We start from the raw sequence: 72,089 nt of genomic DNA, 5'->3' as shown, positions 1-72,089 counted from the left end.
CCCTTTTAAGGGCTGGTAAGGTAAAAGAGCTGTAAACTTTTTATTTTAGATTAGGGTAGGGCACTTTTTATTTTGGGGGGCTTTGTTATTTTTTTAGGGGGCTTAGAGTAGGTGTAATTAGTTTAAAATTCTTGTTAACTTTTTTTGTAATTTAGTGTTTTTTTTTTTTGTAATTTAGTGTTTGTTTTTTTTGTAATTTAGTTTAGTTGATTTAATTGTAGATAATTGTAGGTGGTTTATTTAATTAATTTATTGATAGTGTAGTGTTAGGTTTAATTGTAACTTAGGTTAGGATTTATTTTACAGGTAATTTTGTAATTATTTTAACTAGGTAGCTATTAAATAGTTATTAACTATTTAATAGCTATTGTACCTAGTTAAAATAAATACAAAGTTGCCTGTAAAATAAATATAAATCCTAAAATAGCTACAATATAATTATTCGTTATATTGTAGCTATATTAGGATTTATTTTACAGGTAAGTATTTAGCTTTAAATAGGAATAATTTATTTAATAAGATTTATTTTATTTCGTTAGATTTAAATTATATTTAACTTAGGGGGGTGTTAGTGTTAGCAGGACCGTCTTTAACACAGGGCAAAAGGGGCAGCTGCCCTGGGCCCAGTCTCTGTTGAGGGGCCCAAGAGTCCTAAAAAAAATAATAATAATTTTTTTTTTTTTTAATGGTTCATACCAGACTGCTGATGTGACATGGGGAACACACACATTCAGTCCTAATACTGTCACAGTCAAAAGTACTCTGCTTATATTTTTTTTTAAAAACTGTGCCAGACCGTGCCGGTGTCATGTGACATGCCAAGCTAGTGCCATGTGCTGTTTTAGATGTGCACTGTGCAGCACTGAATGCAAAGCTCTAACTCGGCATCCAGCCATTCCCACTGCATCAGAAAAGGTCCTACTGGGGTTACCACTGTTACCAGGTAACTGCTCTGGTGGTGGGGATTGTTTCTGGGTAGGGCTGACTGTAGGCGCATGCAGCAGAAAGGTGGAGCGGCAGGCACACGAGGATTTGAGCATCTGTGCAGCTGCATACACTGCTCTCTTCAGTCTTGAGGCTGTGTGACTCATCTCACACTGTATCCATGCAGCCTTGGACAGACAGCATCATGTCTACTGGTCCCCTTAGCCCTGCTCTTTCTGCTGTGGCCCTAAGATCAACTAACTGAAGTTTGTTAGGGGAATAGTGCTTTGTAGAAAGGTGTCAGTGGGATGAATAAGTGAGTGCACACATGCCCCTCCCCATGCAGCATTGTCTAGTTCAGGGTGAGAGGGAACTTGTTCCTAGCAAAGAAGCTACATGTGCTGGTGTGGCTGATGTATAGCGTCATGCTGATACTTCACCCATTAATGTAAGGTTTATTTTTATAGTTTTTATTTTCTCTCTGTCTCAGATTTTACAGCTTCCCATAGTAGTTCTGCTGTTCCAGTCAGTAAACTTATATTTGTCTGCACCTCCATGCTTCCTCCTTTACCTTGCTTTGCTCCTGTTGGTTGCCCTAAATCTCTTTAACCAGCTAACCTCACACCAGAATCACATTCAAAAGAATATTAAATGAATCCACAGTGGAGGAATTTATATATTTATTTACTTATTAGTTCTGCTTAGGTCCAGTTTCACATATTGCAATTTTTTATTTTTTTTTAAATGATTAGCCCAGCAGTGGATGATCCACCGCTGGGCTAATAATAAAAAAAAATTGATTTAGTTGTTTTTTGGGATGTTGGGGTGGAGAGCGAAAACATTTTTTTGCCCAGGGTCCAATCAATATTAAAGACGGCCCTGATTGTTAGGGTTAGACTTAGCTTTAGGGGTTAATACATTTATTAGAGTAGCGGCGAGGTCCGGTCTGCAGATTAGGGGTTAATACTTGAAGTTAGGGGTCGGCGATGTTAGGGAGGGCAGATTAGGGGTTAATACTATTTATTATAGGGATTTTGATGCGGGAGTGAGGCGGTTTAGGGGTTAATACATTTATTATAGTGGCGGCGAGGTCCGGTCGGCAGATTAGGGGTTAATAAGTGTAGGTAAGGTAGTGGCGACGTTGGGGGGGGGCAGATTAGGGGTTAATAAATATTATGTAGGTGTCGGCGATGTTAGGGGCAGCAGATTAGGGGTACATAGGGATAATGTAGGTTGCGGCGGTGTGCGGTCGGCAGATTAGGGGTTAAAAAATTTTATTACAGTGGCGGCGATGTGGGGGGACCTCTGTTTAGGGGTACATAGGTAGTTTATGGGTGTTAGTGTACTTTAGAGCACAGTAGTTAAGAGCTTTATGAACCGGCGTTAGCCCAGAAAGCTCTTAACTCCTGGCTTTTTTCTGCGGCTGGAGTTTTGTCATTAGAGTTCTAACGCTCACTTCAGCCAAGACTCTAAATACCGGCGTTAGGAAGATCCCATTGAAAAGATAGGATACGCTATCGCTCACTTCATCCAAGACTCTAAATACCGGCGTTAGGAAGATCCCATTGAAAAGATAGGATACGCTATTGACGTAAGGGGATCTGCGGTATGGAAAAGTTGCGGCTGGAAAGTGAGCGTTAGACCCTTACCTACAAGACTCTAAATACCAGCGGTAGGCCAAAACCAGCGTTAGGACCCCTAACGCTGGTTTGGACGGCTAACGCAGAACTCTAAATCTAGGCGTAACTGACCATCGTACGAAGTATTAACAAAAAACACCTAAGCGCCCACAAGAAATACTAATAAACACCTAAACCTCCAACCCCCACATCGCAAAATAATAAAGTAATTAACCCCTAATCCCCAAATTAAACAATGCAAATAATTCAAATATTAACCCCTAAAGCGCCAACCCCCCACATCGCAATAAACCTAATTAACCTATTACCCCAAAACCGCCAACCCCCCAAAACGCAAATAACTAATTTAATTACTAAGCCCCCTAACCTAACACCCCCTAAATTAACCCCAATTACATAAAATAAAAAAATACTAAATTACAATATAAAAAATTAAGATTAAATTAAATAAATCTAAAATTACAAAAAATTAAAAAGTCTAAAATTACAGACAAAATGATCAAAAATTAAAAAATGAAACCTAATCTAATACCCCTATGAAAATAAAAAAGCCCCCCCAAAATAATAACAACCCCTAATCTAAACTACCAATAGCCCTTAAAAGGGCCTTTTTGTAGGACATTGCCCTAAATTAAACAGCTCTTTTACCTAAAAAAAATTACCAATTACCCCCTAACAGTAAAACCCCCCACCCAACCAACCCCCCAAAATAAAAAAAACAGTCTAAAAAAACCTAAGATACCCATTGCCCCTAAAGGGGCATTTGTATGGGAATTGCCCTTAAAAGGGCAATCAGCTCTTTTACAAACAGCTCTAACCCCGAAATAGGTACTCACAGTTCCTGAAGTCCAGTGGCGAAGGTCTTCTTCCAGACGGTGACGGTCTTCATCCAGCGCGGGGACATCTTCTATCTTCACCCGGAGCGAAGGCGGTGCAGAGTGAAAGTGATCGCGGAGCAGAGGTGACTGTGGAGCAGGACCGGCCATTGCCGAGCAGGTCCGGCGTGGAGGTTCCTCTTAATGCGGTCGCTGCCGCACACTAAAGATTGAATACAAGGTACCCCATTTATATTGGGGTACCTTGCATTCCTATTGGCTGAAATTTTGAAATCAGCCAATAGGATGAGAGCTACTGAAATCCTATTAGCTGATTGGCTACAGAAAATGTGTGTACCTATTTCGGGGTTAGATTTAGGTTTTTGTTTTTTTGGGGTGTTTTTTTTTTTTTATGGGCGCAAAAGAGCTGTTTGTAAAAGAGCTGATTGCCCTTTTAAGGGCAATGCCCATACAAATTCCCCCTAAAGTCCAATGGGTAGCTTAGGTTTTTTTAGACTTAGTTTTTTTATATTTTGGGGCTTGGTTGGGTGGGGGGTTTTACTGTTAGGGGGTAATTGGTAATTTTGTTAGGTAAAAGAGCTGTTTAACTTAGGGCAATGCCCTACAAAAAGATCTTTTAAGGGCTATTGGTAGTTTAGATTAGGGAGTGTTTTTATTTGGGGGGGGGGGTATTTTTATAGGGGTATTAGATTAGGTTTAATTTGTTTTTATTTTTGATAATTTAGTTTATTTTTTTCAGTAATTTTAAATAGACTGCCCTCTGGACAGGCTTATCACCTAGTATACATATAAATACAGTGTGTGTGTATAAAACAATATTAATTGTGAGAGCCTGGGGGTGGAAGTCTTGATGAGTTCCCACACTTTTTTTTGTAGAACTTGACCCCTGGAGGCACTACAATAACTGCACAGAATATAGGACATACAGGAAATGAAAAGTTCACAATTGTCTGTTAAATTAAATTGCCCTGAAAGCATATTGCAAAGTTGTATTTATTTTATACTACATATAATTTAATATGTATAGAACAATTGCCTTGTATTTAATGCCCCTTTATAAAGTCTGGGACGTTTTATAATGCTTTTCTTAATAATTAGACTATATACCATATTTAGAGACAAAAAGTAGCACTATTATGAGTTATATTTAAAGGGATATTAAACAGTCTGTTTCATTACTGTAGTAGAAAAAACACTAAGGGCTCGATTTATCAAGCTGGGGCTGGCAGGGGCGTACATATGTCTGCTGACGTAATTTATTTTGCGCTTGCATGCTTTCCAGCCCCCTGCCCGAGCACAGCCAATCACGCGCGGGCAGGAGCTGTCAATCTCCCCAGTCGGACAAGATGCTGCTTGATAAATACTGACGTAGGCAGGCAAATGCCTTGATAAATCGGCATGCAATTTTAAACAACTTTCCAATTTACTTTTATCATCAAACTAGCTTTGTTCTCTTTGTATTCATAGTTGAAAGCTAAACCTAGGTAGACTCATATGCTAATTACAAAGCTCTTGAAGGCCCCTGATCTCAGTGCATTTTGACAGTTTTTCACAGCTAGACGGCGCTAGTTCACGTGTGTCATATAGCTAACATTGTGCTCACTCCCGTGCAGTCAGTACTGATTGGCTAAAATGCATGTCTGTCAAAAGAGCTGAGATAATGGCAGTCTGCAGAGGCTTAGATACAAGGTAATTAAATAGGTAAAAAGTATATTAATATAAGTGTTGGTTATGCAAAATGAGGAATGAGTAAAGGGAGATTATCATTATCCATTTTTTTTTAAACAATAAAAAAATTCAAGTAGACTGTCCCTTTAATTGAACAGACTAGAAGATTGAAACTTAAATTTTAAAAAAATGTTTCACTTATCACTGAGGGCTGGGACTACAGTGATAAATTTTAAGTGCTAATTTTGCAAGAAACCAAGTAAGTTGTTTTTTTTTTTTTTTTTTTTAAACAATTAGTTACTTTTTGTGTTTAACCTTTTAACGCCGTTATGCCGTTCTATTCCGTCATAATTACACTGGGCTTTAGTTCCGTTATGAAGAAATAGAACGTCATAACCGTTGGCTGTCCTAAAGCCAACTGCGCTTCCGATGATGTGATCGTGGTCTGAAGGGCGTGCCTAATGTCACAGGGACGCCCCCCCCCCACCGACCCAATCCCATCATTGAAATCTTGCGATCGCGTGCACGATCGCAGGATTTCAATTTGTTTACATCGGAACAACAGATTTGTTTTTTTACCAAAGAAGCACTGTTTAATATCCCTTTAAGAAGTATGGGCAGACAAGTTCCCAAGCAGTGAACCTGTCCTCAGGCAATCACCACTATGCAACATCATCCAAATTACAGGAGAGTTATTGTTGCCATTCACCTTGATCTGATCAGTCAGAGGTGATTTAAATTCGCCACATCTGAGGTTCTTAAAGGGGCATTATAGTTTCTGCTCAAGACCAGTAGCTATTTGTAGTTTCTAATGGGTATGTGTGTAACCCCATTTGTAAGGGTTAAACTAATAGACATGCAGGAGGTGCTACAATTACTTGCTTTATAGAGAGCATGACTTGTTAATGACGTTCATTTAAATGTCACCACAGGAACTCTGAAGAACACTGAGTGCTTTGTCATGTAATATATTATATATATTTATAACAGATTTTGTGCTTATATAAACTATTTCCGCTGTCAGGAAGCTATTTTTTTATTGGTATAAACAAATACACATAAATAAAACTTCCTCTCTCTGTGTAAAAAAAAAACAGCTGGGGAAATAGAGGAAGATTTTGTTGTACATAAAAAAACACGATTCTCTGATTATTAAGGGACATTTGCTCAGATTATGACCTCGTCAATTTGCCATAAAAGATTAAACTTGAAGAAGCAACAACTAACTCTCCGGTGGGCTTCTGACTCATAACTCCGCCCTTTTGGAAACTCCAGCACTTTATTGTTACAAATGAGTAACAAGCAAAAAGAGAGACTAGAGCACATACTGTTAGCTAAATGGCTATGCACCCGCCATCATATGGCTACTGGCGGATTACACGAGGATTTTTACGTTGCCAGTTATATTCTGAACTAATTACGCAGTGAAATTTACAATTTATGTAATCAATCCGCCGGAATCCCAGTCTTCAAGGGGAACTACATTCCTTTATAGACAGTCTTATTATATTAGTGCTGCAAGTAGAAGTGCCTGGGAAATACTAATATCCTTCCGACTTCCATAAAACTGCAACTATCCGGAGTCTGTTCTTCCTATATACAACGCCAGGTTCTTGGTAAGTAAGAAGAGCTGTGGGTATAATGATGATATTTACCAAGTAGCTTAGCAACAGTACAGTTTATCAGGTGTATCTTGTACACAGCTGGTTCAGATGTCTGTGGGTTACTCTGTATTATTATTATTATTATCATGATCATAAAAAGTTTAAAGGGAAAAAACCCAATTTTTTTCTTTAATGATTCAACCAACTTTCAAATTTACTTCTATTATCTAATTTGCTTCATTCTCTTGATATACTTTGTTCAATAGCATATCTAAATAGGCTCAGTAGCTGCTGATTGGTGGTTGCACATACATGTCTTGTGTGATGGGCTCAACCATGTAAATTGCTATTTCTTCAACAAAGGATTATCTAAAAGCAAATTAGATAAAAGTGAATTGGAGTGTTGTTTAAAATTGCATTATCTATCTAAATCATGAAAGAAATGTTTTGGCTTTAATTGTCCCACGTTGTTTAGTAGAAGTGTTCTGCTAAATAATGTATTATGATTAAAAATCTATTAATACAATTACATGAACGAATTGGCTGCATTTGGCTGTGCTAATATAACTATGAAGAAAGAAAAAGACATACATGATCTATCACAAAAATAGTCTAAACTACAGAAATGACATCATTTAATAGACTTCATATGAAATGGAGATATTTCTATCACTGGAATGATATAAATCTGTTTATTTGGATCAATAGATGAATATCTAATTCAAGCCAGTAAAGCAAGATTGAATTAAAGTGGTATTAGTTTGAACTATCACCTCTAGTATAGTTTGTTTTCTCTTATTAGCAAAATCCTGGTTCCTGTAATACATAACTTGATCAAATCAAGGGTTACTTATGAAATGTCACTTCTGGTTGGTTCCAAATTGTTTGGATTATGCTATTTCTTGAATCTTAAGGGTTAATGAGTCCGGACTCCAGAGATGCATAGTTTGACATTGTTTCCACATATTTGGGTGTTAGTAACTTTAGTGGAGCTATAATAATTGAATCTTTATGAGAAAGAGGGCTTCAGTCACAACCATCTTGAGCCGTTTGGAGCCGAGAATCCACTGTATCCAATTTATTTCTATTTCTCCTTTATCTTTCCTTCTCTAACTTTATTTCATATAACTTTAAAGGGGTAGGAAAGTCAAAATGAAACTTGCATGATTCAGATAAAGCATGTCATTTTATTATACTTTCAAATTCACTTCTATTTTTAAATGGGCTTTGTTCTTTTGGTATCCCTTGTTGAAAAAGAATATGCATATATCTTACAGTAGTGGGAGCTAGCTGCTGATTGGTGCCTGCACCCATTTGTCTCTTGTGATTGGCTAACTAGATGTATTCAGCTAGCTGCCAGTAGTGCAATGCTGTTTCTTCAGCAAAGGATAACAAGAGAATGAAGCAAATGTATGTTCTATCCAAATCATGAAAGACAATTTTGGGTTTCCTGTGCCTTTAACCAACATGGGCTACTGACATATGGCATTGATTTGAGTTTTGCTTTGGCTAAATGACATATGTGGGCTACAGGGCCATGGTCTGATATGAGTTTCGCTTTAAGCATAAAACTGAGGCTATGGGTCTGATCTGAGTATATAAGCATATAACAGACGGGGCATCAGAGCGATGTGGTCTTATTTGAGGTGTCATGTGGGAATGTAACAGACGGGGGCAGAAGTCTGATGTGTTGTGAGATCTGATATGATGTCACATGACTAATGGGGTAGCAAGACCATAGGTATGAACAGAACCCTCCCTACCACCCCCTGGTTACCAATTGATTACTATATAGATCAAATCAGTAGCAATAGCGTTGAATCACATCTGCAAGTTTACCAGTAAGTACATTTTTGTTTTTCTGGTTTTGTTAATATAGCAGCTCATGTCTACTTATTGTAAAATGTATACAGTACAGCATTTGCAGATATTAATGAGAGAGACCATTTAATGATTTGTTGTAACAACCCAACAATACCCCAATATCCTTAAAGGGGCATTCTACTTGAAAATGTTTATTGTTTAAAAATATAAATAATCCCTTTTACCCAATTCCTCAGTTTTGCATAACCAACACTGTTTTATTAATATACTTTTTACCTCTGTGATTACCTTGTATCTAAGCCTCTGCAGACTGCCCCATATCTCATATCTTTTGACAGACTTGCATTTTAGCCAATCAGTGCTGACTCATAAATAACTCCACAGTAGTGTGCACAATGGTGTGTGTGTGTGTATATATATATATATATATATATATATATATGTGTGTGTGTATATGTGTGTTTATATATATATATATATAAAACACATGAACTAGCACTATCTAGCTGTAAAAAACTGTCAAAATACACTGAGATAAGAGGTGGCCTTCAAGATTTTAGAAATTGGCATATGAGCCTATCTATGTTTAGCTTTCAACAGAGAATACCAAGAGAACAAAGGAATAATAATCTAAAGAAACACTTGAATGCTTTGGAAACAAATAAACAAAAGAGTTAGTTTTCTGTTGAAAAAAACATGTTTTGTTCCATCTTAAAAAAAAAACTAACAACAAAAAACAGTGTTTCAAAGGGATTTTTATTGCTTTAATGTTGTTGTTTTTTTTAAATGAATGTTCCTGTATTGAATTTCATTTGAAATTTAAAAATATTTTACTTAAATAATATCAGTAGCTCATGTGACAGCCATAGTCTGAATAGACTTAAATACTGTACACTGTGCACTCTTGCACATGATCAGTAGTAGCTGGTGCCTCAGAAAGTGTGTGCACAATTTGATACTAGTTTTTTTTTTCTAAAATTTGCTGCTCTATCTGAATAATGAAAGAAAAATGTTGACTTTAGTGATCCTTTAACCTTTACTTAAATAGACAGTCTACTTGATTTTTTTTTTATTGTTTAAAAAGATACACAACCCCCAAATTTGCATAACACTTAAAATCTATGTTTGTCTGTTTCTAAACCCCTGCCTCTTATTTCAGTGCTTTTTAAATATTGCAGCACAGCCAGACAGTGCTACTCATGTGTGCCTTATAGATAATATTGTGCTCACTCCCATGGAGATTAATGTTTTTACAAGAACCAGGGCTGATTGGCTAAAATGCAAGATTGTAATAAATACTGAGATATGGGTCAGTATGCAGGTCTTATATACAGGTAATCATAGAGGTAAAACGTAAATTAATATAACAGTGTTGGTTATGCAAAATTGGGGATTGGGTAATAAATGGACAGTAGACTGTCTCTTTAAATGTTGCTATTTTATATACACAATGGAAATGATTTAAATACTTTTTTTACCTTCAATAAAAAAAGTTGAAAATGGCTTTAATAATTTAGTTTCTACAAACATGTAATTTTATTTCCTAATGTATTCTTTGTTCTTTGCTGCAAAGTGGTTTCTAATCTTTTCTTTATGGTACGAGATAGGAGATATTGTTCATGACGTATGAACACAATACTGTCAGCAATATCTACTGATATTAATTTAGATATAGTCATTTAATTACAGTACAGTACTGTACTAAATGTATGTATAACTTATCAGCATATGTGAAAGTGACTTGTAGACCTTAGCGTCATAGTATTTATTTCTAAGGGTTATTAAACACTTTGAAATTGTAATATATAATGTTTAATTATGTGAAGTAAAATAAAAACGCATCATACTTTCATTGTTTGTTTATTTTGTCCCCTTCTCCTCTATTTTAACTCTGAAAATTGTTGGTTTTCTCAAAATCTCAACTTAGCCTTTATAAAAAATTGGGTACTGTCATGTTGTAACCTAGGTTTTCTCTTTATGTGAGGATAATAAGGGATAGAAATAAAATAAGCTACTAGTGTGCAAACAGGGCTTTATAGATACTAAAGTACTTTATAGAAACAAAACGTTTACACATTTTACAGATCTCCCAACTGTCCCATATCCTTCTGGATTATTGTGGGTTTTGGAGGTCTGTCCCACTTCCATTTTGCAGTGTCTCAGCATCCTGTGTTTAACGGCTTCATGCTTTAGTATGATCTATGCCATCCTACAGTGCTGGGCTTTAACGCCGCTAGGATGGCATGCAATGTCCTACATTATACAGCGTCCTGCAGCCTCCTGTTTTATATCTGTCCCTATTTGTCCTGAGCAGAAGAGACAGGGGAAAAATCTAGGTTCCAACATTGCAGTACCCATACCTTTTTTAGAAACTTAGCGGAATAGAAAAAAACAACAATTTCCAAAGCTAAATGACAGTAAAGGGAAAAATAATAATAATACAAGTACATTGCAAAACTTTTTTTTATTTTATATTGCAATCTCAACTGATATATGAGAGTAGCATTAATTAGATTTAATTATAATTAATTGCAGATAATTACATGTGCAGTACTCTTTGAAATAGATTGAGGGTGTTATATATAATTAACAGCAATTATAAACATAAGTGTGTGCTGAATGTGTACAATCCTAATGCAGGGCAGACTTTAAAGGACCAGTCAACACTGTAGATTTGCATAATCAACAAATGCAAGATAACAAGACAATGCAATAGCACTTAGTCTGAACTTTAAATGAGTAGTAGATTTTTTTTTTCTGACAATTTTAAAAGTTATGTATATTTCCACTACCCCTGTACCATGTGACAGCTATTAGCCAATCACAAATGCATACACGTACCATGTGACAGCAATCAGTCATTCACAAATGCATACACACTTATTCTTGCACATGCTCAGTGGGAGCTGGTGACTCAAAAAGTTTAAATATGAAAAGACTGTGCACATTTTGTTAATGGAAGTAAATTAGAAAGTTGTTTAAAATTGCATGCTCTATCTGAATAATGAAAGTTTAATTTTGATTGAGTGTCCCTTTAATTATTGTAGGTCTATCTATCTATCTAGCCTCTCTATCTATGCTCAAATCATTATACGGAGCAGAATGTATAATAGTTTTGCTTTCTACTAAGTTACCTTTGGCGGGGCCCAAAAAAAATCTTGCTCCGGGGGCCCTCTGTTCAGGTAGGTCTGCTACTGGTCCCATAGTGATATGTCTAAATAAATGGTGGATATTACTTACGCATTGTGTCTTTTTTTTTATTTGCCTCATTTACAATCTATATTTCTCTTTTTTTTGTGTGTAGGTGCAATAACAGTTTTACTTCTCTAACACTATATTTTCACTTGGGAAGTAAAGCTTTGCGGAATGAATATATAAAGAAATATTTTTCTTTGATTTTCTTCAAAACAAAGAAGACCTTAATTGAACTGAATATTACAACATGGAATACACCCACTGCAAAGCAATAATTGTATTCCTCGTGCTTCATAGTATTCTTACTGTTAATAGTAATACTTGCCATACAAGAGAGGGGGAATGCTGTATTAAATGTAATCCAGGTAAGACAGTTTATTGAAATAATGTATGTATTTATTCCCTTGATTGCTTAAAGGAATATGAAACCCAAATGTTTTCTTTCATGATTCAAATAGAGCATGCAACTTTATAATTTACAACTTTTATCAAATTTTCTTTGTTCTCTTGGTATCTTTATTTGAAAAACAGGAATGTACGCTTAGGAGCCGGACCAATTTTGATTCAATACCTGGGTAGCACTTGCTGATTGGTGGCCAAATGTAAGTACCAATCATCAAGCGCTACCCAGAGTGCTGAACCAAAAATGGGCATGCTCCTAAGCTTTACATTCCTGCGTTTCCAAATAAAGATACCAAGAGAATGAAGAAAATTTCATAATAGGAGTAAATTAGAAAGTTGCTTATAATTGCATGCTCTATCTGAATCATGAAAGAAAAAACAAAATTGTTTCATATCCCTTTAACCCTTTTGAGTGCTAAGCTGGATTTTAGTTGTTTTTTTTTTTGTTTGTTTTTACTATTTAATTTTTTTTTTTAACACCCCCCCAGATCCCCAAGACTTATACCATTTGAAATATTAGGCGATTACCTTTCCAACGGATGGCCTTGGGGGTCTGTAGCTGCTTAGATGCCTGAGATACAGGCTTCTAAGCAGCATGTCCCCTTTCCCTATCTTGTCCATTGTAATTTTTAAATAAAGTTGCGCAGTGACGTCATCACATCATTGCTCATGATGTCACCACACATAAAGGGAAGCTCTGGCGATGCCTGTCACTATACAGGTCCGATCGCCAGGGTGGGAGTCTATGAGAGCCCCCAGATTGCTTTTAAGGTAGGTGAGTGCTAGCGACGGCTCTGAGCCGTCACTGGCACTCAAGGGACAGTATACACCAAATTATATATAGCTGCATGTAATAGACACTGCTATAAAGAATAATATGCAGAGATACCGATATAAAAATCCAGTATAAAACGTTTAAAAGCTTACTTAGAAGATCACAGTTTAGCTCAGTTAAAAAGGTTAGCAGGAAAACCCACTGAAAGTGGGTGTAAAGCAAAAGATAAAAAAACACCCTCCCCCTTCTTCTGCATATGAAAAGACTGTTTACACAAACTGAGTAGGAATACATCACTATACTTTAAAACGTTGGGGCTTGGTTAGGAGTATGAAAATCAGTTATTATTTAAAAATAAGAAAAACTATGTATATTTTAAAAAAAAAAAAAAAAAACCTGTCTAGGCTATATAAATGGATCATCTACAAAATATTTTTGCACAGAAAAATCTAGCTTATAATGTCCCTTTAATTCTTTATTTAAAAAAAATAATTGACTAGTCTTCTAAAGTGGACAGTAAATACCTTTAAATTACAAGACATTTCTGTTGTGTTGCTATAGAATAATATATAAGCAAGTCTAAAAGTTTATAAAAAATGAAGGGACACAAAACCCCAAAATTTTCTTTCATGATTCAGATAGAGAATACAATTTTTAATTAACTCTTATTTAATTTGCTTTGTTCTCTTGGTGTCCTTTGTTACAGAAACAGCAATGCCCATGGGTGAGCCAATAACATGAGACATATATGTGCAGCCACCAATCAGCAGCTCTTGTGCCTACCTAGGTATGCTTTTCAACAAAGGATACAAAGAGAACGAAACATTTAATAATAGAAGTAACTTGGAAAGTTGTTTAAAACATATCTGCATTCTGCTGACAGCACACTTTTATCTGCCCCTAATTTTCCTCAGCAGAAGCAATAGATAAGGGAAAATAATAATAATGAAAATATTTTTATTTATTAAAGTGATGGTAAATCCTAGTGTTTTTTAAATGCTAGGATTTACCATCTCTACACATAAAGGGACTAAAAAACCATAATACTGAAGTACCTTTTTATTTACCTGCAGCGTATACCTCGCTGAGCGCCTCAGACTGTCCACGACAGAATGCTATTTTATCTATGAGTTGATGTTAGCCAATAGCGTGCTAGCCATCTGGCATAATGCCAATTGGGGATATTGAGAAATAGTGTAGTAAACCCAATTAGAACCCCTAGCAATCTAGTCCCAAATTGCAATTATAACAAATAGTGCTGATATACTATAGGTGCATGCTCTATATAATGATTAATATGTAGGGGGGTGCTGACAGTCGAGTATATAGAGGAATAAACAAGAAAAAGGTGACAGTACCTCAGCACTCAAAGGGTTAATTTATCAAAAAAGTAATGGTAACAGGGCAGTGGCGAATGCCAGACAGAGGACATTTATTATTATTATTATCGGTTATTTGTAGAGCGCCAACAGATTCCGCAGCGCTATAAACAAAGGGGGAGTACAACAAAACAATTATAGGGTAGAGGGCCCTGCCAAGAGTTGCGCTGTTGTAGTCAGCTCTTAAGAAGGTGATCTACAAACAGCTGGACTCTTAGGCTTACATGCTAAGGGGGTTAAGGGGATAGCAATGGAGGAGAGGAGCTGGTATATAGAAAGCTTAGTGTAGGTTGTATGCGTCCCTGAACAGTAGAGTCTTTAGGGAGCACTTGAAGCTTTTAAAACTAGAAGAGAGTCTTGTGGAGCGAGGCAGAGAGTTCCACAAGATGGGAGCCAGTCTGGAGAAGTCCTGTAAACGGGAGTGTGATGAGGTGACAAGAGAGGAGGAGAGTAGGAGGTCATGAGCAGAGTGAAGGGGACGGGAGGGAGAGTATCTGGAGACAAGGTCTGAGATGTAGGGGGGAGCAGTGCTCCTGCATAACTTTTACTGGTATCATTCTAAAAAAGTGTGACACATAAAGTGTTTGTGGTGATACAAACGTTTAAAACTTAGGTTAAAACAGTATATACAAAAAGTATGTGTGACCTCAAAAATACGATAAACAAAATGTATATAGCCCAGCTCCAGGCCCTCCCGGTTAACGGATTGCAGCAAGACTATCTAGAAAAAGGGGATTGACCCCACAACAATTATGCAATGCTGTAACTGGAGGTCCGGACTAGGCTACGTGATATAACACGAAAATGAGGTGAAGACAAAGCTTCAAAAAATCTATCAATTACAGTATTTCATAATTATACATTTGAGGGTTCACACATAGAAAATATGCCTGATGCGCATTTCGCCGCTAGCACGGCTTTCTCAGAGGCTAGCGGCTCAGAGGCTAGCGGCGAAATGCACATCAGTGTAACACTTTATGTGTCACACTTTTTTAGAATGATACCAGTAAAAGTTACGTTTTAATATATGTCCTCTGTCTAGCATTCGCCACTGCCCTGTTACCATTACTTTTTTGATAAATTAACCCTTTGAGTGCTGAGGTACTGTCACCTTTTTCTTGTTTATTCCTCCATAATGCCAATTGGCCCGCACGGCTATTCGCTGAGAGGTGGACACATTTTGCTGTTGCAAAGAAAGGAACTTTAAGCATGACTGAAAGTCGCCTTTATTTGTAGCACTAGGATTTACTTTCACTTTAAACATTTTATATTACAATCTCAATCTGTTTAATGTACTTTTACGTTAATCGTATTCCTTTTGCAGCATTGTTTGATCTTTTAAACAATTGTATGCTGTGTTTTACAGGCTATAGGCTGTTGGTTAACGGCCGTTGTGGCAAATGTTCAAAATGTCCTCAAGGAAGCTACACGGATCAGCCTAGCAGCAAACCCACTTGTGATTTATGCACGAAATGTGAAGGTAATATAGAGAACATAACATCCATATTTTTTTTTTTCTTTTAAAAATAGGTTTGAATTCAAATAATAGTTTAGTATAAGTTATGTACAGGGACAGACTGGGAATAAAAAGCTATTTTCTGTAGAATCCACATGCCCCTTTTTTTTTTTTCTCAAGGGGATTAGTGGGATACTTCTTACCTTAATATTTATTTTAGAATTAAATTATATTAGTATGAAAAAATAAATTTGCTAAATAGTATTTTTTTTTAATTATTATTATTTTTGTCTGTCAAAAATCACAAGAAAGTTGTACAATACATGATGACGTGTAAATGATATACAATGGTTTATCTTGAATACACGTCTGTGTCCAAGACATTTATTTAAACAGTCCAAAAAGAAAATTACAAATAGTGGAACAAACTCGCAATGTTGTTTGTGGTCATGTGTTCTAAAAGAAAAGGTGCTGATCTAAGAGCGCACATAGCCGCTAAATGGTAAGTATCCTTTTGTGCTTGACAGACACTTTAGAAAAGGGTGCATACCTACCAATCAGTGCATTTTGTAAGCTCTGAGATCAGCATAGGATGCTTACACAATGCCAGTGCCTAGTGCTACGGAATCTGTTGGCGCTCTACAAATAACCGATAATAATAAATCCTAAGTAAAAAAAGGCTAAAGCAGGCATATGTTTTGGCAGAGGTGTAACTAGAACTCACTGGGCTCCAGGGCAAAGACTGTGGCCGGGGCCCCATCATTTGAACAACACCTCTTTCAAAGCATAGCTAATGAGATATATATATATATATATATATATATATATATATATATATATATATATATGTATCAATCATGTGTTCAGCTAGCTCCCAGAAGTGCATTGCTTTTTTTTTAAATTTATTTTATTAGAGGGTAACAGGGTACAAGCAATTAAGTATCATTAGTATATACAAAACCATCAAATAAATACATATTCTTATACATATTACATAAATATCCTCAGATTACATCTTAATTTTAGTAATTTATTCATCTTTGCTTTGATATTGAAAGAAAAAAAAATATTCTGTATCCTTTTTATGTATGTTTTGGGCGTTCGCACTGCCTCCTCTCTATGATAGTTAAACTGTTGGCCTTAATTGGCATTTTTGTAGAACCTAAGCCATAACATTTGCTTATAGGGGCATTCTGTTGGGAACGATAGGGCTGATCCTGAGGGCTCTTCCTTTGACATTTTATGGACAAATTCCCTATAAATTACACCGGAGTTTGTTGCTCCAAAAACCTCCCCCACTAGCATTTGGTTTGGCTTGTTCTGTTATATTGTAACTATACAGGTTTATCTTGTAAACTCTATTAAGAGGAGGCAGTGTTTGTTCTTTACTTTTTGTGTTTTTAAGTATGTTTTAACATTGGGTGGCATGGTCCACAACTAATTTAAAGGGACACTGAACCCAATTTTTTTTCTTTTGTGATTCCGATAGAGCATGCAATTTTAAGCAACTTTCTAATTGACTCCTATGATCAAATTGTCTTCATTCTCTTGGTATCTTTATTTGAAATGCAAGAATGTAAGTTTAGATGCCGGCCCATTTTTGGTGAACAAACTGGTTTGTTCTTGCCGATTGGTGGATAAATTCACCCACCAATAAACAAGTGCTGTCCAGGTTCTGAACCAAAAAAATTAGCTTAGATGCTATCTTTTTCAAATAAAGAAAGCAAGAGAACGAAGAAAAATTGATAATAGGTGTAAATTAGAGCATGCAATTTTAAGCAACTTTCTATCTGAATCACGAAAGAAAAAATTTGGGTTCAGTGTCCCTTTAACTCATTTTATCCATATGAATTAAACGTTATGTTTTAATCATCTACACTCCATTCAGCACATATTTTTAATAACGACTCTCTCCGTGTGCCACTAAATGCGTTTTTTTTTTTTGTTTTCCTCTTTCTTTCAATTTACAATTGATGGCATTAGGTACTACCCACCTTTTTATATACATAGGACTATTTAAGGGGGTTTGAGGTATCTAGGGGTCTCTTCACTATGTCCCTTAGCTAAACCATATTCTAAGTTAGGATTTTAATATTCTCTAATTACATCATAATTAAATATTTGGGTTATTCATTAATCTGAGAATAATCAAATAGCAGAAAAAAAGGAAGTATCACTTTACTTCAGTGAAGAAAATTCCTCCCAGTTAACTTAGGTTGATAAATTGGTGACAGCAATGGAGAGAAAAATAAAATAAAAATAATCTTTCCCCTCTCTACCCCCCCCCCCCCCAGGTCAGGCTCCTCTGAGGTAGCTCTGCCACATATTTAGATGATATAAAGGGGGCAAGTAATTGGGCTTGCATGTTGTTTTAAAGAAATTGAGCCCAGAAGTGCATTGCTGCGGTGGAGCTGACTATAAAGGGAAATGAAACCCAATTTTTTTTTCTTTTATGATTAAAATAAAGCATACAATTTTAAACAACTTCCCTATTTACTTCCGTTATCAAATTTGCTTCTCTTGATATCCTTTATTGAAGGAGCAGCAATGCACTACTGGGAGCTAGCTGAACACACGAGTTAACCAATAAGAGGTATATATGTGCAGCTACCAATCAGCAGCTATCTCCCAGCTCCTTAGCCTACCTAGGTATCCATTTCAACAAAAGATACCAAGAGCAAAAAGCAAATTAGATAATACAAGTAGAAAGTTGTTTACCATCTGAATCATAAAAGAACATTTTTTGGTTTCATGTCCCTTTAAGTATATGTTTACCCTTTGCAGTTGTCACTCATAAAGCGCTTTGAGTCTTGAGAAAAGTGCTATATAAGTTGCTGTTGTTGTTGTTATTATTATATGCAAGCAACTGTACAATAATACATTAGAGCATTTTCGTCTTGTATCCCCCTTTAAGATTAGATTTTCATACTCTTTGGCTTAAAGGGACACTGAACCCAATTTTTTTCTTTAATGATTCAGATAGAGTGTGCAATTTTATGCAACTTTCTAATTTACTCCTATTATCAAATTTTCTTCATTCTCTTGATATATTTATTTAAAATGCAAGAATGTAAGTTTAGATGCCGGCCCATTTTTGGTGAACAACTTGGGTTGTTCTTGCTGATTGGTGGATAAATTCATCCACCAATGAACAAGTGCTTTCCAGGGTTCTGAACCAAACAAATAGCTTTGATGCCTTTGATTTCAAATAAATATAGCAAGAGAACGAAGAAAATTTGATAATAGGAGTAAATTAGAAAATTGCTTAAAATTGCATGCTGTATCTGAATCATTAAATAAAAAAATTGGGTTCAGTGTCCCTTTAAATGTGAACTTTGTTGACTGGGGATATACTGAAGAGAATGCTCTTGTAAATGGTTGTTTGTTCCGGATAATGTGACTCTTCTTTTAACAACAAGGAAATTAATTTAATTGCAGCATAACTATATTTATGACTGTTATAGGTTCCATTATTGCAAAACAGGAACAACTTTGTACACATTTGAAAACTGAAGGTATAAATTCCTCAGGATTTTCCCAATTTTTAAAATTTTCTTGTATGATTCAGACAGAGTAAACCATTCTAAAAAAGTTTTCAATTTGCTTTTATTATCAATTGTGCTTTGTTCCCAGGATATTCTGTGTTGAAGAGATACCTAGGTAGCCATCTGAAGCAATACATAGCAAGAAATAGTGCTGCAATTTAGTGCTCTTGCAAATGGATAACATTCTTGCAAAACTGCTGCCATATAGTGCTCCGGAAATGGGCAGGCTCCTAAGCTTATGTCCCTGCTTTTTAAAACAAAGAAATTGATAATAAAAGTAAATTAGAAAGTTGTTTAAAATGTCATACTCTATCTAAATCATGAAAGAAAAAAATGGGTTTCATGTCCCTTTAACCCTGCACAGTAGTTATAGTCTCTCCTCTGCTGTGCCCAAATACAGCAACAGTAAAGGCCTTGTAACTACTTTACAATTCTGTTGCCTTGCTAAAGTAGAACAAATGAATAGTTTGCTGCAAATGTTTTTCAATAGCCAAACTCGTTTGGATGAGCCAACCGTGGCTTGAGACAACAGATGAAAAGGCTACCCATGGTCATTATGTTAGTATAACGTGCATTGTTTTGCAGTCGTTATCTGGTAAAGACAATTAGAGATATGTAGCAGAGTTATCATTGAGAAGTCAGCAGGGTACGTTTCCAGCTGTGAGAATGAGAAAATCCAGAGCTAAATTACAGAAAAAGTGAACAAAATATATAGTAAAAGAATATTTAAAAATAAATAAATAGATAACTTGTTTCACATACTCCCCCCTCAGATTGTTACACATTGAAGGGACTGGCTGAACTTCTTGACTGAGTATAAGAGGTTAATAGCTGTGCAAGTCGTTGCAGCCATTGTGTGGTGGTGTACAGATTCTGCGACCCATCTGCCGCACTTTCTGGTTACAAAATCCGATGGCAAGACAGCTTGTTCCGTCTGATTTTGCAACCAGTAACGTGCGCTCAGGAATGTGGTGCCATATATTTCCATATGTAAATCGGCTGTTTAAAGGAGGTTGGGCCTCTAGCGCATGCGCAGTGAACTCCTCAAGCAGCTGATTCACGTCACCGGAAGTGAAGTGGTAGACACATTCCTACGCGGTAGACAACTTATTTTAGAACACCGGGACAGACATTCTGATTTGCTGTTTAGAAGTCCTTTACAATGGGATGTGGCTACTGAGGAACTTTTGAGGTAAAATATCTTTCTTTTTCACATAGAGATGTTCAGGTGATATTTGCTAGTCAGCTTTTTACAGCTATGCTGCATCACTTTCAAGTGTTTCAACATTTGGGTATCATGGCCCTTTAATGAATATAGGAAAGTTTAATTGTGACGACATGGAACTACTGTTGGAGAAACAGTTAACGTGATGGTAAATCTGAGTATTTAACAAACCCTAGGATTTACCATCACTAAAAATAAATTTGAATTGAAGTGATCAATTAATAAAAAAAGGTGTGCTAAACTCACCCTGATTGTGCCGCTGCTCCTTGCTAAATTCACGGCACAGTGCTCTTCTACCAGTGAGGTGTCATTTGCACCTCTAAACCAATAGCTGTGCTAGCATACAGAACACTGTCAGATGACACACACGGCTTTTGGCTTAGTGGTGCAAAAGTCACCTTATTGAAGGAGAGCGCTGTGCCGTGGGCAGCAGGAACCGCTGAGTTTAGCGATGTGCATCGGCACAGTGAGTTTAGCATGAGCATGAGCAGACAAAGTGTCGATATTTGCTATCTATCCATCAAATTTTGCTGCCTTTCTCAGTGCGCATGAGCGCACATACGTCACTGTATACCACACATGCTTTAAAACAGGGGGGCCCACACTATTTTGTGTTGGGATCTACTTTTCAAATGACCCGCTCAATTAGATCTACCCAATACAAAAACACACCTTTTCTTAAAAAAAACCCCCCCAAAAAAAGTGCTGACTTGCTTAAAGGGACACTGAACCCAATGTTTTTCTTTCGTGATTCAGATAGAGCATGACATTTTAAGCAACTTTCTAATTTACTCCTATTATCAAATTTTCTTCATTCTCTTGGTATCTTTATTTGAAATGCAAGAATGTAAGTTTAGAAGCCAGCCCATTTTTGGTGAACAACCTGGGTTGTTCTTGCTGATTGGTGGATAAATTCATCCACCAATAAAAAGCGCTGTCCGGCTTAGCTTAGATGCCTTATTTTTCAAATAAAGATAGCAAGAGAACGAATAAAAATTGACAATAGGAGTAAATTAGAAAGCTGCTTAAAATTGCATGCTCTATCTGAATCACGAAAGAAAAAAATTGGGTTCAGTGTCCCTTTAATCATGCAGAGATCTGTGAGGGCTGATATGATAATGTATTGTCTAACCCTCGTGTAATCTCACAACTGAAGTTTGACTTCAACAATCCATTCAATTCTTAATAATTGTACATAAATTTTGGCATACAAATCTAAAAAGTAAAAATGTATTTTCAGAAGTACAGCAGAACTGCAGCTTAACAACAAAAGATGTGCCAGTAACAGCAAGACCAGCACATTGCTCCTATAAACATTCCTGGGAGAATAAAATGTCACCTGTCTGATCTTCTAAAAGAATATTCACATACAATGCAGTGCACGAGAACAGGGTGAACACAACTCGCATACACCGCAAAAAGTGTGCATGCCTCATTGACCCTGCTCTACGCTACAAAGCTGTAGATGACTAAATGACCAGAGCTGCACGCAGCCATGCCTATGTCAAATATTTTAACCAATCAGCATACCACCTTTTATCAAATGTAGTGATTAAGGCGGCACTATTACGCCTTCTTTATTCTCTCTTTCTGAATATTCGCTTAAAGTACCCTCCTTCCTGCTGTTGACTAACAACCCTCCCTATTCCCAAATTTCCCCGCTGGGACCAATCAAACGGCAGCTTAGCGAGGAAAGGCAACGGATGAGGCCTGCACGGTCGGCATTATGAAAGGCCTCTCTCGCTAGCCCTTCTGGCTAGTCCAGTTGGTGAAAGGGGGTAATTAATAAATAACAGCAGGGTTATGAGGGTTGCTGACCTGGCCACCTGGCATCTACCAGCAGCGTCTTTGCAATTGGGCACCCCTGCCTTTAAAACATACGTGGAAGTGAGGGCATGCGCACAGAGAGGGGTAGCAAAATTTGACAGGCAGCAATAAATCGACAGAAGACCTGCCTTCAATGGCTTAGAAATTAGCATACCTAGCTTTAGCTTTCAACAAATACCAAGAGAACAAAGCAACTTTGAAGATAAAAGTAAATTGGAAAGTTTAAAATTGCATGCCCTATCTGACTCGTTAAAGTTTAATTTTGACTAGAAACTATTTTGTTAATTGCTGACAAGATGCAAGTCCCACTAGCACTCAGAGCAGCTGCAGCATTTAAAATTATTGTATTCTGAGTATATCTAGGTATGCTTCACATGCAGAGAAAAATGTTAACACTTAAAATAGTACAGTAATAACTTTTACTAGAAGCATTTCTGCAAATACATGTATTTTGTTATAAGTATATTACTATAACAATATTGGTTATTCAAAGCTGGGGAATGGGTAGTAAAGGCGTTGTCTATCTTTTTAAAGAAAAAAAAAATTGGAGTAGACTGTCCCTTTATATTTTGACTGGAATGTCCCTTTAGCAGGCCAGATTTTCATATTAGCTGAACTATAGCACAGGTGAAATAATCAGCTGATTGGTCACCATGGTTACTAACTTGCTCATCCATCAGCGGATTATTTTACATGCGTTCTATTAGAGGAATGAGGAAAATCTGACATATTAGGGTCACTTGAGGACTGGAGTTTAGAAACAATAATTTACTGCATAAGGAAAAAACAAGTTTTATCTGTGACAGAAGGTTACAACATCTGTTTAGCTGTCATAATAGTTACAATGAGTGTGACTATCTGACATTGCATAACATAGGGAAGTTTGGCTTAGAACTGAAAGGGCACAGATAAGGAAATGTCATGTAGCTGAATAAACATACATATATATAACTTGCCAGAGGATGGGTTAGAGGAAGACATGTTATATAAGATAATATATATAAAAAAAATGGATATATTGTGGTTTTGCTCAAGAAGTCTATGACCACAATGGTTTCATATAGCTTAATTTTTACATAAACTGTGTGAATGAATGAATAAATAAATAGCAGATAAATGCAGGTAAATCACACATAAGGCAATGTAAACAAATAATAAAAAATAATAATTAAAATATAAATATATATATATATATCAAACTATATCAATAGATATTAATATTTAACGTAATATTAAGGTATATTAGCAAATATATTAAATTAAAAGTGTGGGTACAAATCCCCAAATCTGGAATTCCAAAATCCAAACGTTTTAATTAAAAAAATAAAATAAAAAAATAATATATATATATATATATATAATATATATATATATATATAATTAAAGGGACATTGTACACTAGATTTTTCTTTGCATAAATGTGTTGTAGATGACCCATTTATATAGCCCATCTGGGTGTGTTTTTGTAAAAATGTATAGTTTTGCTTATTTTTAAATAACAACATTGTGCTGATTTTCAGACTCCTAACTAAGTTTTAGATGTATTCAGATTTCAGATTACTTCTGTTTGTATAATGGGTCTTTTCATATGCCGGGAAGGGGGATGATTTGCTCTCAGCCCCTTTTAGTGGGTGTTCCAGACTAATCTTATCAATGACAACAGTGCTAAACTGTGAGCTTCTAATTAATTTTTAAAAAGATTTTTATGTTCTAAAATGCAAACAATAGTCTATATTTATTTAAAACCACAAATATTACCTTTCTGATCACAGTACTGTCTGATGATATAAAATTAGCTTCAGGTTACATGTACAATCTGTATTATGACATGTGAATATTGCCCAAATTACATAAAATGTAATTTACACTTGGTTCCATCCTCTCTCCAAACTGTCTTATTTTACAGATACAAATATTTCAAAATCCAACCTATTCCGAAATCCAAACCTTTTCCAGTCCCAAGCAGTTTGGATTAAGGGTTCTCTACCTGTAAATATAAAAAAATGTAAAAAAAAAAACAACGGCAAACAACTTACTTGTTTTGTTGCAAAATTAGCACTTAGAATTTCTCACTGTAGCCCCTACACTCAGGGAGATAAGAGTGGTGACTTTTTTTAAACTTAAAGGGACAGTCAACACCAGAATTTTTGTTGTTTAAAAAGAAAGATAATCCCTTTATTACCAATTCCCCAGTTTTGGATAACCAACACAGTTATATTAATATACTTTTTACCTCTGTAATTACCTTGTATCTAAGCCTCTGCAGACTGCCCCTTATTTCAGTTCTTTTGACAGACTTGCCAATCAGTGCTCACTCCAGGGTAACTTCACGTGCATGAGCTCAATGTTATCTATATGAAACACATGAACTAATGCCCTCTCGTGGTCAAAATGCATTCAGATTAGAGGCAGTCTTCAAGGTCTAAGAAATTAGCATATGAACCTCCTAGGTTTAGCTTTCAACTAAGAATACCAAGAGAACAAAGCAAAATTGGTGATAAAAGTAAATTGGAAAGTTGTTTGAAATTACATTACCTATTTAAATCATGAAAGTTTTTTTTTTTTACTTGACTGTCTTTTTAACCCTTTAATGACCCCAACACTTTTCCATTTTCTGTCTGTTTGGGACCAAGGCTTTTTTTACATTTCTGCTGTGTTTGTGTTTAGCTGTAATTTTCCTCTTACTCATTTACTGTACCCACACATATTATATACCGTTTGTCTCGCCATTAAATGGGCTTTCTAAAGATACCATTATTTTCATCAAATCTTATCATTTACTATAAAAAAAATATAAAATATGATGAAAAAAACACACTTTTTCTAACTTTGACCCCCAAAATCTGTTACACATCTACAACCACCAAAAAACACCCATGCTAAATAGTTTCTAAATTTTGTCCTGAGTTTAGAAATACCCAATGTTTACATGTTCTTTGCTTTTTTTGCAAGTTATAAGGCAATAAGTAAAAGTAGCACTTTGCTATTTCCAAACAACTTTTTTTTCAAAATTAGCGATAGTTACATTGGAACACTGATATCTTTCAGGAATCCCTGAATATTACTTGACATGTATATATTTTTTTATATAAGATATCCCAAAGTATTGATCTAGGCCCATTTTGGTATATTTCATGCCACCATTTCACCGCCAAATGCGATCAAATTAAAAAAAACTTTACATTTTTCAATATTTTAGGTTTCTCACTGAAATTATTTACAAACAGCTTGTGCAATTATGGCACAAATGGTTGTAAATGCTTCTCTGGGATCCCCTTTCTTCAGAAATAGCAGACATATATGGCTTTGGCATTGCTTTTTGGTAATTAGAAGGCCGCTAAATTCCGCTGCGCATCACACATGTATGTCTAGCAGTAAAGGGGTTAATTAGGGAGCTTGCAGGGTTAATTTTAGCTTTAGTGTAGAGATCAGCCTCCCACCTGACACATCACACCACCTGATCCCTCCCAAACAGCTCTCTTCCCTCCCCACCCCACAATTGACCCTGCCATCTTAAGTACTGTCAGAAAGTCTGCCAGTACTAAAATAAGTAGTTTTTTTTTTTGTTTGTTTTTTATTATTCTGCTGTGTAGGATCCCCCCTTAGCCCCAAACCTCCCTGATCTCCCCCCACCCCCAAACAGCTCTCTAACCCTCCCCCTCTACCTTTATTGGGAGCCATCTTGGGTACTGGCAGCTGTCATGGGGGGGGGGCAGGAATCACTACACTATGGAACAATTTTGTTATATTAAGTGGGAGAGAGGGGGGAGGGAATTGGTATATAAAAGATCTAAGGGATCTGGGGGGGGGAGCTACACTACAAAAAAAAAAAAAATATGCAAAAATGGGGTTTGAAATGCACTGAAATCACCTCCAATTTAAAAAAAAATCTAAAAAAAATTCCACAAATACTCATGAAGTTTCTGCCCTTATACTATCCTCTCACCTCACTACCTGTCCCCTCGACCCCATCCCCTCACAGCTACTCCCCTCCTTCTCTTCTACCCTTACCCCTATACTCGCACATATCTTCAACCTCTCCCTCAGCACCAGTATATTTCCCTCATCTCTTAAACATGCACCGGTCACACCTATCCTCAAAAAACCTTCTCTCAATCCAACCTCCCCATCCAACTACCGCCCTATTTCCCTACTCCCTCTTGCCTCAAAGCTTCTTGAAAAAAAGTATATGCACGTCTATCCCATTTCCTTACATTAAACTCCCTCCTTGATCCACTGCAATCTGGATTTCGCCCCCTTTACTCAAAAGACACAGCAATTGTTAAGGTTACCAACGACCTACTTACAGCAAAATCCAAAGGCCACTTCTCTCTACTTATCCTCCTTGCTCTGTCTGCAGCCTTTAATACTGTCGACCGCCCTCTTTTGCTCCAAACCTTCCATTCCTTCGGCATCTGTGGCACAGCTCTCTCTTGGTTCTCTTCCTATCTGTCTAACCATATCTTTAGTGTAGCCTTCTCTGGGGCATCCTCTGCCCCGTTACCTCTTTCTGTTGGGGTACCGCAAGGCTCTGTCCTCGGTCACTTGCGCAAATTTAACATGAACGCACACAGACAATAAAGAGGATCCGATAGTGATATACTGCGCAAAATAACCGCATGCACACTAGCACACTGTTATTAGCTTCAGCGAACCAGTTGGACAGGAATATAATTGGTTCAACAACAAAAAATTCATAGCAGTTAAAGGATGGCTGCAATTTCTGACAGGCAGCGATGTTGAAGGTATATTAATGACTACTTGCAGGAAAGGTATCATTCATTGAAAAGCACTATTTTATTTTTCAATTTAACATTTGGGACGAAGTTAAACAAATGGCTTTACCATCACTTTAATAAAGTCCCACAGGTTTCATTATCATTTGTATCCTGATGACACCCAAATCTACCTCTCTGCACCAGAACTATCTCCTTCCTTGCTAACCCGTGTCACTAACTGTCTCTCTCATATCTCATCTTGGATGTCCTCTCACTACCTCAAGCTAAATCTCTCCAAAACTGAGCTACTTATTTCTTCTGTTAAGTGTGATCAGTCCACGGGTCATCATTACTTCTGGGATATTAACTGCTCCCCTACAGGAAGTGCAAGAGGATTCACCCAGCAGAGCTGCTATATAGCTCCTCCCCTCTACGTCACCTCCAGTCATTCTCTTGCACCCAACGACTAGATAGGATGTGTGAGAGGACTATGGTGATATATTTAGTTTTTATATCTTCAATCAAAAGTTTGTTATTTTATAATAGCACCGGAGTGTGTTATTCCTTCTCTGGTAGAATTTGAAGAAGAATCTACCTGAGTTTTTTCTATGATTTTAGCCGGAGTAGTTAAGATCATATTGCTGTTTCTCGGCCATCTGAGGAGAGGTAAACTTCAGATCAGGGGACAGCAGGCAGATTAATCTGCAAAGAGGTATGTAGCAGTTTATTATTTTCTGACATGGAATTGATGAGAAAATCCTGCCATACCCTTATAATGTAAACTCAGCCTTGAATGCAGTAGATGTAGCTGATATCAGGCTGTCATGTATGTATATTTTACACTTCAGTTTTCTGGGAAATGGTACTTCTCTGGCTTTTAAACTGTATACATAGACTTAACCTAATTTGCAGGGACTTGCAATAGGTTTTAAATGACAATTAATTATTGAGGTAAAACGTTTTTTTGCTGGCATGTAAAAACGTTTTTTTCTCTGAGGTACTGGGTGAAAAAATGTTTTGAGCACTATTTTTCCACTTGGCAATAGTTTTGATTTAAATTAGAGCAGTTCACTGATCCCTCTCACTGTTATGTGTGTGGGGGAGGGGCCATTTTGGTGCTTTCACTATGCATCAGAAAAAACTCAGTCAGAGATTCATTTTCTTCCTGCATGATCCGGTTCATCTCTACAGAGTTCAGGGATCTCCAAAGCCTTTTTTGAGGGAAGTAATCATTCACAGCAGAGCTGTGCTGATTGTATTGACTGTGATAAAAAAAAAAAAAAAAACAAACGTTTATTTGTGTATTTTTTTCTGCTGCCTGGGTTAGTTATCATTTGCTGAGGGGAACAATCCTTTGCTAAAACTGTATATTCTGACAAAGATTGATGCTATAACTTAATTATTTTATCTGTTATAATATTTTCTGTGCTTCTTAAAGGCACAGTTCGTTTTCATATTATTTGTAAATTACTTTGAAAAGTATTTCCAAGTTGCTGTTTATTTGCTAGTGTGTTAAACATGTCTGATTCAGAGGAATATCTCTGTGCTATATGTGTTAATGCCAAAGTGGAGCCCAATAGAAATTTATGTACTAAATGTATTGATGCTATTTTAAAAAACAGTCAATCTGTACAAATTGAACATATTTCACCAAACAACGAGGGGAGAGTTATGCCGACTAACTCGCCTCACGTGTCAGTACCTGCATCTCCCGCTCAGGAGGTGCGTGATATTGTAGCGCCGAGTACATCTGGGCGGCCATTACAAATCACAATACAAGATATGGCTACTGTTATGACTGAAGTTTTGGCTAAACTACCAGAACTAAGAGGTAAACGTGATCACTCTGGGGTGAGAACAGAGTGCGCTGATAATGCAAGGGCCATGTCTGATACTGCGTCACAGTTTGCAGAACGTGAAGACGGAGAGCTTCATTCTGTGGGTGACGGTTCTGATCCAAATAAACTGGACTCAGACATTTCAAATTTTAAATTTAAGCTTGAGAACCTCCGTGTGTTACTAGGGGAGGTATTAGCGGCTCTGAATGATTGTAACACAGTTGCAATCCCAGAGAAAATGTGTAGGTTGGATAAATATTTTGCGGTACCGACGAGTACTGACGTTTTTCCTATACCTAAGAGACTTACTGACATTGTTACTAAGGAGTGGGATAGACCCGGTGTGCCTTTCTCACCCCCTCCTATATTCAGAAAGATGTTTCCAATAGACGCCGCCACACGGGACTTATGGCAAATGGTCCCTAAGGTGGAGGGAGCAGTTTCTACTTTAGCTAAGCGTACCACTATCCCAGTGGAGGATAGCTGTGCTTTTTCAGATCCAATGGATAAAAAATTAGAGGGTTACCTTAAGAAAATGTTTGTTCAACAAGGGTTTATATTGCAACCTCTTGCATGTATTGCGCCTGTCACGGCTGCAGCAGCATTTTGGTTTGAGTCTCTGGAAGAGACACTTCAATCATCCACACTAGATGACATCACACACAAACTTAAATTCCTTAAGTTAGCTAATTCATTTATTTCAGATGCCGTAGTACATTTAACTAAACTTGCGGCTAAAAATTCAGGATTCGCCATTCAGGCACGCAGAGCTCTGTGGCTGAAATCCTGGTCAGCTGATGTTACGTCTAAATCTAAATTGCTTAATATTCCTTTCAAAGGGCAGACCTTATTCGGGCCCGGCTTGAAAGAGATTATTGCTGACATTACAGGAGGTAAAGGTCATGCCCTGCCTCAGGACAAGGCCAAAGCCAAGGCTAGACAGTCCAATTTTCGTTCCTTTCGTAATTTCAAAGCAGGAGCAGCATCAACTTCCTCTGCACCAAAACAGGAAGGAGCTGTTGCTCGCTACAGACAAGGCTGGAAACCTAACCAGTCCTGGAACAGGGGCAAACAGGCCAGAAAACCTGCTGCTGCCCCTAAGACAGCATGAATTGAGGGCCCCCGATCCGGGACCGGATCTAGTGGGGGGCAGACTTTCCCTCTTCGCCCAGGCTTGGGCAAGAGATGTTCAGGATCCCTGGGCGTTAGAGATCATATCTCAGGGATACCTTCTGGACTTCAAATCCTCTCCCCCAAGAGGGAGATTTCATCTGTCAAGGTTGTCAACAAACCTAACAAAGAAGGAAGCGTTTCTACGCTGCGTACAAGATCCTAAACAAATTCCTAAGAGTTCCATCGTTCAAGATGGAAACTATTCGAACAATTTTGCCCATGATCCAAGAGGGTCAGTACATGACCACAGTGGATTTAAAGGATGCTTACCTTCACATACCGATTCACAGAAGTCATTACCGGTATCTAAGGTTTGCCTTTTTAGACAGGCATTACCAGTTTGTAGCTCTTCCATTCGGACTGGCTACGGCTCCAAGAATCTTCACAAAGGTTCTGGGCACTCTTCTGGCGGTACTAAGACCGCGAGGAATTTCAGTAGCTCCGTACTTAGACGACATACTGATACAAGCTTCAAGCTTTCAAACTGCCAAATCTCATACAGAGATAGTACTGGCATTTCTAAGGTCGCATGGATGGAAAGTGAACGAAGGGAAAAGTTCTCTCTTTCCACTCACAAGAGTTCCCTTCCTGGGGACTCTGATAGATTCTGTAGAAATGAAGATTTATCTGACAGAGGACAGGTTAACAAAACTTCAAAATGCATGCCGTGTCCTTCATTCCATTCAACACCCGTCAGTAGCTCAATGCATGGAGGTAATCGGACTAATGGTAGCAGCAATGGACATAGTTCCTTTTGCACGCCTACATCTCAGACCACTGCAACTGTGCATGCTAAGTCAGTGGAATGGGGATTACTCAGATTTGTCCCCCACTCTAAATCTGAATCAAGAGACCAGAAATTCTCTTCTATGGTGGCTTTATCGGCCACATCTGTCCAGGGGAATGCCATTCAGCAGGCCAGACTGGTCAATTGTAACAACAGACGCCAGCCTACTAGGTTGGGGCGCTGTCTGGAATTCTCTGAAGGCTCAGGGACTATGGAATCAGGAGGAGAGTCTCCTTCCAATAAACATTCTGGAATTGAGAGCAGTCCTCAATGCTCTTCTGGCTTGGCCCCAGTTAACAACTCGGGGGTTCATCAGGTTCCAGTCGGACAACATCACGACTGTAGCTTATATCAACCATCAGGGAGGGACAAGAAGCTCCCTAGCAATGATGGAAGTATCGAAGATAATTCGCTGGGCAGAGTCTCACTCTTGCCACCTGTCTGCAATCCACATCCCGGGAGTGGAGAACTGGGAGGCGGATTTCTTAAGTCGTCAGACTTTTCATCCGGGGGAGTGGGAACTTCATCCAGAGGTCTTTGCCCAAATACTTCGACGTTGGGGCAAACCAGAGATAGATCTCATGGCGTCTCGACAGAACGCCAAGCTTCCGCGCTACGGGTCCAGATCCAGGGATCCGGGAGCGGTCCTGATAGATGCCTTGACAGCACCATGGACCTTCAGGATGGCTTATGTGTTTCCACCTTTCCCGATGCTTCCTCGATTGATTGCCAGAATCAAACAGGAGAAAGCATCAGTGATTCTAATAGCGCCTGCATGGCCACGCAGGACTTGGTATGCAGATCTGGTGGACATGTCATTCTGTCCACCTTGGTCGTTACCTCTGAAACAGGACCTTCTGATTCAGGGTCCTTTCAAACATCAAAATCTAACTTCTCTGAAGCTGACTACTTGGAAATTGAACGCTTGATCTTATCAAAGCGTGGTTTTTCTGAGTCAGTTATTGATACCTTAATACAGGCTAGGAAGCCTGTTACCAGAAAGATTTACCATAAAATATGGCGTAAATACCTATATTGGTGCGAATCCAAAGGTTACTCTTGGAGTAAGGTTAGGATTCCTAGGATATTGTCTTTTCTACAAGAAGGTTTAGAAAAGGGGTTATCCGCTAGTTCCTTAAAGGGACAGATCTCAGTTCTGTCCATTCTGTTACACAAGCGTCTGTCAGAAGTTCCAGACGTTCAGGCCTTTTGTCAGGCTTTGGCCAGGATTAAACCTGTGTTTAAAGCTGTGGCTCCACCATGGAGTTTAAACCTTGTTCTTAACGTTTTACAGGGCGTTCCGTTTGAACCCCTTCATTCCATTGATATAAAGTTGTTATCTTGGAAAGTTCTATTTTTAATGGCTATTTCCTCGGCTCGAAGAGTCTCTGAGTTATCAGCCTTACATTGTGATTCTCCTTATTTGATTTTTCACTCGGATAAGGTAGTTCTGCGTACTAAACCTGGGTTCTTACCTAAGGTAGTCACTAACAGGAATATCAATCAGGAGATTGTTGTTCCATCCTTGTGCCCAAATCCTTCTTCGAGGAAGGAACGTCTTTTGCACAATCTGGATGTAGTTCGTGCCCTTAAATTTTATTTACAGGCAACTAAAGATTTTCGACAAACGTCTTCCCTGTTTGTCGTTTACTCTGGTCAGAGGAGAGGTCAAAAAGCTTCTGCTACCTCTCTCTCTTTTTGGCTTCGTAGCATAATTCGTTTAGCTTATGAGACTGCTGGACAGCAGCCTCCTGAAAGAATTACAGCTCATTCCACTAGAGCTGTGGCTTCCACTTGGGCCTTTAAGAATGAGGCCTCTGTTGAACAGATTTGCAAGGCTGCAACTTGGTCTTCGCTTCATACTTTTTCCAAATTTTACAAATTTGACACTTTTGCTTCTTCGGAGGCTATTTTTGGGAGAAAGGTTCTTCAGGCAGTGGTTCCTTCTGTATAAAGAGCCTGCCTATCCCTCCCGTCATCCGTGTACTTTTGCTTTGGTATTGGTATCCCAGAAGTAATGATGACCCGTGGACTGATCACACTTAACAGAAGAAAACATAATTTATGCTTACCTGATAAATTCCTTTCTTCTGTAGTGTGATCAGTCCACGGCCCGCCCTGTTTTTTTAAGGCAGGTAAATATTTTTTAAATTATACTCCAGTCACCACTACACCCTTGGCTTCTCCTTTCTCGTTAGTCCTTGGTCGAATGACTGGAGGTGACGTAGAGGGGAGGAGCTATATAGCAGCTCTGCTGGGTGAATCCTCTTGCACTTCCTGTAGGGGAGCAGTTAATATCCCAGAAGTAATGATGACCCGTGGACTGATCACACTACAGAAGAAAGGAATTTATCAGGTAAGCATAAATTATGTTTTTCCCCCCTCCTTCCAAAACTCCACCCCCCATTTCTCTATAACTGTTGATAACTCCATCATTATCCCAACCCCACATTCCCGATGTCTTGGGGTCACACTTGACTCTTGATCTATCTTTCACTACTCGCATTCAGTCCTTGGCTAAAGCCTGCCGCTTCCACCTTAAAAACCTCTCTAAAATTAGACATTTCCTTACTCAAGACACAATTAAGATTTTAATCCACTCTCTCATCCTTTCCCACCTCGACTACTGCAACTCTATCCTCTCTGGTCTCCCTAGGTGCTGCCTAGCTCCTTTTACAATACACGATGAACTCCTCTGCCAGGCTCCTCTGCTGCACCTCTCTGCCAATCCCTTCACTGGCTTCCTCTTGCCTCCAGGATTAAACACAGAATTCTCACTCTGACACACAAAGCCCTCATCTGCACTGCCCCCCCCTACATCTCAAACCTTGTCTCCAGATACTTTCCCTCCTGTCCCCTTCGCTCTGCTCATGATCTCCAACTCTCCTCTCTTGTTACCTCCTCACATTCCCATTTACAAGATTTTTCTAGACTGGCTCCCATTTTATGGAACTCTGCCTCGCTCCACAAGACTCTACCCTAGTTTTGAAAGCTTCAAGCACTCCCTGAAGACTCTACTATTCACGAATGCATACAACCTACACTAGCCTTATAATCTTCATTGCTATCCCCTTAAACTCCATAGCATGGAAGCCTATGAGCCCAGCTGTTTGTGCAACTCTCGGCAGGGCCCTGTACCCACTTGACCCCTGTAAATGTTATTTTGTATACCACCTATGTTTATAGCGCTGCGGAATCCGTTGGTGCTCTACAAATAGATGATGATAATGAATCACTTTGCACTTTTCTAATGTATTGGAATATATTAATAGGCAAATTTTAAACTGCAATAAGGAATTACCCTACAAATAAATAAACTGTGTGTTTTTCGTAACATGGGAAATGCCCACAATCTAATATCAACAAACTATGATGAGATAATCTTGGAGATCTGTCCTATAAACATATTAAGCCATAAATGACTTATAGGCTCATTGGCTTGACTGCCATTTCAGAATTACTTTTTGTTTTGTAAATACCGTGTTATACTTGTATGGCAAGTGCTAGGTATTCATTGTGCAATTTTTCTGGTTGAAGTTAAGATGTGGGTTAATTTTATTTCAACACAGTCTATTTTGCAAGTTAAAATAGGACATCCTCTAGTCATATTAAAACCTGACAAGTACATTCACTTTACCTCAAATTACATGAGTAATACTAGAAAATATGGATGGAATATGGAAAGTGATTATCATAAACAGAAGATATATATATATATATAGGCCTCTAGTTATCAAGCCGTCAACCGCAAATACACTGTAATTCCGCAGCGCATTTGTGGCGAGGCTGATTCGCCTTAGTTATCAAGCCCTACTGCCCGGCAAAAGTAGAATATAGTGACGTAAGCTTCGATCCGCCGGACTCAGTCCGACACAGATCGATGCTTACGTCACTCCAGATGTTCCGAACGCAAATTCGGCACAATCTACTTTTGGTAGTTATCAAACTACTAGCAGGTACGCTCACCACTATTCCGGCCCAGCGTACCTGGATTTCAATCCGCCGCCCTGGAGGCGGCGGATCCCATAGGAATCAATGGGAGTCTGACCATAGCGAAAGCTCATATTCGCTGCAGCCCGATATCCCATTGATTTCTATCGGAAATGTCTGCACCTAACACCCTAACATGTACCCCGAGTCTAAACACCCCTAATCTGCCCCCCCTACACCGCCGCAACTAAATAAATGTATTACCCCCTAAACCGCCGCTCCCGGACCCCGCCGCAACCTACATTATACATATTAACCCCTAATCTGCCGCCCCTACACTGCCGCAACTAAATAAAGTTATTCCCCCCTAAACCGCCGCTCTCGGACCCCGCCACAACTATAATAAATATGTTAACCCCTAAACTGCCGCTCCTGGACCCCGTCGCCACCTACATAATACCTATTAACCCCTATCCTGCCCCCCCTATACCGCCGCCACCTACATAATACCTATTAACCCCTATCCTGCCCCTCCTATACCGCCGCCACCTACATAATACCTATTAACCCCTATCCTGCCCCCCCTATACCGCCGCCACCTATAATAAATTTATTAACCCCTATCCTGCCCCCCCTATACCGCCGCCACTATAATAAAATTATTAACCCCTAAACCTAAGTCTAACACTAACCCTAACCCCCCTAACTTAAATATTAATTAAATAAATCTAAATAATATTACTCTTATTAACTAAATTAATCCTATTTAAAACTAAATACTTACCTATAAAATAAACCCTAATATAGCTACAATATAACTAATAATTACATTGTAACTATTTTAGGATTTATTTTTATTTTACAGGCAACTTTGTATATATTTTAACTAGGTACAATAGCTATTAAATAGTTATTAACTATTTAATAGCTACCTAGTTAAAATAAAGACAAATTTACCTGCAAAATAAAAATTAACCTAAGTTACAATTACACCTAACACTACACTATTAAATAAATTAAACCTATTTAAAACTAAATACTTACCTGTATAATAAACCCTAAGATAGCTACAATGTAATTAATCATTACATTGTAGCTATCTTAGGAGTTATATTTATTTTACAGGCAACTTTGTATTTATTTTAACTAGGTACAATAGTTATTATATAGTTATTAACTATTTAATAGCTACCTAGCTAAAAGAAATACAAAATTACCTGTAAAATAAATCCTAACCTAAGTTACAATTAAACCTAACACTACACTATCATTAAATAAATTAGCTACCAATACCTACAATTAAATACAATTAAATAAACTAAACTAAATTACCAACAAAACAAACACTAAATTACAGAGAAAAAAAATATTACAAGAGGTTTAAACTAATTACACCTAATCTAAGCCCCCTAATAAAATAATAATAAAAAAATAAAAAAAGTCCCTACCCTATTCTACATTACCAAGTAACCAGCTCTTTTACCAGCCCTTAAAAGGGCTTTTTGCGGGGCATTGCCCCAAAGTAATCAGCTCTTTTCCCTGTAAAAAAAATACAAACCCCCCAACATTAAAACCCACCACCCACATACCCCTACTCTAACCCACCCAAACCCCCCTAGAGATCTCCCTACCTTGAGTCGTCTTCACCCAGCCGGGCCGAAGTCTTCATCCGATGGGGCAGAAGAGGACATCTTCTATCTTCATCCATCCGACGAGGAGCGGCACCATCTTCAAGACCTCCAGCGCGGAATGTCCTTCCTGCACGACGACTACCCGACAAATGGCTGGTCCTTTAAATGACGTCATCCAAGATGGCGTCCCTCGAATTCCGATTGGCTGATAGGATTCTATCAGCCAATCGGAATTAAGGTAGGAAAAATCTGATTGGCTGATGCTATCAGCCAATCAGATTGAAGTTAAATCCTTCCTTTCTTTCTCCTTTTGATGCCCACAGTCCTTCCTTTCTCCTTTTGATGCCCATATTATTTATTTCATAAGGTGTTAAGCATCCACTAATGCCTTTACGTGTGGGATTGAATTCTTGCCACTAGGAGGAGGTAAAGATACCCCAAACACTAACAGCTTTTAAACCCTCTCACCTTCAAAAAGGTGTGTACAGTATCTGTTTTTTTTTTCTTTGCCTCCTAGGAGTAGGTGAAAATTTGAGGTGCTCCATTCCAGATTGAAAGGGGTTTCCAGACCTATTTGAGACCTGTAACACCCTTAAACAGTAACCTTAGGATAAAGGGGGTAATAGTACTGGGTAGTGGCACAATATTTACCTATAAGATTTCAGTCACAAGCCTTCCACTGGTGTTGCAGGGACTTGTCATTGGCCTCTTCCTGTAGGGTTGTCGTGTACTCATCTCTGGTATCCTCTGCCATAATTCGCACAGCACTCGATGCGCTCTCTTCTGACAACAGCTTTTCTCTCAGCTGGTAAGCACGGTGGAATGGGTACTTTCTTTGGTAAGTACAGAACACTCACATAGCCCGTAGGCTATTAGTAGATACAGATTACTGTATAGCCTAGCCAGGGGAAATCCTAGGTTTCCTTTCACAGAAAGACCTCTAATTTGCAGTTGATAGGATCCCTAAAGGAAGTACTATCCTCTAATAGAGTCTCACAGTTCAATATTCTTAGCAGGTAAAACAAATATCCTTTTAAAAACCTTGAAGATTGAGCAAACTGAATATCACACTTATTCCATTCCTTCAATATTATTTCTGAAATTAATTCAGGAACTAAAAACACCTCAGGGGATTTTGGAGAGGGTTTAAAAATTAAATCCAGTCAAAAATTAAATGATCAACCTTAAATATAAAAGAGTTATCCAAATTTGGTTCAAAGATAGACTCATGATCATCTGAATAGGTTATCTCTTTAAGCCAGCTTTTGGAATAGCGTGTGTGGCAGGAACTGCGGCCTTGTGGTATAACTCTTTAGCAGATGTTATCTCAGATCAATCTTCTGTGGAAGAAATACAAAGCTGCATTAAATTACTTTGCACCTCCTTACTCCTTTATCTGTGATGAAGTTATGGATATTTGTTCTGATTAATGTACAAAAACATAACTTTCTTTGTGTTGACTAGAAGAGCCTTATGGCTCAAGTCTTGCTCTGAAGACATTGATTCCAATAACAGATGTATTTCTTTCCAAGGAAAGAATCTTTTTTGGATCAAGTCTGTATTCAATAATCTCTATGGTTGTTGGGGTTTAGGGTACACTCCTTCCTCAGGATACAAGCTCTAAGAGTAAGTGCAGATCAGGCAATTGTTTTCATTCCTTTCGCTCTAAAAATCATAAATCTTCTTCCTTCAAAAAACCTGATTCCTCCAAGTCATCATGGAAGCCAGTTTGCTCTTGGTCCAAACCCAAGCAAAACAAGAAATCCCCTTCCAATTCAAATTCAGTATAAAGCTGCGACCCCCAAACCAGATTCAGTTCTGGTAGGGGGCAAATTGAGAGACATTTTCAGGAGGCTTGGTTTTAATCAGTTCAGGATTCTTGGGTTTTGAACATTTATATTCCAAGGTTACTGGATAAGTTTTTTCGGTCCAGGCCTACTCAAGGATGGTTTCTTCTGTCTCATGTCCCAAAAAATATTTTGAAGGCGGCTGCCTTTTTCCAAAGTATTCAAGATTTAGAAATGATGAGGGTTATCCAACCTGTTCCTGCCTCAGAGCATTGCCAAGGCTTTTACTCTAATCTATCTTCCCAAAAAAAGAGGGAAATTTCAGACCTATCGTGGATTTAAAGACTTTAAACAAATTATTGAGAGTCACAACTTTCAAAATGGAGACCATTCATATTATCTTACCTCTAGTACAACAAGTTCAGTTCATGTCCACAATAGATCTGAAGGATTCATACCTTCATGTTCCGAATCACAAGGATGATTATCAGTTTCTCAGGTTTCCCTTTCAAAACAAGCACTTTCAGTTTGTTGCCCTTCCATTCGGGTTGGCTTCTGCTCCCCGAATATATTCAAAAAGGTTTGGGAGCTATATTGGCAGTAATCAGATCTATAGGTATCTCTGTAGCTCTGTACCTGGATGACATTCTTGTTCAGATTCTGACCCTGTCGGCAATTTTTCACACACCGAAACTTCTGGGTTTTGTACACAGTCACAGTTGGAAAATCAGTGCGTCAAAGGGATCTCGGTCTCCCAGTACCAAAATTTGTTTTCTGAGAGTATCCATCGATTCAATATCCTTGCGCCTAGCCCTCACAGAGCCATGCAAGCTAAGAGGATTGAGCCAGTCTTCAGTCTACTGTCCATCCCACAGTATGGAAGTTATTGGGCTGAGGCATTTCTCTTTGCTCGTTTTAATTTATGCCCTCTTCAGCTTTGTATACTAAACCAGTGGATGGGGAATTACACTTGTCTGGATCAGAAGATTGTTCTAGACTCCACAGTAAGGCAATCTCTTTCCTAGTGAATAGGCAATAATTATTTTGCTATTGGGGCATCCTTTCTGTGTCTATCTTTGGTAATTATAACCAGAGATGCCAACCTCTTAGGCTGGGCACAGTTGGGGGAGTTTGAAGAATGCAATGATTTTGGTCTCCTCAGGAGGCAAGGCTACCAATAAACATCTTGGAACTATGGACCATTTTTTCTAAATATCCAGTCGTGGCCTCTCCTAAAAAAGGAAAGTTATATCTGTTTTCAGTCTGAAAACATCACAGCCGTGACTTACATCAACCATCAGGGAGGGACACAGAGTCCCTTAGCTATAAAGGAAGTAGCTCGGATTTTGACATGTGCAGAATGCAATCTATGTACCTCGTTAGTAATTCACATTCCACAATTTAGATGTTCAACTTTCCACCTTAGACTTCCGCAGTGCAAGCATCTGTTGCCTCAAGTTCCTCTATTTTACCAAGATCTTCAATTTCTAAATTTGACTGCGTGGAGATTGAATGCCTAATTTTTAGACAAAGGGTTTTTTTCTGACACTGTGGTTGATACCCTTCTTCAGGCTAGAATAACGGTAACTAGAAAGAGTTATCATAAGACTTTGAAAATGTTCTTGTCAGGTGTGAGGATCATGGTTTTCTGTGGCACTCCTTAAAGGTTTTTAAGGACCCTTCAGTTTCTTCAAGATGGTCTAAAAAATAGTTTGTCAGCTAGTACTTTTAAAGGGCCACATTTCTGCTCTTTCTGTTTTATATCACAGGAAGATAGCTAAACTTCCAGATGTTCAAGCTTTTGTTCAGGCGTTGGTTAGAATAAGGCCTGTTATTAAACCAATTTCTCCTCCACGAAATTCAAATTTGGTCCTTTATGTTAAGCAGGCTCCTCCCTTTAAATCCATACATGATATTGACATTCAACTTCTGTCTTGGAAAGTCCTATTTCTTTTAGTAATTTCATTTGCTAGATAAGTCTTTGAATTGTCAGCTCTTTTTTTCACAAGGATAAAGCTGTATTGAGAATTCAATATTGTTTTCTACCGATACTTCTGATGAACAGATTTGCAAAGTTGCAACTTGGTCTTTTACTAAATGTTATCATTTTGATATCTTTGCCTCTTCTGAGGCTGTTTTTGGCAGAAAAGTCCTTCGGGCCACAGTGTCTTGCAAATAGGAGCTGCCTTTATTATTTGTCCCACCAATTTTCTTGTGGACTACACAGCTTGAGTATTACATCCCACGTGTTAAGGCTTGTGGACTTTCACCACCTTATGAAAGCAAACATATTTTATGCTTACCTGATAAATTCCTTTTATTTCATGGTGGTGAAAGTCCATGAGACCCGCCTAGTTTATTCTTTTTATTTTTTTTGGAGGCAGTTTTTTCTTTGCACCTCATCATACTCTTCTTGCCTTTCCTACCTTTCTGTCACCTTTTCTCTGCTCGTCTAGATGATAAACTGAGACACAAGGGAGGTGGAAGTTTCAAAATCTTCGTGTTTAGGGTATCTTTGCCTCCTTCTAGTGTCAGGAATTCAGTCTTGCATGTTAAGGCTCATGGACTCTCACCACCATGAAAGAAAGGACTTTATCAGGTAAGCATAAATTATGTTTTCTGCTGTCTCTTTAGAAGCTTAGTTTCATTTGAAATTGAAAACAACCCAGCAGGTTGCAAACTTTACTACTGGAAGCTGTAGCCACTTTTCTGTGACACTAGTATTTTGTAGTTGAAGGGACATGTAACTTTAAAGTTTGCCCTGCCCAGCATACTAATGGAAGGCAGTTTGCAATTCAGGGTGGATTAAAACAGGTTTTTATTACGTATAATTGGTGAAAAAAGCGCACGTTCCTGGTGTGCGAGGGCTGATTGGTAGGTGTGTTCAGGGCACAGAGCATGCTTATTAGTAAGAAAAAAGATTGTCAAAGTGGTATCATAATTTTGGGCAGAGAATTACCACCAAAAGCACCATGTGCACATGATGGGTTAATTTTATATTCTCTCACTTGGTAGAGCTTATCACTGAAGAATGGGGTAGATGTGTCTAAAAGGATAAAAGGGGCCTAGGGCTTCAATTTGGGCTAAGGATAGTGGGACCATAAAAGTATAGTTAGGGTAAATAAAATTGGCAAGGGCACATTTGGTTTTCATGGAATCCACAGGGTGTCCACAGCAAGGATTAAAGGCCTAGTAAAATCAAAATTAAAAAAAGTTTACTTTTGTTATCTAATTTATTTAATGTGTTTACAAAGACATGTAATACCAGCTGCAGAGTTTAAAATTGCTCCTTAAAGTATATTTTTATATGAAATAGCTGTCTCTGGTAATCAAAACCACAACCTAATCAAATTGGCTTAACATGCAGAGAGCACAAACTTCATTAGATTATCAGTGAGTCTTTTGAGCGAACAATGGAAAATAAAGATTGTTTACACAGCTTTGAAATTTACAATATAGGTGGAGATACAAACGGCAAAAAACGGCTCTTGCAAGTGACAAAATAAAGGTTAATAAGCCTAATGTAAAGAATTTAATAAATTCCAGTAGGTAAATTATATATAATCGGAAACACATTCAAATGAGAAAAAACGAATTGCAGTATACTGCCCCTTTAATTCAGTGATTTTTAACCTTTTTTTTGCCGTGGCACACTTTTTTACATTAAAAAATCCTGTGGCACACCACCATCCCAAAATTTTAAAAAAATCACACATTGTAGCCTAATACAGCATATATATATATACACATACACACAAACACACACATACTGTATGTATTGTGCTGTTATGCCATGCCTCCTACAAACTACCCCTGCACTGGGAGTAAAAAACAAGCAAAGTTTAAAAAATATGTCACACTGTTGTCAGTCTGCCGTGGCACACCTGAGGATCTCTCACGGCACACTAGTGTGCCACGGCACACTGGTTGAAAAACACTGCTTTAATTAATATACAATGGTCTGGATTCAAGGCTATTATTTTTTTTTTAAATCACATGCTCTGTCTAAATCATGACATTTTTTGGGTTTCATGTCCCTTTTAAATGCAAGCAGTAAGGATAATATGCAAGCGGTATTACCACTCCTTACTGCGTACATATTTGCGCTCCACTTGTAATCTAGGCCTAAATGTATATGAATAACTAATAAAAAGCATGAAATATCGAAAAAATAGAAGTATTCTACATAAAGGATTGTTTTTATTTTAATAATGATTTTTTTTTCTTTTAAAGGAATATTTCAGTATAAAGAACAGTGCAGTGGAGACAGGAACGCAGTATGCAAATGTATCAAAGGCAAAAGATGTGTTGGTGAAAACTGTAAGGCGTGTGCTAATATTATTTGTCCACAAGGCCAAGAGCTAGTAGGAGAAGGTAAGACGATATCTACAATATTTTACATTTTATATTTAACCCTTTGAGTGATAAGAACTTTCCCACCTGGGTGCTAAGATTTTTTTAATGTGTTTTTTTTTTTGAAGAATTTTTTTTTAAATTTTTTTTAAAAAAAATTTCAGACCCCAAAGACTTACACTGTTGGAAAGGTTGGGGGTCTGTAGCTGCTTAGATGCCTGAGATACAGGCTTCTAAGCAGCATGCCCCCTGCTCCTATACTTAACATTGTATAAGTATAAATAAAGTTGCACGGTGACGTCACCTTGTAAAACGGGAATCCCTGGTGATGCCTGTCACTCTACAGGCACGATCGCCGGGGTATGAGCGGGTGGGAGCCCCCAGATCTCCCTCAAGGTGGGAGAGTGCTAGTGACGGCTCTGAGCCGTCATTAGCACTCAAAGGGTTAAAAAAAATAATACATGGTTAGTGGATATTGCTTTACAATGGTTATATTTCAAAATTGTCTTCTTTCATGATTCAGATAGAGCATACATTTTTTTTTTTTTTTTTTTTTTTTTTTTTTTTATTTAAAAACCCCAGTTGATTCATATTATCACATTAGCTTCATTCTCTGGGTATCTTTTGTTGAAAAGCAGCAATACACTACAGGGAGTTAGCTGAGCTTATGAGATGAGTGAATCACAAGAGGCATATATGTGCAGCCACCAATCTGCAGCTAGCTCCAAGCTCCTGATGCTTTTCAACAAAGGATACCAATAGAACTAAGCAAATTAGATAATAGAAGTAAATTGGAAAGCTGTTTAAAATGCTCTAGCTGAATTTTGGGTTTCATATTCCTTTAAGTGTACATGGAATATAACACTTTTAAAATGAATTGGTCTAGCACACTGGTTTTCAAACCTGTCTTCAGACCTCCGTAACAGGCAACATTTTAAGGATATCTTAACAGGAGCACAGGTGAAATAATCATCTGATTTGTAAACATTGTTATTTTACCTGCTCTCATCAAATGTAATCCTGAAAACCTTGCCTGTTGGGGAGGTCTGAGGACAGGTTTAAAAACCAGTGCCCTATTAGAATCCTTTAGAAAAACCGTATCTAAAAAACTTCCCTTAGATTTAGGATTTATGTAAATGAATGTCAAAGATTGCAGCCACCAGCAGAATCCGGATCTTTTCGGAACTGGATTTCTTGTTGTCAAAGTGCAAAACACTAAGACCTAGATTTGGAGTTTGGCGTTAGCCGTGAAAACCAGCGTTAGATGCTCCTAACGCTGGTTTTAGGCTACCGCCGGTATTTGGAGTCACTCAAAATAGGGTCTAACGCTCACTTTTCAGCCGCGACTTTTCCATACCGCAGATCCCCTTACGTAAATTGCGTATCCTATCTTTTCAATGGGATCTTTCTAACTCCGGTATTTAGAGTCGTGTCTGAAGTGAGCGTTAGACATCTAACGACAAAACTCCAGCCGCAGGAAAAAAGTCAGTAGTTAAGAGCTTTCTGGGCTAACGCCGGTTTATAAAGCTCTTAACTACTGTACTCTAAAGTACACTAACACCCATAAACTACCTATGTACCCCTAAACCGAGGTCCCCCCACATCGCCGCAACTCGATTAAATTTTTTTAACCCCTAATCAAGTTCAATCCGATTGGCTGATCCAATCAGCCAATCAGATTGAGCTCGCATTCTATTGGCTGTTCCTATCAGCCAATAGAATGCGAGCTCAATCTGATTGGCTGATTGGATCAGCCAATCGGATTGAACTTGATTCTGATTGGCTGATTCCATCAGCCAATCAGAATATTCCTACCTTAATTCCGATTGGCTGATAGAATCCTATCAGCCAATCGGAATTCGAGGGACGCTATCTTGGATGACGTCCCTTAAAGGAACCGTCATTCTGCAGTTGGACGTCGCCGGAAGAAGATGGGTCCGCGGTGGAGGTCTTCAGGATGGAGCCGGTCGTCATCGGATGAAGATAGAAGATGCCGCTTGGATCAAGATGGTTGCCGGTCCGGATCGCCTCTTCTTCCCGGATAGGATGAAGACTTTGGAGCCTCTTCTGGACCTCTTCAGGCACCGGATGATGGATCGCCAACCCCCGCTTGGGTTGGATGAAGATTTTGGAGCCAGGACGGATCGGTGATACCTGGTGAGGTGAAGACAAGGTAGGATGATCTTCAGGGGCTTAGTGTTAGGTTTATTTAAGGGGGGTTTGGGTTAGATTAGGGGTATGTGGGTGGTGGTTTGTAATGTTGGGGGGGGGGTATTGTATGGGTTTTTTTTACAGGCAAAAGAGCTGAACTTCTTGGGGCATGCCCCGCAAAGGGCCCTGTTCAGGGCTGGTAAGGTAAAAGAGCTTTTAACTTTAGTAATTTAGAATAGGGTAGGGCATTTTTTATTTTGGGGGGCTTTGTTGTTTTATTAGGGGGCTTAGAGTAGGTGTAATTAGTTTAAAATTGTTGTAATTTTTTTCTTATGTTTGTAGACATTTTTTTATTTTTTGTAACTTAGTTCTTTTTTATTTTTTGTACTTTAGCAAGTTTATTTAATTGTATTTATTTGTAGGAATTGTATTTAATTAATTTATTGATAGTGTAGTGTTAGGTTAATTGTAGGTAGTTTATTTAATTAATTTATTGATAGTGTAGTGTTAGGTTAATTGTAGGTAATTGTAGGTAGTTTATTTAATTAATTTATTGATAGTATAGTGTTAGTTTTAATTGTAACTTAGGTTAGGATTTATTTTACAGGTAAATTTGTAATTATTTTAACTATTTTAGCTATTAAATAGTTCTTAACTATTTAATAGCTATTGTACCTGGTTAAAATAAATACAAAGTTACCTGTAAAATAAATATAAATCCTAAAATAGCTATAATATAAATATAATTTATATTGTAGCTATATTAGGATTCATTTTACAGGTAAGTATTTAGCTTTAAATAGGAATAATTTATTTAATAGGAGTTAATTTATTTAGTTAGATTTAAATTATATTTAACTTAGGGGGGTGTTAGTGTTAGGGTTAGACTTAGCTTTAGGGGTTAATACATTTATTAGAATAGCGGTGAGCTCCGGTCGGCAGATTAGGGGTTAATAATTGAAGTTAGGTGTCGGCGATGTTAGGGAGGGCAGATTAGGGGTTAATACTATTTAATATAGGGTTAGTGAGGCGGATTAGGGGTTAATAACTTTATTATAGTAGCGCTCAGGTCCGGTCGGCAGATTAGGGGTTAATAAGTGTAGGCAGGTGGAGGCGACGTTGAGGGGGGCAGATTAGGGGTTAATAAATATAATATAGGGGTCGGCGGTGTTAGGGGCAGCAGATTAGGGGTACATAGGGATAATGTAAGTAGCGGCGGTTTACGGAGCGGAAGATTAGGGGTTAATAATAATATGCAGGGGTCAGCGATAGCGGGGGCGGCAGATTAGGGGTTAATAAGTGTAAGGTTAGGGGTGTTTAGACTCGGGGTACATGTTAGAGTGTTAAGTGCAGACGTAGGAAGGGTTACCGCATAGCAAACAATGGGGCTGCGTTAGGAGCTGAACGCGGCTTTTTTGCAGGTGTTAGGTTTTTTTTCAGCTCAAACAGCCCCATTGTTTCCTATGGGGGAATCGTGCACGAGCACGTTTTTGAGGCTGGCTGCGTCCGTAAGCAACTCTGGTATCGAGAGTTGAAGCTGCGTTAAAAATGCTCTACGCTCCTTTTTTGGAGCCTAACGCAGCCTTTATGTGGACTCTCAATACCAGAGTTATTTTTATGGTGCGGCCAGAAAAAAGCCGGCGTTAGTTTTTCGGGTCGTTACCGACAAAACTCCAAATCTAGCCGTAAGATCTGGATTTGCACAGATCTTAGTGTGTTTCACTATCACAAGAAGATATTCGGCTCCTAAAAAGAGTCAAATGCTGCTGAAGACTGCCATCTTCGCCATTCGTTTGCTGACGAATGGCCCGAATGCACATGCCTACTGTTGACTCTTCTGGTGCCATGGTCAAAAGGTCCAGCAAGTACCAGAAGTGTTATAATCCAACTTTGGCTAATTAACCTGATGGAGAGTCAAGGAACTTCACTCTTGAGGAGCTGCCACCATTCTTCAAGTGTTAGTTGTCATCAGCAGAAGACACATTTGATGTGCTGCTAAGTGAAGCTTATTTCCAAGGCAAAATCAATACTTAGTTATGGTTGAGATAAAAGTGAACCAGAGAATTCTGGGTAAGATATGAAAATGATATATACATCTCACACTTTTTACTTCCATGACTGTGTTTAATCAAAGCAAGCATTTGCATATCTTACCCAGAGTTCTCTGGTTCACTCTATTCCTATGCCTTGGAAATAAGCTTCAGTTAGTAGCAAATCAACCTGTGTTTTATTTTATGGTATAAAAAAAATCTCTTTCAGAACTGTGATGCACAGCTACAATCCAAGGCCTTCTAATTCTCAAAACCAATGGCAAAACCTTACATGTCTGATATTCCTAAACACAGAAGATCATAAAGAAAATTTTAGGACCATCTGTCCAAGGCTGGAAATGTGTCATGGAATGCAAAAAAATGCCTAGATCAATTCCTTTGTTTTTTTTAAATATGTCTAGTTTTGTTGGTCAGATTTGAGAATTTGGGCAGTTATGCCGTACCAAATATGAGTTGCCCCATTATAACATTTTAGAACATGAGATTACATAGCTGCGAATACAGACCTTAAAGGGACACTGAACCCAATTTTTTTTTCTTTCGTTATTCAGATAGAGCATGCAATTTTAAGCAACTTTCTAATTTACTCCTATTATACTTTTTTCTCTTGCTATCTTTATTTGAAAAAGGCATCAAATTTTTTTTAATTTTTTTTGGTTCATAATTCTGGACAGCATTTTTTTATTGGTGGATTAATTTATCCACCAATCGGCAAGGACAACCCAGGTTGTTCACCAAAAATGGGCCGGCATCTAAACTTACATTCTTGCATTTCAAATAAAGATACCAAGAGAATAAAGAAAATTTGATAATAGGAGTAAATTAGAAAGCTGCTTAAAATGTAATGCTCTATCTGAATCACAAAAGAAAAAATGTGGGTTCAGTGTCCCTTTAACTATCTAACTAATAACAATTCTATGTCTGTTTGGTCTTAGCTGGCTGAGAGGATACTAATGAACAATTTTTGAGATTTTTTTTCTAAAGTTCATTAGTTACACGTTTTCGTTGAATGTGATAATAAATCTTATTACAGTTGTTGGTTTTTTTTTAACTTTTTTTTGTTGTAAAATTCTCTGGTACTTGGGTCAAAGTTTGCACAAAATACTCCGGTCCTTAAGGACTAAGATTTGTTTCCCCTTTTTTAATTTGTATTACAGAATGCTTGGACTGCCCGCATGGGACATTTAAACCTGAAAAAGAGGGCAAATGTAGACCATGGAAAAGGTGAGTACTACTGTAGTTAAACCCATTTGTATACTGGGATTTAAAGAGACAAGGGATTCCAACATACATTTAAAGTAGACTGATTTAAATGGTCAGCCTTCTCCAGAATTGTTACTGTTTAAAAGGATAGATCATCCCTTTATTACCCATTCCCCAGTTTTGCATAACCAACACAGTTATAATAATACACGTTTTACCTCTGTGATACCTTGTATTATTATTATTATTATTATTCTTTATTTATAAAGCGTCAACAGATTGTGCAGCGCTACCCATGGGTACAAGGATAAAAGTACAACGGAGAAACAATACGATAAGACAACATTTTACAGACAAATACAGGGGGAATTGAGGGTCCTATTCCCGTGGGAACTTACAATCTAGATGGGTAGGAGGATGGGAAACAGGAGGTGGGGACTGCAAAGGTGAGAATGATATTAGTGAGGAGATAGAGGGCAGCTGTTAGGTAAGTGAAGTTAATTTGTTAATGAGTCGGGTGATAAGCTTCCCTGAACAAAAAGGTCTTTAGGGAACGTTTAAATGAGGAGAGGTTAGGGGAGAGTCTGACGGCTCAAGGAAGTGCGTTTCAGAGGGTTGGTGCCGCACGAGAAAAGGCCTGTAGTCTAGCATGAGAGGAGATAATGGTAGAGGAGGCAAGAAGCAGGTCATTGTTTGATCTTAGGGGGTGGGCTGGAGTATATTTGTTGATGAGTGAGGACAGGTAGGGTGGGGCAGCATTGGTGAGGGCTTTGTAGGTCAGGGTGAGAATTTTAAATTTAACTCTGTTGTGAATGGGGAGCTAGTGAAGGGACTCACAGAGAGGTGCAGCAGAAACAGACCGTCGAGAGAGGTGGATTAGCCTGGCAGATGCATTTAGGATGGATTGAAGGGGAGAAAGGGAGGCCAGATAGTAAGTTATTACAGTAGTCAAGTCGGGAAATTACCAGGGAGTGGATTAGCTGTTTAGTAGTTTCAGCACTCAGAAACGGACGAAATTTGGAGATATTCCGTAGGTGGTTGCGGCAGGATGAAGAGAGCAATTGAATATGGGGAATGAAGGACAGATTTAAGTCAAGTGTGACTCCGAGGCAGCGGTCTTGGAGTGATGGGGAGATAGTCGTGCCGCCAACAGTGATGGACATTTTTTTGCAGACTACCCCCTTATTTCAGTTATTTTGACAGACTCACAAATAACTCCATGTGAGTGAGGAACATTTTATATATATGACAAACATGAACTGGCGCTGTCTAGCTGTGAAAAACTGTCAAAATGCATTCAGATAAGAGGCGGCCTTCAAGGGCTTAGAAATTAGCATATGAGCCTACCTAGGTTTAGCTTTCAACAAAAAATACCAAGAGAACAGAGCAAATTTGATGATAAAAGTAAATTGGAAAGTTGTTTAAAACTGCATGCCCTATCTGAATCATGAAAGTTAAATTTTGACTAGACTGTCCCTTTAAATATTAAAGGGAAATGAAACCCACATTTTTTCTTTTTTGATTTTACAGTAAAGTAAAATTAAACTAACATTATTTAGATATAGTAGGCAATTTTAAACAAGTTTCCAATTTTCTTCTATTATCTCATTTCCTTTGTTCTTTTGGTATCTTTTGTTAAAAAGCTTACTTATGTTGGCTTATGAGCAGCAATGCACTACTGGGAACTGGATGCTGATTAGTTGCTGAACATATAAGCCTCTTGTCATTGGCTCTCCCTCTGTGTTCAGCTATTTCCCAGTAGTGCTTTGCTGCTCCTTCAACAAAGGATATCTAGAGAATGAAGCAAATTTGAAAACAAGGAAGTTGGAAAGTAGATTAAAATTGTTTACTTTGTCTGAATCATCAAAGAAAATGTTCAAGTTTCAAGCCCCTCTAAACGTTTTCTCACAAACATTTTAACTTGTTTAAAAGGCCATGAAACACAAAATGTTTCATGATTCAGATAGAGCATGGAATTTTAAACAAATGTCCAATTTATTTCTAATTTGTTTTGTTCTCTTGACATTCTTTGTTGAAAAGGATACCTAGGTAATCTCAGGAGCTGCTGATTGATGGCTGCACATATATGCCTCATGTTATTGGCTCTCCCAATGTGTTAACCAGCTCCCAGTAATGCATTGCTGCTTCTTCAACAAATTATACCAAGAAAATGAAGCAAATTAGATACTAGAAGTAAATTGAAAAGTTTTTTAATATTGTATGTTCTATCTGAATCATGAAATACAAATTTGGGGTTTCATGTCCCTTTAATGGATGTAATCTCAAAATCAGATTTTTTTTTGGGGGGGGAATTTAATATTTCTATGGGCTGATAAAACTATGGAATATATACAGGCAGTCCCCAGGTTTCGAACAAGATAGGTTTGTTCTTAAAGGGGCAGTCAACACCAGAATTCTTGTTGTTTAAAAAGAAAGATAATCCCTTTATTACCCATTTTCCAGTTTTGCATTACCAACACTTATAGAAATACACTTTTTACCTCTGTGATTACCTTGTATCTAAGCCTCTGCAAACTGCCCCCTTATTTCAGTTCTTTTGACAGACATGCATTTTAGCCAATCAGTGCTGTCTCCAGGGTAACTTCACGTGCGTGAGCTCAATGTTATCTATATGAAATACATGAACTAATGCCCTCTAGTGGTCAAAATGCATTCATATTAGAGGCAGTCTTCAATGTCTAAGAAATTAGCATATGAACCTCCTAGAATTAGCTTTCAACTAAGAATACGAAGAAAAATTGGTGATAAAAGTAAATTGGAAAGTTGTTTAAAATTTACATTCCCTATTTAAATCATGAAAGTTTTTTTTTGGACTTGACTGTCCCTTTAAGTTGAATTTGTATGTAAGTTGGAACAGGCGCTTTTTTTTAGGATAAACTCAATCCAAATTTTTTTTAGTTTTGGATACCATAGGGAAAAGTTTGTTTTGCTATCTGTGCCCCTGTTCAGAACATTTCACATCACTTTCTCTCCATGTGACAATTGGATTTTGAGTATTTTAGGTTATCCTGTAAAGAAGGATTGGCGGTAAAGCCCTATTTTCTCCGTTTGTAAGTACGGGTTGTACTTAAGTCGGATGTCTGTAACCCGGGGACTGTCTGTATATTATTATTATTATTATTATTATTATTATTATTATTATTTTTCCTAGTGCATGAATAAGGGCACTGCTTCTACCTAAACATCATTGTTCATAAAATTATATTTCCAATTATACAGCTGCTCTGCTGAAGGATCTCTTGTTTTGTTTAATGGAAATACAACTTTTGATGTGGTTTGTGGAAGTGAGTCGAAAAATTCTGGCACTACAACATCCACCAAGGCAACAACTACTCAATCGCCAACAGTCACCAATATAATAAGTATGTTTTACAGAAGACAGATGTGATTTTCCATGTCATGGTATTTAAAATAGTGAATAATACAGTTCATTTAAAAAATAAAATGAATACACAGGGCTTATTGGTCATAAACTATAGGCCATTTTTACGAGTGGAGTTCAAAATTGTGCTTTCGTGAGTGTGATATTTGAGCTCCACTCGTAATACCAGCATTTGTAATTGTGCGCTGGTATTTGAAGTGGCCCGCAAAGCGAACGCTCTTCCATAGACTCCAAAAGGAGCCTCGTTCTCATGCGGTGAGACATGGCATGAGAACCTAGCGCAGCGAAGGGGGTAAGTCGCACAGCGATGGGCAGCAAATGTTAAATGTATATGTTTTATTTTATTTTTTTAATTAACAATACATTTATTTTAATTAAAACCTACACTACACTGTATGTTGGGGGCAATTGGGGATTTTTTGAAAATTAACAAGAGGTCAGACACTCTTACTACCACTTACTGTCAAACAGGTATACTAAATTAATATTTTATTGACCTTTAAAAAAAATAATAAGATAAGATAAAACTGCAAAGTCAAAAATAAAACCTCATATTTGAAGTGAAGGTAAATCCTAGCATTTCAAAAACGCTAGGATTTACCATCATTAAAAATAAAGGCCACCTTCCTTCATCAGTTTAAAAAAAAAATGATAAAAAGTTACTTTTTATTTTGCCTCAGCTTCACTGCTTATCTAAGCGGCTCTGACTGCCCACAGCACTGCTCATTTTTTTCAACAAGGTAATGTTTCCACCTTTTAGCCAATAGCTGTGCGGGCCTATTGGCATTATGCTTTAGGCATGCACAGGTATTGGCTAAGAGGTGGAAACGTTACCTCTTTGAAAAAAATGAGCAGTACTAATGAAGTAAATTAGATAATAGAAGTAAACTGGGATGTTTAAAATTGTATTCTCTATTAAATCATGAAAGAAAAGTTTTGGGTTTAATGTCGCTTTAAGGCTTCTAAATATTGTTCTGTGGCTCCCATGTTTTAGAACGTTGGCCATCATTGATTCAGTGATGGAGATGTCACAATTAAAATATGCATTGGTACATTTCAGTTTTGAAAAAAACATTTTTACAATATATTTCCATTAGCAAAAATGTTTCTAGTAAAAGTTATGGCATACAGACATATGCTTTTGAGTGCCCTGTGATATGTTTACGTTATATAAATATATTCAAGGCCCATATACAGTAGGCCAGCTTACAAGTGGAGCATTATTTAACGCTCCAGTTCGAGAATGAACTGCGCTAGAGGTACACTTTTTTTTCTTGTGTCAGATTGCGCTTGATTTTAAGTTGAAAGTAGTCTGCTTGCGCACAAACCCGACGTGTAAAAAGCCGAACTTACAATATTGTGCACATGATAAACTTTTCCCCCCATTGAAGTCAATTGAGCAAAAAAAGTGGAAAAAACCCCACTTATTGCTTGTGCGTAGCGTAACTGTAAAGGCGCCACTCGTAATCTGGTCTAGAGATGGCAGAAGTGCTGTTAATTCCAAGGCATTTGTTTGTGACAATTTAAAGCTAGGGGAAAGGAGTTTTAATCTACAGCAACATAAATGTTTTTTCATGGAAGGGGAATCAAATTGTGGAAAATTTTGTCTAAGGAGGTAGTAAATGCCAATACCTTAGATACATTTCAAAATGACTTAGATACATTTCTGGCTAAAACAGAATTCAGGGATATGATTGCTTGTGTTAAATGAGTCAGCTTTCTAATTGTTAAATGTAAGTTCAGTTGTCAGCTTCTTTAGTGTAAATCAGGTAGTCTCTGTATAGGTTGAACTCAACGGACTTCTGTCTTTTTTATTAACTTACTATGTATTTGTTGTGAATATTTTAATGGGTAACCTGGTAAAGTACTGGACTGTCCAGTTTAATTTTGGAAACCTGACAACCCTATGTTTAAAATAGATGACTTTACAAAAATAAATTTAAAATAAAATGTATAAATGTTATGCATCCAAATGCATACTAGGGGGTAGATTTGTTATAGTGCGAGCGGACATGATACAATGTATCGTATAATGTCTGCTGCACATCGATAATTGCCAACAGCATACAGTGTCTGCATTTATCATTGCACCAGCAGTTCTTGTGAACTGCTGGTGCAATGCCGCCCCCTGCAGATTTGCGGACAATCGGCCGCTAGCAGGGGGTGTCAATCAACCCAATCATATTCGATCGGTTGATTTCTGTCCGCGGCCTCAGAGTAGGCGGACAAGTTATGAAGCAGCGGTCTTTAGACCGCTGCTTCATAACTTCTGTTTCCGGCGAGCCTGAACAGGGGCATCAAGCTCCATAGAGAGCTTGATAAATCGGCCCCTAGGAATCTATTAGTGTAGAAAAGCTATTTGATGGCACTGTAAATCCTTTTATTTAAGCAAATTAAGTAAAAATGTGGTCTTTGGGAAGTCCATTGAGTTCAGCCTATACAAATCTTAATATACTTACAAAAAAGTTCCAGTTGAGTTTAAATACATTCTAAATCTAACAGCCACATGCCTGTACATCTAAATTTGTTTATCAGTCATGGGTGTCCGGTTTTTGTTGTTTTGTTTTTTAAAGAAAAAGTGCAGACAATTTTAAAGGGACAGCGGCTGAGTTTTGGAGGGTGCACGTACCTACTAAGCATGTGCAAAAGTTACAGCTTACAAACTTACATATATGAGTTTGTGATTGGCTAGTAGCAGAAAACTGCTTTTTTAAATTTAAAGTAACGTATCTTTTATTTATGAATTTGTAGATGATTCAATTCTACAGTTTTTTAATGTTTCTTTAAAATGTATGTTTTTATGCAACAAGTACAAATCAACTAAAATGGGTCAGTACTGAAATGGTTAAAGGGACACTAAACCCAATTTTTTTCTTTCATGACTTAGATAGAGCATGCAATTTTAAGCAACTTTCTAGTTTACTTCTATTATAAAATTTTCTTCGTTCTCTTGGTATCTTTATTTGAAAAGCTTAGCAGCTTTTTTTGGTTCAGCACTCTGGGTAGCGCTTGCTGATTGGTGACTACATTTATCCACCAATCAGCAAGCACTACCCAGGTGCTGAACCAAAAATGGGCCGGCTCCTAAGTTCACATTCCGGCTTTTCAAATAAAGATACCAAGAGAATGAAGAAAAATGTATAATAAGAGTAAATTAGAAAGTGGCTTAAAATTGCATGCGCTATCCGAATCATGAAAGGAAAAAAATTGTGTTTAATGTCCCTTTAAATATATGTGTGCACCACCTTTTTTATTGTGCTTTCATGCAACAAATGCATATTTATTTATTTTTTATTTTGTTGTAGGAAAAACAGAAGATAATAGTTCAAGGCTAGTAATAGCCTTCATTGCTGTTCCCATCGTGGCTTTTGTTTGCAGTTTGCTGTTTTTAATTCCATATATTGTTAAAGGGATGAAGAAGATGAAAAATGAATTCCACAAAAGTAAGACACTGTTTACAATTTTTATTTACGTCTGAGATCAAGATCTATCTTTTTTTTGTATAGTAATTTCATATTTTGCAAAACGTTTATTATAGCTAAATAATTACAGGTAAATATCATTACATTTATCATATTGTATGCAGTTGATTCACTTATTAATTGAGAGATGAGTGAGATTTAATAAATCAGTTGCACAGAATATCAAAGAAACTATCAATAGTGGTTGGTTACTAAGGGCTCATTAGAATTCCTAGAGGGGTTTTAGTGACCATATATTCTGTATATAATCAACACTGGGGGGTCAGTAGCCCTTGCTATATACACACACACACATTACACATACAGAAAAAAACCCACACACAGAGAGACATTGCCGACACATTATACGCACGCACACACACAAATACTTATTAAAGGGATACTAAACCCACATTTTTTCTTTCATAAATCGGATACAGCATGCAATTTTAAGCAACTTTCTAATTTAAACCTATTATCACCCATGTGTTCAGTTAGAAACCAGTAGTGCATTGCTGCTCCTTCAACAAATGATACCAAGAGAATGAAGGAAATTTGGTAATTGAAGTAAACTGTAAAGTTGTTTAAAATTGTATGTTCTACCTAAATCATTTTGGGTTTCATGTCCCTTTAAGAGCCAAATTTGGATTTGCACAAATTTTAGTGTGTTGCTGTTTCACAAGTATAAATTTGGCTCTGAAAATAGCCAAACGGCACAAAGGGTTGCCCTTTTCCGGATTCTGAGGTATACTAAACCACCGAATATACATGTCTAATATAATTATGTAGTTTACTAACTGCTGTGTTTTCTTAAAAGTGTATTTTATTTCCTTTTAGTTCCTGTACAAATTGAAAAAATAGCAAAGGAGGAAGATGGCTGCAGCTGTCACTTTCCAGAAGAAGAGGAAGGAGAGGAAGTCATGATTCAGCATCCCTGACACAGAATCGTTACAGCGTTTTTCTGTTACTCTATGAATAAGAAAGTTTGACTTCCAAACTTAGCCTAGGCGATTAGATACTATGTTTCGCAATGATAGGAGATTCCGTGGAAAATGATACAGGTCGTATCATCATGACATGGGAAGTTAGTCAGAAGATGTATTTGGGACTTTGCTATAGTCCAGTGATAACCAACTTTATAGCACATAGGTGCCACAGATCAATAATTTAGAGCCTTTAATAAATTTATGGGTATTAAACACACAGATAATATATATTTCCTAAAAACATCCTGAGGCACAGATTCAGAATAAGGTAAGGTTATAGGATAGACGGTATGTTTTCTTTCCAAAGAGCTTTTGTGAGTTGTGCCCACCTTGTTGAAGCTTTTCCAGAAATCCCCAAAACGCACATTTTAGTTCCACTCTCCCAGGGGGTCGACAAAATGAATGTAGAAGGCCGCATGTAGCCACAAACAACAAAAAGTAGAACGGCTCGTGGCAACACTGTAACATCAGAGTAGCAATCTTTATATCCTGCTATAAAGATGTAAATTTGGGGTTATCCAAATTAGAGAAATCCGTAATCCAATTTAAATGCCCATTTTATTAATAAAAGTAAAACAATTATAGTTCAGCTACATTCACTGACCCGTATCGTTGCAGGTTTGTCCTACCACACTTACTGAGGTTTGGTATCAGGCTAGAACTAGTGTTAATATTTCAATAAGTAGATTTAGTGTCCTATACCAAGAAACCATCTCACCAATACATACCCAAGTTTTGTTTATCACCCCTGTATTCTTGTACCAAAGACATTATTATGCCTTAATAACATTCCATTGAATGCTCCTCTGATAATTACAAGCTCATGTCTAAACTGACCAGAACATTGCTAAATCAGACTGTGCACCCAAAGTGGTAATATATATATAATATACCATACACATTTTTATTATATTTATTCATTTTAGTTTTTTACTTTTTTACTTTGTTCTTTGTTTAGTGTATAGCAATATATTTAGAAATACTTTTTTTTATAAATGATAATTTATTGTATATAGCAATGGAATACTTTATTACTTTATTATAAACTACAATTTCTCCAACATAGGTGTGTCCGGTCCACGGCGTCATCCTTACTTGTGGGATATTCTCTTCCCCAACAGGAAATGGCAAAGAGCCCAGCAAAGCTGGTCACATGATCCCTCCTAGGCTCCGCCTACCCCAGTCATTCTCTTTGCCGTTGTACAGGCAACATCTCCACGGAGATGGCTTAGAGTTTTTTAGTGTTTAACTGTAGTTTTTATTATTCAATCAAGAGTTTGTTATTTTAAAATAGTGCTGGTATGTACTATTTACTCAGAAACAGAAAAGAGATGAAGATTTCTGTTTGTATGAGGAAAATGATTTTAGCAACCGTAACTAAAATCCATGGCTGTTCCACACAGGACTGTTGAGAGCAATTAACTTCAGTTGGGGGAACAGTGTGCAGTCTCTTGCTGCTTGAGGTATGACACATTCTAACAAGACGATGTAATGCTGGAAGCTGTCATTTTCCCTATGGGATCCGGTAAGCCATGTTTATTACGATCATAAATAAGGGCTTCACAAGGGCTTATTAAGACTGTAGACTGTTTCTGGGCTAAATCGATTCATTATTAACACATATTTAGCCTTGAGGAATCATTTTATCTGGGTATTTTGATATAATAATATCGGCAGGCACTGTATTAGACACCTTATTCCTTAGGGGCTTTCCCAAAGCTTAAGCTGAGCCTCATTTTCGCGCCGGTGTGGCGCACTTGTTTTTGAGAGGCATGGCATGCAGTCGCATGTGAGAGGAGCTCTGATGCTTAGAAAAGACTTTCTGAAGGCGTCATTTGGCATCGTATTCCCCTTTGGGCTTGGTTGGGTCTCAGCAAAGCAGATACCAGGGACTGTAAAGGGGTTAAAGTTTTAAAACGGCTCAGGTTCCGTTATTTTAAGGGTTAAAGCTTCCAAATTTGGTGTGCAATACTTTTAAGGCTTTAAGACACTGTGGTGAAAATTTGGTGAATTTTGAACAATTCCTTCATGTTTTTTCGCAATTGCAGTAATAAAGTGTGTTCAGTTTAAAATTTAAAGTGACAGTAACGGTTTTATTTTAAAACGTTTTTGTACTTTGTTATCAAGTTTATGCCTGTTTAACATGTCTGAACTACCAGATAGACTGTGTTCTGAATGTGGGGAAGCCAGAATTCCTATTCATTTAAATAAATGTGATTTATGTGATAATGACAATGATGCCCAAGATGATTCCTCAAGTGAGGGGAGTAAGCATGGTACTGCATCATTCCCTCCTTCGTCTACACGAGTCTTGCCCACTCAGGAGGCCCCTAGTACATCTAGCGCGCCAATACTCCTTACTATGCAACAATTAACGGCTGTAATGGATAATTCTGTCAAAAACATTTTAGCCAAAATGAACCCTTGTCAGCGTAAGCGTGGCTGCTCTGTTTTAGATACTGAAGAGCATGACGACGCTGATATTAATATCTCTGAAGGGCCCCTAACCCAGTCTGATGGGGCCAGGGAGGTTTTGTCTGAGGGAGAAATTACTGATTCAGGGAACATTTCTCAACAGGCTGAACCTGATGTGATTGCATTTAAATTTAAGTTGGAACATCTCCGCATTCTGCTTAAGGAGGTATTATCCACTCTGGATGATTGTGAAAAGTTGGTCATCCCAGAGAAACTATGTAAAATGGACAAGTTCCTAGAGGTGCCGGGGCTCCCAGAAGCTTTTCCTATACCCAAGCGGGTGGCGGACATTGTTAATAAAGAATGGGAAAGGCCCGGTATTCCTTTCGTCCCTCCCCCCATATTTAAAAAATTGTTTCCTATGGTCGACCCCAGAAAGGACTTATGGCAGACAGTCCCCAAGGTCGAGGGAGCGGTTTCCACTTTAAACAAACGCACCACTATACCCATAGAGGATAGTTGCGCTTTCAAAGATCCTATGGATAAAAAATTAGAAGGTTTGCTTAAAAAGATGTTTGTTCAGCAGGGTTACCTTCTACAACCAATTTCATGCATTGTCCCTGTCGCTACAGCCGCATGTTTCTGGTTCGATGAGCTGATAAAGACGCTCGATAGTGATTCTCCTCCTTATGAGGAGATTATGGACAGAATCAATGCTCTCAAATTGGCTAATTCTTTCACCCTAGACGCCACTTTGCAATTGGCTAGGTTAGCGGCTAAGAATTCTGGGTTTGCTATTGTGGCGCGCAGAGCGCTTTGGTTGAAATCTTGGTCGGCTGATGCGTCTTCCAAGAACAAGCTACTAAACATTCCTTTCAAGGGGAAAACGCTGTTTGGCCCTGACTTGAAAGAGATTATCTCTGATATCACTGGGGGTAAGGGCCACGCCCTTCCTCAGGATCGGCCTTTCAAGGCAAAAAATAGACCTAATTTTCGTCCCTTTCGTAAAAACGGACCAGCCCAAAGTGCTACGTCCTCTAAGCAAGAGGGTAATACTTCTCAAGCCAAGCCAGCTTGGAGACCAATGCAAGGCTGGAACAAGGGAAAGCAGGCCAAGAAACCTGCCACTGCTACCAAGACAGCATGAAATGTTGGCCCCCGATCCGGGACCGGATCTGGTGGGGGGCAGACTCTCTCTCTTCGCTCAGGCTTGGGCAAGAGATGTTCTGGATCCTTGGGCGCTAGAAATAGTCTCCCAAGGTTATCTTCTGGAATTCAAGGGACTTCCCCCAAGGGGGAGGTTCCACAGGTCTCAGTTGTCTTCAGACCACATAAAAAGACAGGCGTTCTTACATTGTGTAGAAGACCTGTTAAAAATGGGAGTGATTCATCCAGTTCCATTAAGAGAACAAGGGATGGGGTTCTACTCCAATCTGTTCATAGTTCCCAAAAAAGAGGGAACGTTCAGACCAATCTTAGATCTCAAGATCTTAAACAAGTTTCTCAAGGTCAAGATGGAAACCATTCGAACTATTCTTCCTTCCATCCAGGAAGGTCAATTCATGACCACGGTGGATTTAAAGGATGCGTATCTACATATTCCTATCCACAAGGAACATCATCGGTTCCTAAGGTTCGCATTCCTGGACAAACATTACCAGTTCGTGGCGCTTCCTTTCGGATTAGCCACTGCTCCAAGGATTTTCACAAAGGTACTAGGGTCCCTTCTAGCTGTGCTACGACCAAGGGGCGTTGCGGTAGTACCTTACTTGGACGACATTCTGATTCAAGCGTCGTCCCTTCCTCAAGCAAAGGCTCACACGGACATCGTCCTGGCCTTTCTCAGATCTCACGGATGGAAAGTGAACGTGGAAAAGAGTTCTCTATCCCCGTCAACAAGGGTTCCCTTCTTGGGAACAATTATAGACTCCTTAGAAATGAGGATTTTTCTGACAGAGGTCAGAAAAACAAAACTTCTAGACTCTTGTCGGATACTTCATTCCGTTCCTCTTCCTTCCATAGCTCAGTGCATGGAAGTGATCGGGTTGATGGTAGCGGCAATGGACATAGTTCCTTTTGCGCGCATTCATCTAAGACCATTACAACTGTGCATGCTCAGTCAGTGGAATGGGGACTATACAGACTTGTCTCCGAAGATACAAGTAAATCAGAGGACCAGAGACTCACTCCGTTGGTGGCTGTCCCTGGACAACCTGTCACAAGGGATGACATTCCGCAGACCAGAGTGGGTCATTGTCACGACCGACGCCAGTCTGATGGGCTGGGGCGCGGTCTGGGGATCCCTGAAAGCTCAGGGTCTTTGGTCTCGGGAAGAATCTCTTCTACCGATAAATATTCTGGAACTGAGAGCGATATTCAATGCTCTCAAGGCTTGGCCTCAGCTAGCGAGGACCAAGTTCATACGGTTTCAATCAGACAACATGACAACTGTTGCGTACATCAACCATCAGGGGGGAACAAGGAGTTCCCTAGCGATGGAAGAAGTGACCAAAATCATTCTATGGGCGGAGTCTCACTCCTGCCACCTGTCTGCTATCCACATCCCAGGAGTGGAAAATTGGGAAGCGGATTTTCTGAGTCGTCAGACATTGCATCCGGGGGAGTGGGAACTCCATCCGGAAATCTTTGCCCAAGTCACTCACCTGTGGGGCATTCCAGACATGGATCTGATGGCCTCTCGTCAGAACTTCAAAGTTCCTTGCTACGGGGCCAGATCCAGGGATCCCAAGGCGGCTCTAGTGGATGCACTAGTAGCACCTTGGACCTTCAAACTAGCTTATGTGTTCCCGCCATTTCCTCTCATCCCCAGGCTGGTAGCCAGGATCAATCAGGAGAGGGCGTCGGTGATCTTGATAGCTCCTGCGTGGCCACGCAGGACTTGGTATGCAGATCTGGTGAATATGTCATCGGCTCCACCTTGGAAGCTACCTTTGAGACGAGACCTTCTTGTTCAGGGTCCGTTCGAACATCCGAATCTGGTTTCACTCCAGCTGACTGCTTGGAGATTGAACGCTTGATTTTATCGAAGCGAGGATTCTCAGATTCTGTTATCGATACTCTTGTTCAGGCCAGAAAGCCTGTAACTAGAAAGATTTACCACAAAATTTGGAAAAAATATATCTGTTGGTGTGAATCTAAAGGATTCCCTTGGGACAAGGTTAAGATTCCTAGGATTCTATCCTTCCTTCAAGAAGGATTGGAAAAAGGATTATCTGCAAGTTCCCTGAAGGGACAGATTTCTGCCTTGTCGGTGTTACTTCACAAAAAGCTGGCAGCTGTGCCAGATGTTCAAGCCTTTGTTCAGGCTCTGGTTAGAATCAAGCCTGTTTACAAACCTTTGACTCCTCCTTGGAGTCTCAATTTAGTTCTTTCAGTTCTTCAGGGGGTTCCGTTTGAACCCTTACATTCCGTTGATATTAAGTTATTATCTTGGAAAGTTTTGTTTTTAGTTGCAATTTCTTCTGCTAGAAGAGTTTCAGAATTATCTGCTCTGCAGTGTTCTCCTCCTTATCTGGTGTTCCATGCAGATAAGGTGGTTTTACGTACTAAACCTGGTTTTCTTCCAAAAGTTGTTTCTAACAAAAACATTAACCAGGAGATTATCGTACCTTCTCTGTGTCCGAAACCAGTTTCAAAGAAGGAACGTTTGTTGCACATTTTGGATGTTGTTCGCGCTCTAAAATTCTATTTAGATGCTACAAAGGATTTTAGACAAACATCTTCCTTGTTTGTTGTTTATTCAGGTAAAAGGAGAGGTCAAAAAGCAACTTCTACCTCTCTCTCTTTTTGGATTAAAAGCATCATCAGATTGGCTTACGAGACTGCCGGACGGCAGCCTCCCGAAAGAATCACAGCTCATTCCACTAGGGCTGTGGCTTCCACATGGGCCTTCAAGAACGAGGCTTCTGTTGATCAGATATGTAGGGCAGCGACTTGGTCTTCACTGCACACTTTTACCAAATTTTACAAGTTTGATACTTTTGCTTCTTCTGAGGCTATTTTTGGGAGAAAGGTTTTGCAAGCCGTGGTGCCTTCCATTTAGGTGACCTGATTTGCTCCCTCCCTTCATCCGTGTCCTAAAGCTTTGGTATTGGTTCCCACAAGTAAGGATGACGCCGTGGACCGGACACACCTATGTTGGAGAAAACAGAATTTATGTTTACCTGATAAATTTCTTTCTCCAACGGTGTGTCCGGTCCACGGCCCGCCCTGGTTTTTTAATCAGGTCCGATAATTTTTTTCTTTAACTACAGTCACCACGGTACCATATGGTTTCTCCTATGCAAATATTCCTCCTTAACGTCGGTCGAATGACTGGGGTAGGCGGAGCCTAGGAGGGATCATGTGACCAGCTTTGCTGGGCTCTTTGCCATTTCCTGTTGGGGAAGAGAATATCCCACAAGTAAGGATGACGCCGTGGACCGGACACACCGTTGGAGAAAGAAATTTATCAGGTAAACATAAATTCTGTTTTTATATCTTACTGCTGTGTAAAATGGGTCTTACAATGTCAGTGCCTTTTAAATGAGTCGTACGAGAGCATTCCTTAGATCTGTAATAGTATTCTTTGTACATGTTACCTCAATTCTATATTTTCACTGACAAACTTAACTCATAGATAAAATCAACTACAAGTTAAACTGCTCTGACGGCATCACAGTTTTGATTTGTATTCATTGCAAAAAGAGTTTGTAGTATAGCAGGCTGCTCCAATGTTAAATCACACAACAATTTGTGAGATGCCTTTATCCAGAACCATGCAAGATATGATGGCAGTACTTGACCTAACTTTTCTCTCTCTGATGATACTGCTGCCAAAACATATCCAAAAAATGGGTGCTGGGTAAGAGCAGTGTAATACTTTGCAGTGTTGTAACATTTTCTGTCATTTAAATATGGGACCACTAAATTGCAGTAGAATTGCATAATTAACAAGTGCATAATAAAAATACAATGCAATAACACTTAGGGGTAGATTTATTAAGCAGTGTATGATGCAATCTACCCCAAAAGTTTACGGCTCTTCAGAAACAGACATTAAGAAGCAGGGGTCGCAAGATACAATCGGGATGATTGACACCCTCTGCAAGTGGCCGAATGTGCAGGGGGCGGCATCGCACATGCATTTCACCAGAAATGCTTGTGCAATGTTAAAAGCCGACAGCGTATGCTGTCGGCATTTAGCGATGTCCGCCCGCTATTTGTTAAATTGGACCCTTACTCTGAATTTCAAATAAGCGGTAGATTTATATTTGGCAAATTTATTTTTCCTCCAATTTTCCGGCCTCCTGTATCTTGTGACAGGCATCAGCCAATCACAGACTACTATACATATACCCTGTGAGCTTGTGCACATGCTCAGTAGCAGCTGGGCCTCAGAAACAGCGTATATAAAAAGACTGTGCAAAATTGGATAATGGAAGTAAATTGAAAAGGGTATTAAAACTACTGCTCTATCTGAATCATTAAAGTTTATTTTGACTTTAGTGTCCCTTTAAGCTATCCAAAGCACAAATTAGTTGCATAATTTAACATAAACTGATTAAATTATATTAAATGTTTTCAATGTTTGTTGCTCAAATTAACTAATGTTAGTTATTATTGGGTTACATTTTAGCTGGGTTGTCAGTAAAATCAGCCCGGTGGAAGTAAATATCAAGATTTTATTGTAACTGTAAATTAAACATATAAACCTAGATATTGACGGCAGATAAGAACCATAGGCCAAAAAAGTCTGCCCAAAATGTTCTCGTTTGTAGGATAGCTTTATGCTTATCCCAGTCATTCTTGAAGTCCCCCACAGTGTTTGTCCTTGTGACCTCTAATAGAAGTAAGAACACTATGTGGGGTTTCTATAATAAGCATAATAAATGTAAATTTCTGTGAAATGTGCACTACTCTGGGCAGAAAAATAATTTTAACTTAAAGGGATACTAAAGCCAATTTTTTTTCTTTCATGATTCAGATAGAGCAGGCAAGTTTTAGCAAATTTCTAATTTACTCCTATTATCAATTTGACTTCGTTCTCTTGCTATCTTTATTTAAAAAGTAGCATTTTTGGTTCAGGACCTGGGTTATGCTTGCTTCTTGGTGGCTAAATGTAGAAATCAATAAGCAAGCACTATCCAGGGTGCTGAACCTTAAATGGGCCAGCCCTAAGCTTTACATTCCTGCTTTTTAAATAAAGATAGCAAGAGAACAAAGTAAAATTCATAGGCGTAAATTAGAAAGTTGCTTAAAATTGCATATCTAAATCATGAAAGAAAAAAAAAAATTGGGTTTAGTGTCACTTTAATGAGATACAGGTTTCTAAAGCAGCATGGCCCCTTTCCCTATACTTTTCATTGTGATTTTTCAATAAAGTTGCGCGGTGACGTCATCACGTCATTTGCGCATGACGTCACTGCGCAAAACATGAAGCCCCGGTGATGCCTGTCACTATACGCCGGGGTGGGAGCGGGTAGGAGCCCCCAGATCTCCCTCAAGGTGGGAGAGTGCTAGCGACGGCTCTGAACCGTCGTTAGCACCTGACTGAGACAATTTGCGATAGCTCAGAGCCGTCGTTAGCACTCAAGTGGTTAATACATTTTAATATTTCAAGGGACATGGAAGTCAAAATTAAAGTGATATGAGACCCACATTTTCTTTCTTTCTTTGGTGATTAACCCTTTGAGTGCTGACGGCTCTGAGCCGTCGCAGAGTTTCCCACTCTGGTGCTAATGACGGCTCAGAGCCGTCTCTAGCACTCTCCCACCTTGAGGGAGATCTGGGGGCTCCCACCTGCTCCTACCCCGGCGATCGTGCCTGAAGAATGACAGGCATCACCGGGGCTTCCTGTTTTGCGTGGTGACGTCATGTGCAATAACGTGATGACGTCACTGCGCAACTTTATTTATACTTAACAATATTAAGTATAGGAGCAGGGGGCATGCTGCTTAGAAGCCTGTATCTCAGGCAGCTAAGCAGCTACAGACCCCCAAGACCCACCATTGGACAGGTAATCACCTAACCTTTCCAACAGTGTAAGTCTTGTGGTCTGAAAAAAAAAAAAAGTTAAAAAAATTTTGTTCAAAAATTTAAAAAAAAACTTAAAAAAATCTTAGCACCCAGGTGGGAAAGTGCTTAGCACTCAAAGGGTTAAGACAGAGCAAACCATTTAAAAAAAAATAATCTAATTTACTTCTATTATCAATCTGTTCTGATAATAATCTGTGTTGAAGAGATACCTAGGTAGCATCTGCAGCACTACATGGCAGGAAATAGTGCTGCCATATAGTGCTCTTGCAAATGGATTACACCGTGCTCCAGAAATGGGCCGGTTCCTAAGCATTACACCCCTGCTTTTCAACAAAAGATACCAAAAGAACAAATACATTTGATCATAGAAGTAAATGATAAAGTTGTTTAAAACTTTATCCTCTATCTAAATCGTGAACGAAAAATGTTGGGTTTCATATCCCTTTAAGCTTTCATATTTCAGATAGAGTATACAAAAGAAATGTCCATTTACTTCTATTATTAAATCTTTAAGACATTACCTGTAGTGCTTAGTATACGTGCATGCTCCTTAGCTGGCCTCAGTATGCTGTCATGGAAGGGAGCTAAGTTTCAACAAAGGATGGCACGTGAAAGAGGTAAATTTGATAGTAGTAAATTGGACTTTTATTTTTTTTAATGGCACACGTTATCTGAGTCGTGGAAGTTTATCTCTGACTTGCATGACCCTTTTAATATTTACATTTTTTATTCAGTATTTCTGAGGTTGAAAATGCCTGAATTGTTATTTAAAGGGACAGTCTAGTCAAAATTAAACTTTCATGATTCAGATAGAGCATGCCGTTTTAAACAACTTTTCAATTTACTTTTATTGTCAGATTTGCTTTGTTCTCTTGGTATTCTTTTTTGAAAGCTAATCCTAGGTAGACTTAAACTTTTTTCTAAATCATTGAACGTTGCCTCTTATAACAGTGCACTTTGACAGTTTTTCACAGTTAAACATGAACTAGTACTGTCTGTCATATAGATAACACTGTGCTCACTCCTGTGGAGCTATTTAGGAGTCAGTACTGATTGGCTAAGCTGCATGTTTGTCAAAAGCACTGAGATAAGGGGGCAGTCTGCAGAGGCTTAGATACAAAGGTAATACATGTATTAATATAACAGTGTTGGTAATAAAGGGATTATCTTTTTAAACAAAAAGTTTAAGCAGACTGTCCCTTTAAATGTGACCCTTGCTTCTGCTCAGCGCAGTTATCATTCCACTTTTCGCTGCACGCGCAGGACCCTTCATTAGTGCAGAGCAGAGATAGCAATTTAATTTAAAATTATATAAGCAAAGTGCTTGAGAGTTCAAAATTGACTTGAGTTCACAAATGACACAAAATGCTAAACCACTAGTTTTTAAAAATTAGCAACTGTACAAAAAAGAAGTGATAATATAGATAGACCATTTCTCATGGGTTAGTTTTTAGATTTTTATTCCTCAAGCAGATACTACTAAACTTGTGACCAATGAACACTTTTTAAAAGTGCAATTTTGTGTTGTAGCTCTGAGAGCTGGGATATTGTGTTATGTGTTTTAAAAGTGTCAGATTATAGTGAATTTCTATGTTAAGGAGACTGTAAAATATAATTCACATAAAAAAACTTTTGGCCTAGATTACAAGTGCAGCGCTATTGATAGCAAAGGCCCAAGCTCAGAATAGTGCACAATCTTATATTTCAAGTTAATTACCAGAGAATTGTTTAGTGTGGCCTAGAATAATAATGTTAGAGCGCCTGAATACCACTACACTCACACTCAGACACAAACACACTCACACACATATATACAGAAATATTTTAAATAGTTTTGTCCTTCAATTATTTGAATATATATATATATAAATAACAATTTCTTCTGAGTGAAGAACAATGCTGTTTCAACTATTTCTTAACACACCTTCAGCTTTAGCGTACTTTGGCTTAGCGCACCTTCAGGTTAGTTCACAAGTGAAAGCTAGGACAGGGTTTTGTAGTGTGACCACCCTATCCAACCTTCAGATGTAATTCAGGTACACTAATGAGGCTTTCCCTCAAGCAATAATAAATTACTTTCAACTTGTATGAGTGCAAGAAAAGTGCTAATGATTTAACTTGAGCAGTGCTGGCAATCAATAGTGCTAATATTTTTGCGCTCCACATGTAATCGAAGTCTACGCGTAGTAAAACTTCACTGTGTACTTTCATTGTTTATTTTACCTGCTTTTCTTGTAATTTTAAATTTTGGATTTTTCACTGCCCTCAAAAAGACTGACATGGATCCTGCAGCATTTGAAATCTGACTTTATGTTGCAATATTGCACTAAGATGTTCATAGTCTTCAAAACAATATACATTTTCTAGCAAAATAACATACTATACATATTTAAAAAACTTTAAAATCCCTTTAAGACAAACCTTAATGGACATAGTACTTTTTGCTTGTCAATTATTTACTTTTCTGTTGTTGAATCTCATTGTTTTAATTTATTTATTACTGTCATTGCACGTATAGATGTAAATAAATTTGTTTATTGATGCAGTCAATTTAAAGGATTTTGTATTTGTTACATCTAAAAGAGGTCATTTTATAATGTATGCCATTTTGAAAGACAGAATTTTCTGAATAAAACTTTGTTTTCATGTTTGCAGAGGTGTGTCCTGTCTGCCAATAAAAGTGAGCAATGTAACTAGTGATCAGTTGTACACAAACACACATTTCCTGTAGAGATGTGCATTTGTCCATTTTGGGTGGAAACAAATGCCAAAGATGGCGGGCCCATGCCGCATTCAGCAAATTTTGGAGCAAGATATCTTCATGTGAAAGTGCAACTCTTAGCACTCCCCCCCCAAAAAAAAGAATGCACATGCCTAATTTCCTGTTTCAAGTGGCTGGTTAATGCTCCCGCGAGCTTGCGGTTTCACTTTGAGCTTAGCGCAATTAACCAGAGGTCAGACTTCTGGTTAAGAAAAAAAATGTGCCCCAATTGTCCCCATAATAAAGAGGACAGTGCTGTACAAATAAAAAAAAAAATTAAGCAGATTTATTTATATTAAAAAAACTGCACAAAGCAGTTATAAGGGTTTAAAGTGAGGGGATTTGGGGTTGTTTGAAAAAAAAAAAACACATTGAAAGTACCTTTACATTGACATCTATGGGGGACTGTGTTTTCACTTTTAAAATATATGTATATAAGCATATTTGTGTTAATACATGTATATACATATATTTATTTTTATTTTGCTGCCCAACGCTGCACGAATTGCCCCCTTCGCAGCGCTAGGCTCCCAGATAATCTATGTAAATTATGTTTTTTGCATAGGATAATTTGCCCTTTGTAATTGATGGTCCACAGCTTGAACACTGACTGTAACTGCTAATATCAGATTCTATAATAAGGTCTAGGGATTTGCCAAAGACAGCTCTTCCATTCCAGACCTGTATATGGGTCAGCCATCAAAGGAGTAATTCTCTGTTCTCAAACCATAATACAGGTTTAATGAAAGTAAGAGAGACCTTGGTCTAGGTTGGTGGTTTTCAAATGCTGAAGAGCGTTATAGTCTAGAGGGACAAGGAAATGTGGCTTAGATTGAGGATGAGAATACCTTAACAATTCAAGCCGAATTTCTTAAAGGAAAGAAATTATTTTTCAGTGTTAACCAAATGTCTTTCTTGATGGTTCTGATTTTCTATTTTGCTAAACTAGTAACTGGAAACCCCCGGAAAAAAAACTAGGATCTGCGTAAATACAGATTTCTCCCAATTGTTCGGACATTTAAAAGTGTTACATTTAAAAGTCATTTCGACAACATGTTTTGTAATACAATGATGTCAAGTTACTTTATTAGACACGAGCCTAAAAATGAGTGACCAATTAGTTCATTTCAGTTTTAGAAATGTCCTGTGGCCCCTGTGAATTACGACAAGCATCTGTCAGGTCTAGCCTTACAAACCAGTTCTGATCTATTATACCATCTCTATGAGAAAAACTATATTATAAATGAGTGAAAACCACAAAAATATTTAGAAATCTCAAATTTATTACAGAATGGAATTATCTGTTATCTTTTTATCAAGAATATCTTGTTTAAATAACCATCGTTAAAAATAAGACTTCTCCTACAGCTTGAGATGTACAATTTCTGAATATACTAGAAATTGGTGTATTCCAGCAAAATGCAAATTAGAATGGAAACAAAATCTATTAATTAACCTTAAATCACTTGAGAACACAGAATTTTGACTTAACACCAAACTTTTTAAATATATGAAAAGTCAATCAACAGATCAGTTTTAAGGAACAATTGTAAAAGAAAAGAATATACTTGTAGTTGACCTAGAATAAGATTTTGAGCTTGAATCTCCATTTTGCCACTAGCAATTAGCACCTAATAATTTATTTTCGCAAGCTTTCTAATATTAATTATTTTTATATATTAATACCTGAGGCTCCAATAAATTTGAGACTTTATTGTGTCAATTTAGAAATTACATCTGTTTTGTCAGGCAGGGATGACCTAGGGCATTTCGTCCATGAGATATATATATATATATATATATATATATATATATATATATATATATATATATATATATATATATATCTTGCACACCTCTGAAAGGATTCCTCTTGGGCAGGATACTACACAGAGGACTTGGGTTACTGCAGGTCCTCTGCATTAACGTATGTCTTGACTATGACATCAAGAATAAAAACAATATTTTCTCTATTTCTTTGAACCATGGTTGGTAAATAATTATGATGTGATGTAATTCCTCAGCTGATGACTTTAAAATATTCAGACTTTTAAACCAATACAAATAAAAGTTTCAGTTTCATATATATCACTTTTTTAGCGTTTGGATCAAGAGCAGTCTATCCAGTTATAGGTGTTTATTTTGAAACAGAAGTTGGGTGCCAGCAAAAATCTGGTGTAGAGAAGCACATTTTTATTTTTATATTTTTAATACCAGAGGGTTACCTTTAGGGGTAACTCATTAAATTACTCAGATTATATGTTTAATTGATTAACGTTTTAGTATTAAATAATTCAGGGTGCCAGCAGAAATGTATCGTAGATGAGCACATATTTATTTTTAAATATCTCAGGTATACCCTTAGAGTGATATGGTTGCTGACTTTTGATGTGATTTATTAAATGTCTTAGTTGATGACAGGCCAAAAAACTGAGAATCTGAAAGAGATATAGTTAAAGGTACAGTTTACTCAAAAATGTTCTCCCCTTTAATTTGTTCCCAATGATCCACTTTACCTGCTGGCGTGCATTCAATTGTTTACAAGTATTTCCATTACCCTTATATTGGCATTTTAAATAGTTTATTTAGCCTGTAGTATCCCCACCCATCCTGAAAGTTTTTGGCCTCAAGGCCAAGCTCTGTTAACACAGTCAGTAGAAGAAATTACACTCCCAGTGGGTTATAGAAGAGATAAGGTAATAAAATGTAAATTTTCCATTGTTCTCTCCTAGTATTGGTGATTGGTTTATAAACAGATATAAGATAAAGAAGCAGGTGTATGTACACAATGTGATAAAGTAATAAGATCTGATTATACCTACAAGCTCAAGACATTTTATTAGGTTGTGGCTTCAAAACACAAAATCAGCTAATTCATATACACAAATAAACCTTAAAGCCAAAACAATAAAACGTGTCTTTCTAGAGCTCCTGCCGTTTGACCAAATAAATCATTATCTTAAAGGGACACTGAACCCAAATTTTTTCTTTCGTGATTCAGATAGAGCATGCATTTTTAAGCAACTTTCTAATTTACTCCTATTATCAAATTTTCTTCATTCTCTTACTATCTATATTTGAAAAAGAAGGCATCTAGGCTTTTTTTGGTTCAGTACCCTGGACAGCACTTTTTTATTGGTGGATGAATTTATCCACCAATCAGCAAGAACAACTCAGGTTGTTCACCAAAAATGGGCCGGCATCTAAACTTACATTCTTGCATTTCAAATAAAGATACCAAGAGAATGAAGAAAATTTGATAATAGGAGTATATTAGAAAGTTGCTTAAAATGTCATGCTCTATCTGAATCACAATAGAAAAAATTTGGGTTCAGTGTCCCTTTAAGCAAGTTAAGGAATCTTACACTCCAATATTTTTTGTTAATTACGCCTTGGAGCACAGGACAAATGATATAAGACATTGAAACAAAGCATTAGACCCCGCAATGACACAAAGATTTTCTGGCTTGTTTGAATTGCTGCACGGAGTAAGCCGCCATTATACGGAACACCTGCGCACCTTCATTACTACCAGAGATACATTTTCTATGGATTAACCTAGCCTTCAGTTACATTATGGAGAGGCAAATTTCATCTAAGCTGCGCAGCTTAGATGAAATTTGCCTCTCCATAGTGTAACTAATGAGTGCATGTTGCTGGGTGTCAAAGGATAGTAGTAAGCTGCGCAGCTTACTACTCTCCTTTGACACCCAGCAACATGCACTCATTAGGGAACTGAGAGTGGCTGTGGACCTGCAACAGGAGGTACTGAGAGCATGTAAGACCGCAAAAGTTACTAGATATTATGGTCCAGACACACCGCACTGGAAAGGAAAGGCACCTCAAGATGCAGAGGAAGTGTGCAATGCAGGAGCTCGGAGCCTTGAACCCAATATGGCGGAATCGTCAGATCTCAGTAAGCAGTGCAGTCCCCTACAGCCCTCTATCATTGACGCAGGGCCTGCTCAACACAGCGCAGTACAAAACTGGAGCTATCTACCACAGACAAGAGAAATAGTAGCTGAGCCACAGCTTACTCTACCTGCGTGGAAACCTGGAAAGCATAGTATTGCTGATGCATCTGATACCATCATGCAGCAAAA

At 38.0% G+C, this 72,089-nt stretch overlaps 1 protein-coding gene across 1 annotated transcript; it reads left to right on the top strand.

Annotated features, from left to right (window-relative positions):
- The first annotated feature begins 11,806 nt into the window (after positions 1–11,806).
- On the top strand, positions 11,807–56,671 carry TNFRSF9 (TNF receptor superfamily member 9). Its single transcript, XM_053689882.1, has 7 exons — positions 11,807–12,056; positions 15,614–15,727; positions 42,398–42,538; positions 47,877–47,943; positions 51,163–51,305; positions 54,631–54,768; positions 55,624–56,671. Exons 1-7 carry the CDS (start codon positions 11,939–11,941, stop codon positions 55,722–55,724), a joined length of 822 nt encoding a protein of 273 aa, XP_053545857.1. The 5' UTR covers positions 11,807–11,938; the 3' UTR covers positions 55,725–56,671.
- Positions 56,672–72,089: the final 15,418 nt, after the last annotated feature.

The sequence above is a fragment of the Bombina bombina genome, chromosome 8 (genome assembly GCF_027579735.1).
Source record: "Bombina bombina isolate aBomBom1 chromosome 8, aBomBom1.pri, whole genome shotgun sequence".
NCBI classification, from domain to species: domain Eukaryota; kingdom Metazoa; phylum Chordata; class Amphibia; order Anura; family Bombinatoridae; genus Bombina; species Bombina bombina.
The sequence above is the reverse complement of the archived record's forward strand: the minus strand, read 5'-3'. Positions and strand labels throughout refer to the sequence as shown.

Excerpts from the sequence above, each read along its gene's own strand:
- TNFRSF9 (XM_053689882.1), top strand. The coding sequence starts at position 11,939 with ATGGAATACACCCACTGCAAAGCAATAATTGTATTCCTCGTGCTTCAT. Across the intron at positions 12,057-15,613 it reads CTGTATTAAATGTAATCCAG|GCTATAGGCTGTTGGTTAAC; the intron begins GTAAGACAGTTT and ends TGTGTTTTACAG. Across the intron at positions 47,944-51,162 it reads AAATGTAGACCATGGAAAAG|CTGCTCTGCTGAAGGATCTC; the intron begins GTGAGTACTACT and ends CCAATTATACAG.